We start from the raw sequence: 71,901 nt of genomic DNA, 5'->3' as shown, positions 1-71,901 counted from the left end.
ATAAGACAATAGGTGGAAGGGGAAACTGAGGCACAGATAGGCAAACCAACTTGCCCAAGGTGATACAGCAGAGCTGAGAATAGATCTCATGTTTCCTGACCACCAGGCCAGCAGGTTGTCTATTGACTCAGTACAGTGCCTCTTAATCTAGTGATACTGCCTGGCACTATAATGCCAAGGTAGGCTGGGTGATCTGCTGGGTTTAACTCTTCCAGCTGCACAAGGAATTAAATAGCATTCTCCGCTTCCTCCAAATCCGTAATACACCGAGTGCTGTCACACCAGCCAGCAAAAGCAAGGGAGAGACAGAGACACAGAGTGCACTTTGAAGACCCCCACTAAGGAAATGAAAAGGGGACAGATCCTGATCCTGGTTATACCTGGAGCAACTGTTCTTCAGAGCAGTCCCTCTTGATTTGTAGGGGTGTCACAGCGCCTGCCGCCCAGGTCTCTGGGGCTTCCCTGCCCATGTAAAAACATTAGAAGGGCCCTACTTGATCAGCTAGCCCAGTGTCCTGTCCTTCCGTAGCGGCTGGTGCCAGCAGCTTCAGAGGGAATGAACAGATCAGGTCAATTATCAGGTGATCCATCCCCCATCGTCCAGTCCCAGCTTCTGACAGTCAGAGGTTTAGAGACACCCAGAGCATGGGTTGCTTCCCTGACCATCTTGGCTCATGGGCCTCTCCTCCAGGAACTTGGCTAATTCTTTTTTGACCCCAGTTATAGTTTTAGCTTCCACAGCATCCCCTGGCAACAAGCTCCTCAGGCTGACTGTGTGGTATGTGAAGAAGTATTTCCTTCTGTTCCTTTTAAACCTGCTGCCTGTTGTGTATTGTGTGCGATTCAAATTCCACCAAGATCCGAGGTACCTTCATTTCACTTTCCAGCCCTCAGGTAGCAGGATGGCTGCTAGCAAGTGGCATGCAGCTTCCCCTAGCCTGAATCCACAGGCGACGTGTGAACCACCAGCTGGGGAAGGCTAGTCCCCAACCCCGCCCCTTCTGTCCGAGGCCCCGCCCCTTCTGCCTGAGGCAACCCCCTTCTGCAGCCCCCCCGCAGAGCCCAGAGCCCCCCCCTCACTGCGGCCACCGGCCCCTACTCCAGGCCCCTACTCCCCCAACCCCAGAGCTCCAGAAGGACGGGCAGCCCAGCCCCAGCCGGGGCCAGCACGGGGGGACTGGAGCCACACACAGAGCGGGAAGCAGGAGCAGGAGGCTGGAGGTGGAGTGTGGGTGGGGCCACACCTGGCCTTTTAGGGAGGCACAGCTTCCCCCAGCCTATGGTACCCAGCGCCCGTGCCTGGATCACTCCATTCAGGTCCGTTCAGAGCCGGGGTCTGGAATGAACCTCACCCAGCGTCTCTGGGAGAAAGGGGGGATTGTCCGTCACACCAGAGAGCCGAGGGGTTACATTTTCCATGCCAGCCCTTTAAGGGTTCGGTAAGAGGCACAGTCCTATATGGGGAAGGCATTCTCTGGTGCAGGCAGTCAGGCTGATACCAGTTTCTTTCTCCAGGCCACATAGCAGCACTGTGGCTTGATGCGCTGGGGCTATGGCAGCTGTCTAGGCATTGCAGCCAGCCATAGGCACTCACTATGCCCTCTGGACTGGTCAGGAGCGTGAGTCTATGGCACACTATGCCAGCAGCGTGAGTCTCCCGTGTCCCAAAGCTCCGTTGTCATTTACAGCCGGGTACAGTGGGTGTAAAAACACAACCAAAGCCACAGATCTCTATTCGCTGTCGCTAGCATTTGACACAATGCCCACACATCAGACAGGGCCAGTCTATGCGGGATTCAGGGCTTTGTTACAGCTGAGTGGAGAGGAAGGATTACCCAATAGTTTGGACACTAACCCGGGATTTGGGAGACCTGGGTTCAAGCCCTTGCTCCACCACAGACTCTTTGTATGACCTTGGCAAGTCCCTTAGTCTCTCTGTGCCTTGGTTCCCCATCTGCACAATGTGGACAGCAGCACCTAGAGGCTGCTGGTGCCAGGTGCTGCACACACATATAATGAGACATCCCTGACAGGGGTTTGTCCAACCTGTTCTTGACAACCTCCAATGAAGGGGAGCCCACAACCTCCCTCGGAAGCCTGTCCCAGAGCTGAACTCCCCAAACCTAGATCTCCCTTGCTACAGAGGAAGCCCATTACTTCTTGTCCTGCTTTCAATGGCCCTGGAGAACAATTGATCCCCATCCTCTTTGTAACAGCCCTTAAAATCTCTGAAGACTGTTCTCAGGTCCCCCCCAGTCATATTCTCTCAAGACTAACCATACCCAGCTATTTTATCTTTTCCTGATAGGTCAGGTTTTCTAAACCTTTTATCATCTTTGCTGCTCTCCTCTGGATTCTCTCCAATTTGTCTAGCTCTTTCCTAAAGTGCGTTGCCAAGCATAGGACACAGTATCTAGCTGAGATCTCACCAGGGCTGAGTAGAGCAGGACAGTTACCTCCCGTGTCTTACGTACAACGCTCCTGTTATTACACCCCAGAGTGATGTTAGCCTTGTTTGCAGCTGCATCCCGTTGTTGACTCATATTCAATTTGTGATCCACTCCAGCCCCTGGATGTTTTTCAGCCGTCCTGCCGCCTTGCCAGTTATTCCCCATTTTGCAGTTCTGCACTGGGTTTTTTTCCCTTCTTAGGGGCAGTGCTTTGCACTTGTCTTTGTTGAATTTCACCTGGTTGATTTCAGAGCAATTCTTTAATTTGTCACGGTCGTTTTGAATCCTAGTCCTGTCCTCCAAACTCCTTGCAACCCCCCCAGCTTGGTGTCCTCTGCAAATTTGATTAGCTCCACTGGATCTTGCAGACAATAACCTTCCTTCCTGTCCAGGTGGCTCTGCCCCATCCCTGACCATTATAGAATCATAGAATCATAGAATATCAGGGTTGGAAGGGACCCCTGAAGGTCATCTAGTCCAACCCCCTGCTCGAAGCAGGACCAATTCCCAGTTAAATCATCCCAGCCAGGGCTTTGTCAAGCCTGACCTTAAAAACTTCCAAGGAAGGAGATTCCACCACCTCCCTAGGCAACGCATTCCAGTGTTTCACCACCCTCTTAGTGAAAAAGTTTTTCCTAATATCCAATCTAAACCTCCCCCACTGCAACTTGAGACCATTACTCCTCGTTCTGTCATCTGCTACCATTGAGAACAGTCTAGAGCCATCCTCTTTGGAACCCCCTTTCAGGTAGTTGAAAGCAGCTATCAAATCCCCCCTCATTCTTCTCTTCTGCAGGCTAAACAATCCCAGCTCCCTCAGCCTCTCCTCATAAGTCATGTGTTCTAGACCCCTAATCATTTTTGTTGCCCTTCGCTGGACTCTCTCCAATTTATCCACATCCTTCTTGTAGTGTGGGGCCCAAAACTGGACACAGTACTCCAGATGAGGCCTCACCAATGTCGAATAGAGGGGGACGATCACGTCCCTCGATCTGCTCGCTATGCCCCTACTTATACATCCCAAAATGCCATTGGCCTTCTTGGCAACAAGGGCACACTGCTGACTCATATCCAGCTTCTCGTCCACTGTCACCCCTAGGTCCTTTTCCGCAGAACTGCTGCCTAGCCATTCGGTCCCTAGTCTGTAGCGGTGCATTGGATTCTTCCGTCCTAAGTGCAGGACCCTGCACTTATCCTTATTGAACCTCATCAGATTTCTTTTGGCCCAATCCTCCAATTTGTCTAGGTCCTTCTGTATCCTATCCCTCCCCTCCAGCGTATCTACCACACCTCCCAGTTTAGTATCGTCCGCAAATTTGCTGAGAGTGCAATCCACACCATCCTCCAGATCATTTATGAAGATATTGAACAAAACCGGCCCCAGGACCGACCCCTGGGGCACTCCACTTGACACCGGCTGCCAACTAGACATGGAGCCATTGATCACTACCCGTTGAGCCCGACAATCTAGCCAGCTTTCTACCCACCTTATAGTGCGTTCATCCAGCCCATACTTCCTTAACTTGCTGACAAGAATACTGTGGGAGACCGTGTCAAAAGCTTTGCTAAAGTCAAGAAACAATACATCCACTGCTTTCCCTTCATCCGCAGAACCAGTAATCTCATGATAAAAGGCGATTAGATTAGTCAGGCATGACCTTCCCTTGGTGAATCCATGCTGACTGTTCCTGATCACTTTCCTCTCATGCAAGTACTTCAGGATTGATTCTTTGAGGACCTGCTCCATGATTTTTCCAGGGACTGAGGTGAGGCTGACTGGCCTGTAGTTCCCAGGATCCTCCTTCTTCCCTTTTTTAAAGATTGGCACTACATTAGCCTTTTTCCAGTCATCTGGGACTTCCCCGGTTCGCCACGAGTTTTCAAAGATAATGGCCAATGGCTCTGCAATCACAGCCGCCAATTCCTTCAGTACTCTTGGATGCAACTTGTCCGGCCCCATGGACTTGTGCACGTCCAGCTTTTCTAAATAGTCCCTAACCACCTCTATCTCCACAGAGGGCTGGCCATCTCTTCCCCATTTTGTGATGCCCAGCGCAGCAGTCTGGGAGCTGACCTTGTTAGTGAAGACAGAGGCAAAAAAAGCATTGAGTACATTATACCTATTACAGTAATGATGTTTTTACTGGAGAGGAACCAACACCAGAGCATGATCCCCTCACAGGCCTGTTGAGAGAAATGTGGAGTCCCAGTATATCACCTTCACAGAGGCCTCACTCGCCCCCTCCCATTTCACCCAAGTTACAAACATTTGGGGGGCCCTGAGCCAAACCGCAGGAGACTTACTGAGCTCAGTCACTTCAGAGGCCTCCATGCCACTGCTCACTACCCAGTTTACTGGGCTGGTTTTACAACTGGACTGGGCCACCCCTTGTGACCCCTGCTCAGAGGGGGCGGTGCAGCCGCTCTGCCACTCCTTAGCAGGATGCAGGGGGCACCACCCGCCGACGCCAGCTAGCTCCTTGCTCACGCCCCCTCTTCTGCCCCTGTCTACAGGCCAGGCCCAGAGTCCATCGCTCCCACCTGCCTCCCATTAGTAATAATTTGCACTTCCACAGACCTCACTAGGGCAGGACCTCATGGCATTTTGTAGAGGTTAATAACAGGGGATGTAGATATGTACCACAAGGCATAACAGCACTGAGTTCACGTGGGTAACCAAGGCGCAGAGAGGGGAAGTCACTTCCCAAAGGCAAAATAGTGAGTCAGGACCAGAACGCAGGAGGCCTTGCACCTGGCCACTAGCCCACACGTCTTCCCAAAGCCGGCACTAGAGTCTGGATTCTGACTGGCATCCCTTCTGCTCTAACCACTAGGACTTCCCAGAGGTGTGACTAGAGCCCTGGAGTCCTGACTCCTGGGTGCCTTACACTACAGCATACTCCCTTCCCAGAACCAGGAATATAACCTGGAGTCCTGATTCCCAGCCCCCCGCTCTACCCCACTAAACCCCACTTCCCTGCCTGATCCTTTCCAAGCTAGGTTTAGAGACAGCTCCCTTTGAACAAGGCACCGCTGATCTCATTTCTGAGCCCAATTTTCCTCTGCCCCACACCAGCCTGTGTCTCTCCTTGCTTGTCCCTCCCTGTAAATTATTGACACGACTAATGCAAATTCCTGGAGTTGAGGTTAGAGCAAATATTCCAAGCACAGCTGTTGTGTGCAGGATCCCCTGCAGTCTGTCTGGGGACTGAATAGTACTGGGGTTGGCCGCTGCTCAGACACAAAGTGAGAGACAGTCTCTGCCCCAGCTCATATCTGGCTTCGGTTGTGCTGGACGCTGCACAGACACAGACAGTCCCTGCCCAACAAGCTCACAAGCTAAACAGACAAAAGGCCCTGAGCCCTTGCAAATCATGAGTCGTGCCCAAAAAATCATGAGATTTTTTTAAATTATAAACGCGGTTTCTTTGCCTCCTGGTTTCTGACTTGTCAGGGGGCACCTGGGTGCCATTCTCAAGCTTTTTCCTGCAAGCAAGATAGCTAGAACCGGCCTTCTGTTTTTAAATGGAAGCTGAGACTCTCACATCTTCCCATGACTCCAGGAGCTGAGGATTTAAGAAATAAAATGATCCCTGGAGCTGGCAGCTCCAGGCATAGAACCCGGTGCTCTCTAGAGCCCTCCCCACTGGGCCCCCCCAAGGGCAGATGTTTGTCTCTTATCTTGTTGAGCATCCAGGAGTGCTGGAAGCTTTGGGAATGTGTGCTTGCTGCCGTCACCCTCACTGACCTGGCTTGGCAGCCTGAACTAAGAAGGCCAAGGACTGACCCAACTCCCTCCTCACCCCCTGCCCATTGACCCTGGGGAGCGCATGAGAAAAGGGGAGCGCTCGCTACCAGTGACTGGGCTGGCTGTGGGACTGAGGCCTTCCCCTTGCAAGGCTGGAGGGGGCTGTGGCTCAGACACTAGATTACAGTGAAGTGCATTAAACCAAACGTCAGTTGGCAGCAGAGTCTGTATGTACGCCTCGCGCCCCCACCCCCAATGGCCATCCCTGCCTTGAGGCTCTACCGGCCATTGGGTATTACCCAGACAGACCGGGTTTTGGCTTCTGTGTCCAGGTGCCATTTAGGGTTGCCAGGTGCCCGGTTTACAGCCAGAAAATCCGGTGAAAAACGGGGACAGCCCAGCAAGTGACAGGGGGTGGGGAGGAGAGGAGCAAGCAACAGGGGCGGGACCTTGGGGAAGGGGCAGAGCCTCAGGGGAAGAGGCAGAGCAGGGTGTGGCCCTGAGGGAAAGAGGTGTGTCAGGGGGCGGGGCCTCGGGGGTCCGGTTACCAGCAATTAGAAAGGTGGCAACCCCAACTGTCCATCCCCTTCTACCAATAGTCCTCTGCCCATAAAGCTCTCCATTGCTCAGCCCCTTAAGCATTCAGGAACAAGGCTGCCTTTGGTCCCTTCATGTCCCCCAGCCACCAGTCTAGCAGCTCTCCAAGTCCCTTCCCCATGCCCATTTCCCCACCCCCTCCCCAACTCTCCCCCCTTCGGGCTCTCTGGGAAAAGGGAAAATAACCTTTGGCCTCATTTCCAGTCTCACACAGTTTGGCCCTTTTTCCTTGGCACAAGCATTCCCATTGTGCTGGCCAGTCCCGCCCACCAGGCCGCATGTCAGTGCATCCCCTTCTTCCTCCCAGCTTGGTGTGCAGAGGGCATCCCAGAACACACTGCCCTGCGTCCTGCTGGTGCCGCTCTGTGCACATGTCCCTGGGTTCTTCATCCCCGAGGCGCTATGGGAGAGGGGCGTGAATTTTTCCCATGATGCACCGCTCAGGCAGCATGATCAGTGTCGGCGCGCAAAGGCAGGCAAGACGGGGTTGTGTCGTGCCAGAACTTGCCCTGTGCAGCCAACACAACAGCATCTGTTGTCATGAGGTTGGAGGAAGGTATCACCAAATGAAACATGAGGACGAAACAAGGGAGGCCTTTCCACTTATTGTACATGCATGTAAAATGTGTGTGTCACACCCCCATCTAGTGGCTTACACATGCAGAGGATAACAACCTACTACTTCAGCATCCAGCATCCTCTTTGGAGCAGGGACTGTCTTTTTGTTCTGTGTTCGTACAGGGTCCTGAGCCATAACGGAGGCTCTTTGGTCATACAGTCTTGCAAATAATAAATATTAATGACGTTGCAGCTACCAGTTAAGGAGGTCGCTCCTTTAGCTCTGTGTTTACCGCTGAAGGTCCCAGATTAAGCCCTGCCCCTAGCAGCAAGTCATAACCCTAGCAATAGTATTTCAAGTTCTGCTTTCAGGCAGGTACCGGTATACAGGTCAACCATGGCACGAACTGGGCACAGTGCCAGCCCTTTTACAAACCCCGCCAGCATCTGTAGGTCCCAAGCGTCCAACCCGCAGACACCCAGAGCACCCGGAGCAGAAGACACAGACCTGCTGCTTGGCTGCTCATTGCATAATAGCCCCCTGTGCTTATCTCCAGGCAGTTACAGGGGCCTGGTGTTGTCTACTGCCCACGCTGGGGCACCTCGAAGGTGGGAGCAGCAATTAGCACCTTGTTAGGCGGGCTGCATGCCTGGCTCCCGAAGCCGCCGTCAGGGCTGTTTTCACCCAGGTAGAATTCCCAGCATAGCAACAGTGTATTTCAATAGCAGCCTTGCGTGCCAGTCTCTGGCTGGCTGCTCCAAAGCTCACCTTCCTGTCACAGCCTCCAGCATAGACACCGACCCACGGTCCCCTGCCCCATTGCCCCAGTGGTAGGGTGACCAGATGTCCCGGTTTTATAGGGACAGTCCTGATAGTCGGAGCTTTTTCTTATATAGGCACCTATTACCCCCCTCCCCTGTCCTGATTTTTCACACTTGCTATCTGGTCACCCTACCCAGTGGCAGCAGGAGGGGAGGGGACCCAGATCTGTCTATGGGTCTTACACAGCCACAAGCATAACCTGTGAGTGCCTCACAATCTTCAGCCCTGCCTCCCACCCGCATGACAGAGGGCAGCGCTATTATCATAGCTCAGTGCTTTGAGCTTTGGCCTCCTAAACCCAGGGTTGTGAGTTCAATCCTTGAGCAGGCCATTTGGGATCTGGGGCAAAAATTGGGGATTGGTCCTGCTTTGAGCAGGGGGTTGGACTAGATGACCTCCTGAGGTCTCTTCCAACCCTGATATTCTATGATTTGACAGAGTCTATCTGCACTGGCAGCATAATTTCCAGCTAGGACGGGCATCCCTGCACTAGCTCTGGGCAAGCTGGTGTGCTAAATACAGAAGTGTAGCCACGGCAGGACGGGCGGGTGGGATAGGCTGAAAAAAACAAAACAAACATATTTTTAAAAAAGTTAACATGTCCCATCTTGATTTTTCACTTTGAAATGGTGTTTTGGTTTCCAGTCTGGCTATTGAAACACACCCTGAAAAACACCCTGAAAACAGCTGAATCAAAAAAAAAGAAAAACTTTTAAAAAGTTTTGTTTTGAGTCAACCCAAAATGTTTTGATCAATTCAAAAAGTTTTCCCATGTTTTTCGATTTGATGCAAATTGTTGGAAAAATTGGTTTAGCTTCAAATTGAACTGGATCTTTTTTTTCCCCAGATTTTTTGGTTTGGCCCCTGAACTAAAAAATCCATTATTCGCTCCGCTGCAGTCAAGTCTCATTAACTCCGTTCAAAAGAAGGAGAAACTGAGGCACAGACTGAGTGCCGCAAAGCAGCAAGGGAGGGGGTGGCAACATGAGGATCAGCACGCTAAGGGCTGGCTCTGAATGGGGGTCATTTAAATTCCCTTTGCAGGGGTGTAAGAGATTGCATGAGGGGCAGGACGCTGGCCCTCGAGGCCCTAGTCTGGTTGCTACACCATCAGCCCACCCCTCCACCTGCTAAAAATGGTAAGGGAGAGCTCTCGCCCGTCGGCTTACAGCATCATTAAAGTGCTACTGTGGCAGTGCGGCTGCGCCGATCCCGGGTTTTAAGTGTAGACATGCCCTTATCTGGCTCCTGTTAATATCTCAGGGCCGGTCTGCGCTACAGAGTTCAGCTGACGCAGGGAAGCTGACGCCGACCTAACTATGGAAGTGTCCACCTTAAAATTTCACTCCTGCCAATGTAGCTGCCCCAGCCTAGGCCGACTTCATAACTCCCCCGCCCTGAGCAGCGTAGAGTCCCGGGCGATGTAGTTAAGTCGGCGCAGCGTCTGTGTAGACGCTGCATTGCCTACATCGACTGTTACTGGCTTCCAGAAGCCAACCCACAATGCCCCACACTGGCAGTACAATTGATACGAGCACTCCTGGTGAGGACGCACACTGCTGACACAAGGAGCAAAGGGTAGACCCGCACCTGCGCTGGAATTGCTGCGGCGGCTGTATGCCAAAGTAAGGTAGGTCGACTTAATTTTGCAGCGTAGACATGACCTAAGTGACTTGCCCAGGTGTGCGGTAGAACAGGGACTTGACCTGGGTGCCAGGGGTCCTCTACTTCCAAAGGCTAGGCTAGTGGGCAGTCATCTCCAGAAGGAAGGGCTGGGAGCACCCTGGCCGGAGACATTTAAAACAGCACCTGGGTCCGTGCTCTGCACACAGACTTTTTGTCCCAGAATCACGACGCAGGGTTATTTTTTAACCCTACAATTATAGCAGTTCACCCCCTAGTGTATTATCCTGGTACATACCGGTGTGTTCTATTGGTACAGAAAGGGACCATGTACCAGTCTCATTTATTCCCCTTTTCACACTGAAGTTGCTATAGCAGGATAAACACTTTTCTACTGATATGACAGTGCCCCTCTTAAACTATGTCTGCACTTTAAAACGTTGCAGCTCTACAATGTAGACATGACCTATGCTGGTGGGAGGGGTTCTCCCCTGGGTGTTACCACGTCCCCGAGAGGAGGTGGCTAGGTCAACGGAAGAATTCTTCCAGCGATCTAGCACGGTCTATGCCAGGGACTTAGGTCAGCTTAACTATACTGCTCAGGGATGTGGCTTTTTCACACCCCCAAGTGACATAGCAGGGTCAGTCTAATTTTCTGGCATTAACCAGCACTTAGGAATGTTGCTTTGCTGTATCTAGACCAGCACAGTTAAATCAGTACAACTTGTGTGTGTAGACAAGGAACGATGCTGCCCTGCCCTTGGGGGTATGGGGCTGGAGGAGTCTAGCTGGAATCTACCAGGCCTTTTTCCAGCTCTCGTTTCCATGAGCCTGTTTTTTGTTTGGGTTTTGTGACACTTTTTATTAAACCAAAGTTACAATAAACCATTAACATCCTACATTTATGTTACTTATTCAGGATCAAGTTAATATTCAAAGAACCTGGCTAGATTCTGGTTTGCTGGCTGGGGAGCCCTTCTCCTCTGACAACGCTCGACGGGGCGACCAAACTTCTAAATACCTATCTTCTCTTTGGAGCTTCTCTTGTGCCCGTTCTTGGGGTGAAAGATCTTCCATTACAAGGCCAATCCATATTTTATTATGCCCCAGTTCCATAGGAGAGTCACATTTTTCCAACCCAGAGTCTAGCTGCTAACAATAAAAAAAAAAGAAATGAATGTGTTGTTCTGTTTACACTGCAGATCCTTCCCTGGATCATTAAGTAAGCAGATCAGGAGACGGTGAGGAAGCCGGTATTTTGTCATAAAAATCAATCTCTTTAATAATTTCCTCTCAAAACGGTCTAATTCCTCTGTTCCCCTTTCCCCACAACCGCTCCAACCAAGCACCTTCCTAGTAGCAAAAACAGCTGGAGTCAAATGCCATCTAGACAGTAATAAATACAAATGTTCTTCAGGAGCATGTATTTAAGAGGCAGCTCTGTGTGCAGCTCAGTAACAATCAAAGAAATCCCCCAAGCCTGCACCCACCCATTACTTTTGATCTCTTTAGGGTTTTATTCTCCAAGATTTAGTGGAACAATGGCCCATTAAGATAGTGCCAGGAGCACTGGGACGTTAAACTGCAGGCAAGCACGCTGAATGCCATCACAGGGGTGTGTGTGGCTCTGTGCCACTAGAGGGTGTGTGTGTGTGTGAGTGAGTGTGTGTGGGATTTAACCCTTCGAATGCTGACATTTTCCACACTCCTACACCAAATCAGCGCTTAGGAAAGAGAGACCAAACAAAGGTGGTCAGGGTGCTTACGGCCTGGTGTTTTTGGCAGTCAGGGTGTCACAAAAGCTTTGGGGGAAGCAGGAGCGGCTCTACCAATTTTGCCGCCCCAAGCAGTCGCCGCCAAATTGCTTCCGCCCCCAGAAGAGCAGCGGAGCTGCTGCCGAATGGCCGCCGCGGGACATGGCCCGCCGCCCCATTCTCATTGCCGCCCCAAGCACCTGCTTGGAAAGCTGGGGCCTGCAGCCGGCCCTGGCAGGAAGGGGGATTCATAGATTCCAAAGCCAGAAGGGAACATTGTGATCATCTGTCTGACCCCCTGTGGAGCAGACACCAGAAAACCTGCCCAAATGAATTCCCGAGGGCAGAGCTTTTAGAAAAACATCCCATCTTGATTTTAAAATGGTCAGTGGTGGAGAATCCACCACAATCCCTTAGCAGGTTTTCCAACGATTAATTACTCTCGCTGTTAAAAATGTACACCTTAGTTCAGGTCTGAATTTGTTTAGCTTCAACTTCCAGCCATTGGATCGTGTTCGACTTTTCTTGCCTAGACTGAAGAGCCCATTATTAAATATTCTTTCCCCACATAGGTACTTATACCCTGTGATCATGCCTTTATTATTCCATGTTTCCGAACCACAAGCAGGGGCCCCTTGGGCTAGGCCCCGACACTGCTACTCAAAGAGTTTATAATCTAAAGGGACAAGAGAAGGATTTTTAGCCCCACTTTTACAGCAGGCAGCTGAAGCACCAAGGGTCTGTCTACGCAACAACTAGACACCCGCAGCTGGCTCGTGCCAGCTGACTCGGGCTCACCGGGCTGTTCCATTGCTGTGTAGACTTCCAGGCTCAGGCTGGAGTCCGAGCTTTAGGGCAGGTGGGAGGATCCCAGAGCTTGGGGTCCGGCCTGAGCCCGGAAGTCTATACAGCAATGAAACAGTCCCACAGTCCAAGCCCCACGAGCAGGAGTCGGCTGGCACAGGCCAGCCGCAGGTGTCTAGTTGCTGTGGAAACATACCCATAGTGACTCGCCAAGGGGAGCGACGCTGGAGTTGGGAATTGAACCTAGCTCCTCTATCACTCCCTAACCCGAAGGTCTGGCACCCTTCCTTGCGCGCATCTCTACAATCCTGCCTCCAGCCTCAGTTCTGCACACACCATCTTTTCCTCCCCTATGCTTCGGAGGTCATCATGGCTGTTCCCTGGCCGTCCCAGCTCCCAGAACTATCGGAGAGGGGCCCCTGCTGCCCGGCGCGCACACTCACCTTTTGTGACTCCAAAAGCTCCGAGGCCCTTCCAGAAAATTGCTTGGAGAAGGTCCCGGGAGTGAGGTTACATGGAACCAGATCTGCTGGCTATTCACCGCGGCGGCAGATTGTCAGCTCAGATTTTGCACCGTCTGCTTTTGGATGAATGATGGCGGGCAGCGTGGGGCTGCTGCCTGGGGAGGGGAGCCCAGTTCCTGCCATTTCAGCTCCAATCAAGGGCACCTGCGGGGCTGTGTTACCTGAAGTGTGGAGGGGGGGGGCCCATCCTCTGATGGGCTCAGACAAGCCTCTCGATTGTTCTCCAGAGTCTCCACAGTCATTTAAAAAAAGAACAAGCCAAGTGTCTAACTGCTGTGGTAATGAAGGACCCCTGGAAAACGGGCTCCGAGTGGAACTGGTGCACGGGCGCCTGTCTGAGCTTGCAGAGAGCCTGAAACAATCCCTCCAAGGTGAGAGTTACCCCGTGAGTCTCCATGGGGGCAGACTCAGATGCCCTTGAGGGTGCTTTTAATGTCACCATTGTTAACTATTTCACTGCACACCATGAGAGAAACCAGAGGGGAGCCCGGCTCCTGGTGCACACCAGCCTTTCCCTTTCTGTGTTGGCAGGGGAATGTAGCGGCCTAGCCGTGCAAAGGGACTGAAGATGTATGTGTTAAGATGTACAGGACTTCAACAACACATGGCAGGGCACTGGGGGTAACCGCTGGTTTCATGTTCCTGACGTGGGGGCCAGCTTCCAAAGGTCAGAGTAATGCTGCTTTAGGTGAGCAGTTACTGTTGGGAGCTCCCAGCTACTCCAGTCCTGGTGTGACCCAGCAGGGGGCACTGTGGGAAGCAGGGCAGGAGCACTGCCCATGGGGGGAAGAAGGGGGCGGCATTCCTGGCTACTCCAGCCCCAGCCTCTCCCAGCAGGAGGTGCCGTAGGGAGCGGGGTAGGAGCACTCTGTGTGGGGGGAGTTCCCAGCTACTTCAGTCCCGGTCTCTCCCAGCAGGGGACGCTGTGGGGAGTGGGGCAGGAGCGCTGGCTGTGCAGGGAGCTCCCGGCTACTCTGGTCCCAGCCTTTCCCAGCAGAGGCCGCTGCGGGAAGCAGGGCAGGAGCGCTCGCTGTGGGAGCGTGCCGGGCTAATCCAGTCCTGGCCTTTCCCAGGAGCACGTATGTTGGGCAATAGTATGTTAGGCCACTCCTATCATGTGATTTGCCACCACTATTTTAACAAGGGGTTCTACACAAATAGCCACCCTTATGCCACAACAAGCCCTGTGTCTCAGAGGTGTGTGCACAGCAGAGGGTGTTGATTCCTCTCTGGATGCCCCTCGCCCCCAGCTCACAACCTCCTAAGTAGAGGGATGTGGCCAGAGGAAAGGAGATGCTCCCCAACCCTGGGGCTCTGTGCTGGACCTAACAGTCAGGGCCATAGGGGCGGGTGAGAGCATAGCACAGGGAGATGGGTGTAACAGGAGGAAGGATAACCTCGGGTGGCATAGTGGTTAGGGACATGGGGCTGCAATGGGGGCGACCTGGGTTCAAGTCCCCCGTGTGTTGGTGATTGTGGGTGACTTTGGACAAGTTGCTTATTTCCTCTGTGCCACATCTTCCAAGTCTATAAAATCGTGATAATACTTTGCTAGCTCATTAGGTGCTGGGCAGATGACTGTGTGGAGTCACATAACTACTGTAAATCATGTACTGCCCTCTCCAAGTATTCAAAAACTATAAGCAAGCCCTGTCAGAAATTCTGAGGTTGTGTTAAAAATCAGGGGGTGATAATAGTGCGATCTCCAGGGCTCACATTTTCCAGCTTCTCTCTTCAACCTGGAGGCACATAATTCCATGGCTCCAGGAGCTGGTGCTTGAAAGAAAAATAGCAAATATTGCGGGTCTCACAATAAGACCACAATAACTGGCAATGCTGGAAGAGGGGGCTTGGGAGGAGGCCCTGGGGGGAAGATTTTTTCCAAAAAACCTGTCACTGTGAGTGCAATCTGATCTACTCAGAAGGCCAAAAATAAAGGTCGTCTGCTTGTCAGCATCCTTCTTGGTGAGGGGGTGGGAGAGATGTCAGGCAGGATGAAAGGCACCGGTGACAGGGAATGCAGCCTAACCCTTTGTACACTGCAGCCAGGTAGCAGACTATTAACACAGGGCTTCCCCGGGGCATGGCCAGCTGATCAATGCTCCAGCCTCTCTCTTTCTTGGATGGCCACATGCATTGGTGATTTGAGGGGACCCTCAAAGGAAAGAGACGCCGTCCTTTGAGGAGAGTGTAACAAAGGGGAAGCACGGACATTTTGATGACTCAGCCAAAGACGGGGGCCAACTCTGACAAAAGGGACCCAAAATGCCACCTAGGGTCCCCCACCCTCAGATCCATCTTAGATCTGCACCCCATCTGAATTATAACGAAGGGAGATTTATCCTGGCACCGCTCCTCCCACCCAGGCCTGAGGAGAGAAGCCCGGTGGTGCCAACAGCTGGCATATTAAGGGCAAGGAACGTTCTGCCTTCTTTCTAGCAGCCGGAGAGATGGACAGGCGCACAAAGCCTGTCTGGTGCGAGATGGGCGATCAAGCGAATGGGGTGGATACATAGAATGACACTTCCCGGCCCTTTTGCCCCACAACACCTCACTGTCCCCCCCCCCTTTCCCCAGCCACCGGAAACGCCAATGAAACAAGAAAAGGCGGTGCAGGGGCCATGTGACTCCAGTGGGGGGAGGATGAGGATGAGCCAAGCTCTTCGCTTCCAGGACAAGTTTCCAAACATTGACGCGAAGATGAAAAGGGCCTTTCTTGTTCCCTCCCGGCTTGTTTTCTGTTTGCAGGGAAGGAGACCGGGGCTGGGGGAAGCAAAGGGTTGGGGTGGGGGGAGCCTGGCCGTGACTCAGTCAGAAACACACATCGCTTTCTTCCCCGGCGGGTTTTGTCTCTGTCTGGTTCCATTTATCTCCCAGGCTGGGGATTAGCAAGGGGAGAGAAAGCCCTGCTTTTGGGGCCTTATGTAAGATGGCAGGGCCCCCTCTCCTGCCGCCTTCCAGCCCCACTTTCTCCCTTCACGCATTTGCATCCCATCCTGCCCCAGTCTCTGGAGTGGAAAGACTTGCTCCTTCAGTGCAGCCCTCCAGCCACACCGAGGCAAGCGGGGGGCAGATGGGGGCCTCCCCAGAGCATGAGGTTGTAGTCACACTCAAGCAAGTACCCCCATTTCTATGGGGACAACAGGGGGGAGGGAAGTGGCTTCTAGTCACGTAACGGGTAGGTCTGTTATATTTGGACCAAGTAGAGTAGCAGTTAGACCCAGACCCAGAGGGAGCTGATAGAGACTCAGCTATCTGCATTATTCAGGCAGCAAAACAACAGGAAAATGGGGCTTTTCACTGGGTTGGGGGAATATGCTGACATTTAAAGGGACAGGACTTCACATTCCTCCATCCTACTTTAAAAGACTTACCAAGCATACATTATGCTTTACATGGCTATCGTAAAACACTAACAAGAAGTTGTGGGTGGACCGAGGGGTTATTCTGCCCTGGAATAGCAAAATATTAATTATACAATTTATAAGTGCAGGCATACCCCTGGTTTTCATGCTGTGTCCTGAACAACAGGTGCAGTCAGTGGTAAGCAATCAGCTGGCTCTGGTATGGGATCAACTGGATCTGGTACCAAAGTTTCTGCCAACAAGTCACCAAAATTAGGAGTTGTAATGGAAGGTTTGACTGGAAGAGCAGAAAGTCCTGCTGAAACATCCCCAGACTCTGGTACTTATTGAGGCCACAATTGGTCCATATGTTGTTTCTGTAAAATACTGTTGGCTAGTTTCACCACAAATAAAACTGGACTCATGCATCTCACAAGTTCTCCAGGAATCCATTTCACTCCACTGCCATAGATGCGAGTCCAGACTAAGTCTCCTACTTGAAAAGAATGATTATGCGTCTCATGTCATCAATCAATTTGCAGAGCTTGGGATTTGGCTACGCATGAGAGGCAACAACAGGATGAAGCCGGTCCCAATAGCTATGCAAAGATGGCTTCAAGAAAAGAGTTGCAGGTGACTTCAGGGTAGTAGTGTGTGGTGTGTTCCTCCAGACAAACAAGAAATTGTCCAATTTCTGCTGAGGACTCAAAATAGACTTGTTAGCTTTTAAGACGTGCTTGAGCATCTGTACAAAGCGTTCCACTAGTCCGTCTGTAGCAGGATGGATGGAGCAGAGCGTACCTCTGAAATTCTTCAGAGCAGAACTGAAGTCCATTGTCCAACTGTAACAATAAACAAAATTGGCTAAACAAGGTATGAAGAGTCCCAGTTGTCTTGGTAGAATCATAGAATCATAGAATATTAGGGTTGGAAGAGACCTCAGGAGGTCATCTTGTCCAATCCCCTGCTCAAAGCAGGACCAACACTGTAGTAGAAGTCATTCTGAGAACTTCTGACCATTTCCAATGGGCATTGACTACAACCAAGAACATATTACATTCTAATGGTCCAGCAAAGTCCATGTGAATATGTGTCCATGGAGCCTGAGGCCACAACCATGGGTGTATCTGAGCTGGGCCAGGATCATGCTGAATTTGCTGGCACATAATACAGCACTTTGCCTTCCTCTCAATATCATCGTCATTCACTGGCCACCAGACACGACTCCGAGCTATGGCCTTCCTCCATACAATGCTCAAATGACCTTTGTGAAGAGCTTCCATAATCTGAGATTGAAGTGATTTCAAAATGATCACTCACTTTCCCTATAAGATGCCACCATGATTCACAGATAATTCATGTTGATGTGACATGTGGTGTGTAAACTGAGGATTCTTTTGATCCTTATGATACCATTCCCTTCACAAGAGAAATAACAGCATCCTCAGTGGATTCTTTGTTGATGTCTGTGCTTATGAAGGGCAACCTATCCATCAAACTGAGACAGAACACTTTGTCCAAGTTTCTTTGCATTGACGGGAGCTTGAGCATGGTAAGCATGACAGCCAGATTGAATAGTATGGAAATGAGCTGAAAGTTGTAATGTCCCTCACTGCATACGAGCAGCAACTAATGATGGAATTCCATATTTCAATCCAAAATTGAAGGTAATGGGTGATGCTACAAAAAAGAGGCTTACAAGAAGTGGAAGATTGGACAAATGACCAGGGATGAGTATAAAAATATTGCTCGGGCATGTAGGAATGAAATCAGGAAGGCTAAATCACACCTGGAGTTGCAGCTAGCGAGAGATGTTAAGAGTAACAAGAAGGCTTTCTTCAGATATGTTAGAAACAAGAAGAAAGCCAAGGAAAGTGTGGGCCCCCTACTGAATGAGGGAGGCAACCTAGTGACAGAGGATGTGGAAAAAGCTAATGTACTCAATGCTTTTTTTGCCTCTGTCTTCACGAACAAGGTCAGCTCCCAGACTATTGCACTGGGCAGCACAGCATGGGGAGGAGGTGGCCAGCCCTCTGTGAAGAAAGAAGTGGTTTGGGACTATTTAGAAAAGCTGGATGTGCACAAGTCCATGGGGCCGGATGCATTGCATCCGAAAGTGCTAAAGGAATTGGCAGATGTGATTGCAGAGCCATTGGCCATTATCTTTGAAAACTCATGGTGATCGGGGGAAGTCCCGGAAGACTGGAAAAAGGCTAATGTAGTGCCCATCTTTCAAAAAGGGAAGAAGGAGGATCCTGGGAACTACAAGCCAGTCAGCCTCACCTCAGTCCCTGAAAAAATCATGGAGCATGTCCTCAAGGAATCAATTCTGAAGCACTTAGAGGAGAGGAAAGTGATCAGGAACAGTCAGCATGGATTCACCAAGGGAAAGTCATGCCTGACTAATCTAATTGCCTTCTATGATGAGATAACTGGTTCTGTGGATGAAGGGAAAGCAGTGGACGTGTTATTCCTCGACTTTAGCAAAGCTTTTGACACGGTCTCCCACAGTATTCTTGTCAGCAAGTTAAAGAAGTATGGGCTGGATGGATGCACTACAAAATGGGTAGAAAGTTGGCTAGATTGTTGGGCTCAATGGGTAGCGATCAATGGCTCCATGTCTAGTTGGCAGCCGGTATCTAGCGGAGTGCCCCAAGGGTCAGTCCTGGGGCTGATTTTGTTCAATATCTTCATTAATGATCTGGAGGATGGTGTGGATTGCACCCTCAGCAAGTTTGCCGATAACACTAAACTGGGAGGAGTGGTAGATACGCTGGAGGGTAGGGATAGGATACAGAGGGACCTAGACAAATTGGAGGATTGGGCCAAAAGAAATCTGATGAGGTTCAACAAGGACAAGAGCAGAGTCCTGCACTTAGGACAGAAGTATCCAATGCACCTAGACCGAATGGCTCGGCAGCAGTTCTTCAGAGAAGGACCTACGGGTGACAGTGGACGAGAAGCTGGATATGAGTCAACAGTGTGCCCTTGTTGCCAAGAAGGCCAATGGCATTTTGGGGTGTATAAGTAGGGGCATTGCTATCAGATCGAGGGATGTGATTGTTCCCCTCTATTTGACATTGGTGAGGCCTCATCTAGAGTACTGTGTCCAGTTTTGTTTAGTCTACAGAAGAGAAGAATGAGGGGGGATTTGATAGCTGCTTTTAACTACCTGAAAGGTGGATCCAAAGAGGATGGATCTAGACTATTCTCAGTGATAGCAGATGACAGGACAAGGAGTAATGGTCTCAAGTTGCAGTGGGGGAGATTTAGGTTGGATATTAGGAAAAACTTTTTCACTAGGAGGGTGGTGAAACACTTGAATGCATTACCTAGGGAGGTGGTGGAATCTCCTTCCTTAGAAGTTTTTAAGGTCAGGCTTGACAAAGCCCTGGCTGGGATGATTTAGTTGGGATTGGTCCTGCTCTGGGCAGGGGGTTGGACTAGATGACCTCCAGAGGTCCCTTCCAACTCTGATATTCTATGATTCTATGATCCGTCAGCAAGGTAAAATGTCCACAATGGAGATAGACATGGAATTTCCAAATTCTGAAGATAATGTTGAGAGCTTCTTTCTCTATTTTCACATAGTTCTTCTCAGGCATGGCAAGTGTTTGTGATGCAAAGGCAATTGGTTTCTCCATGCCATTAGGAAAAATGTGCATGGAAAGAACTGCAATCGCTCCATTTTGGTGAAGCTTCACAATCCAGCTGCAATGGTCGCAAAGCACGAAAGTGCGTAAGAACTTTGGCTGATGTCAACAGGTTCTTTGCTTCCTAAATACACACTTACATTCTTTAGTCCATTTCCATTTTTTCTTTGCTTGTAATGTTTCATGTAAAGGTGCCAATACCGTCACCAGATTGAGCAGAAATTTACTGTATTAGTTAAGCAGTCTGAGGAATGAACATGACCGTGACATGTTCTCTAGCGGTGGCACTTCAAAAACTGTCTTCTCTTTCCCTGGCAATTTCTTTAAGCCTGTAATGTCAATTACATGTCCAAGGGATTCAGCTGAAGGTTTGAAAAACTCATATTTGTTTTCACGTACTCTCAGTCCATCGTCTTCCAAACATTGCAAAACAGCATCCAAATTTTGAAGATGAGCCTCTTACTCCTTTCCTGTAATAAGGATGTCATCCAAATAGCACTGAACTCTATTCAGTCCCTTCAGAATCTCATCCATGGCTTTCTGGAACAGGGCAGGTACCAGTGTGATACCAAAAGGCATCATGTTGTAACAAAATGCACCTTTTTGTGTGTTGATTGTGAGATATTTGCGAGATGCCGTCTCAATCTCCATTTTTGGCATGCGCAGAGCAAATTCAATTTACTGAAAAAAGAAAAGGAGTCCTTGTGGCACCTTAGAGACTAACCAATTTATTTGAGCATGAGCTTTCGTGAGCTACAGCTCACTTCATCAGATGCATACCGTGGAAACTTCCACGGTATGCATCTGATGAAGTGAGCTGTAGCTCACGAAAGCTCATGCTCAAATAAATTGGTTAGTCTCTAAGGTGCCACAAGGACTCCTTTTCTTTTTGCGAATACAGACTAACACGGCTGTTACTCTGAAACCTGTCAATTTACTGAAACCCTGTCCACCACGAATAGTAGCAAACAAATCTTCAATACGAGGTTGTGGACATAGTCTGCATGTAAAACTGGATTCAGCGTCACTTTGAATCTCTGCAAATTCGGACTGAGCTATTCTTGATCACTGGTCTGATGGGTGTGGTCCACTCACTGTGTGAAACTGGTGACAGGACTCCAATGTTCACTAAACAATCCAAATCAGCTTCTACCAGAGGCTTCAGAACATAAGACACAACTCTGGGCTTGCAATATTTTGGCTGGTTGTCATACTTAAGAGTGACCTTCATTAACATGTTTCTTACCTGTCCAAGCTCTTTTTAAAACATTGTGGAGTGTCTGTCCAGTATTTCTTGACGATTTCAAGGTGCTTTCATGATCACCTTGATCTCCATCCAATCCATCTTGAGCTTCTCAAGCCAAGATCTGCCAAATAATGATGGATACTTTCCTTCAATCACATACAAGGGTAAAACAACTGGTTGTCCCTCTAGTTGAACTTCCACCTGGAGTATCCCTTTTGGGAACAACTTTTCTCCAATTTAAGTCTTCAAAACTGTGGAGGTTTCTTCCAGAGGAACTTGTGACAAAGTCTGGTGATAGGTAGATGCAAGAATCAGTGAAACAGCAGCTCCAATATCAAGCTCCATTCTTATAGAAACTCCTTCAATCAAGGGCATGATCCAGAGTCTGGTGATAGGTAGATGCAAGAATCAGTGAAACAGCAGCTCCAATATCAAGCACCATTCTTATAGAAACTCCTTCAATCAAGGGCATGATCCAGATGCCATCTCTCACTCCAGCTTCTGATAACATGTGCAGTGCTAGATTTTGGTCAATGTCACTAGAGCTCTTGTTTTTTCCCACATTATGAAGTCCTGACTTTCCTCCTTTCTTAGGTTCAATCTTCAGAGGTGTCGTCTTCGCTGGATGGTTACTCTCTGTTGCTCATCAATGAACTGTGTGACAGGTCACGGTGATGTGTCCTTTCTTCTGGCACATTCTGCAAATAATTTGGCGTGTCCAGCAATCCTCTCAGCATGCGTAGTTTGTGCACAACGGCCTCACAGAAGTTCTTTACGTTCCCATGATCCTCTTTCTCACCAATGCAGGAAGTGAACTTCTTGGTGCACACTAAAGTCCAGAGAACCCTTCTCTACAATCTTCAGGGCAACTGCTACTTCAATAGCCTTCTTGAAAGTAAGTGCTGATACAGTTGATAACTTCTTCTGGGTCGGGTCACTGTGTAGTCCAGAGACAAATTGCTCATGCAGGACATCACTTAATGGCTGTCTGAACTGACAGTGCTCTGACAGCTTCCTTAGAGCTTCAGCGAACGGTGCTACTGACTCTCCACTTCCCTGGTGTCACTCATGGAACCAATATCATTCTGCTACCATTGCTGCAGTAATCGCAGTGTATGTGGCCGTTCTGGGCACAGCTGGAGACACTAGATCACGCAGCAGTCCATGTGCCTTCGGACCCATCGCTGTCAGCAAGGCTGAAACTCGTTGTCCGTCTGGAATGGGGTCGCAAGTTACAAATTACTCAAAACGTTCAAGGTACGCTACTCAAGAGCTGCAATTGTCATCAGCTTCACCGACACGCTCCAGAAAAGTTGCCATTTTCTCTCCTCTGCTGTTGGACTTCACAGCTCCTGGACGTCCCTCGCCCCAAAGAAACTGTCTTTTTTGGCCCGGCACAATCTGCACTTGACCTGCCTCTTCTGGCTGTGTGCCATCGCAGCTGTCCGCAGTATTCTTCCTTCAGCTGTGCTTGGGCTCCCTCTGCTAGCTATAGACCCTCCGTGCAGGCTGAGCTGTTTCTCTTTCTCTGCCTGCTTGCATGAGGGCAACCAAAGGGCTGCTTACTTCCCCCTCACTGTTATGTTTGCAGGAGCTCCAGGCAGCAGCTTGTTCCTGTGGTCTGTTGTTAATTGCCAATTCCCCGTCGCTAGCTGGCTGGTTCTCACTGTCCCAGCAGCAAAAGCAGCAGTTGGCCACCTTGTACCTCTAGGTGAACTTTTCCCCTCTTTTCATAGTATTATTAGCGTACATTTTCCTCTTCTTCTTCAGGCAGAGGCAGCGCTGGGCACTCATGGGCTAGAAATCTTTTTCACCAAATGTTATATCTGGACCCAGCAGAGAAGGGCTTAGACACAGACCCAGAGGGAGCTGGTAAAGAGACCCAGCTCTCTGCTCTGGTGGTAGCTTTATTGTTCGGGCAGCAAAACTGAAAACAACACGAAACTGAGGCTTTTCACTGGGGTGGGAGGAAGTATTCAAACGTTTACAGGGACAGGACATCTCAGGGTAGATGGCAGTAAAAGGTCCGGTGGCACCAGGGTCCCATGGGATTGTGGGATGCCAACAAAGACACAGCCACCCTCAGTTGCTATGTAGCGGTGCTGGCTTTCAGCTGCACGGCAGAGAGGTCGGGTTAGCAGCTCTGGAGGGAAGCACTCTCAAGGTCTGTGCTTCAGGGGTGTCCCCAGAAATTTGTCACGTGATACGCAAAACTGACCCTCTCTTGTATCCACCTCCTCCCCGCTGGCTGCCCCAGGTGGGCAATCACCCTAGCTCCCCGGACTTGTAGCTGGTCTTGAGGCTGGCACTGAGAGCATCCTGCAGGCCAAGCAGAGGGGACACGGACTGCTGGAAGTGAGGCAAGGCCAGGCAGGAGCCCTAGGGCAGGAACCAGCCCTATGGCAGAGGTGAGAAGGAAAGGCACTGGGCACCCCACGGCCCCCTATCGTTTGGGCCCCATGGTTCCTCTGTCTAGAGATAGAGTGGGAAGGGGCGGGGGCTGGGAATCAGGCCTTCTGGGTTCTGTTCCCAGTTCTAGGGATGTATCTACTAGAGGGAAGCTGGCCTTGGTGAGTCTCATGATTTATAGTGGTGGGTTTTGAAGCCCCAAATGCTAGACTCAAGAAGGTGCAGGAGAATCTCAGTCTGCACTAAAGGAAGGGTACGTGTCTAGCCCTCGTGGCTGTGGAGAAAAGTTTGAAAATGTGATGGGAGGCTCAGAAACCAGAAAGTAAATAGATAGTCCTCAGCATTTATTAGTTTTAAAAAAAATCATGATTTTTAAGCCAATCTCGTGATTTTGGAGGGGAGGGGGAACTGGCTCACATGCTTTGAAAAACTCAGGGTTGGAATAGAACCCAGGAGTCCTGGCTCATAGCCCCCTACTTTAACCACTGCCCTCCCCAACCTGGGACAAGAACCCTAGAGTTCTGACTCATAGCCCCCGTCTCACTTTAACCACTAATCCCCACTGCCCTCCCCAAGCAGGGAATAGAACCCAAGAGTCCGGACTCCTAGCCCCCTACTTTAACCACTAGACACGAGCTGTGGGGTACAGGAGGCAACAGGGGGGCAGAGTGCCTGGGTTCTGTTCCCAGCTCTGGGATTTTACCTGTTGAGTTAAAGCAGGAGAGTTGGAGCCAGGATGCCTGGGTTCTGTTCTAATCTGGGATGAGAGTGGGTTTTTTGCATGGACTTAAGTGAGTCATTCTCTTCTCCATCCCTCAGTTTCCCCTTCTGTAAAACTGTGGGTGCTGATGCTGCCCTTATTTGGCAAAGTGTTTTGAGGTCAATAGCTGAAACATGTGAACATGTGCCCCATGTGCCCGGCAGCCTGGTAAGTAGCTGGTGATGGCACCAGGCGAGGGGCATGGGCCTGTTGTTTTGCACGTCACAGCCAGATATTTCCTCTTGCTAATTACATGTGCCCTGTGCCATCAATCATTACCCCCAACCCTTTTCACCGGAGGATCCCAAAGCACTTTATAGACACCTGTCAGCCTCACAGCAGCCCTGGGAAACTGGTCTCCCGTGGTGCTGATGGGGAAGGCGAGGCCCAGAGTGGTTACAGTAGCGGAGCCAGGAACAGAACCCAAGCATCCAACCCCCCAGTCCTGTGCTTTAGCTGCAAGATCAGCTGTAAACTCCTCTACAGTAAATTCTGGAGCTGCCTTTGTGCCCGGCCTACTCTTCCGTTCCAGTGACTGGAGCTGTCTTCCCCGGTTACTCCTCAGCCGTGCAGTGAGACAGGATTTTAGTATGCAAGGCGTTCTGGGTGACAGGCCGGTGCACCTGCGGGGGATTCGTGCTCCCGCATTCTCATGGCCCAGCTCCTCCTCTGGAGCACTGAGGATAAGTGACGGTAATGAAAGGAGAGAGAGAGAGGGAGAGGGAGGGAGGGAGAGGTCCTAGGCTGCCCGCCCTGGCGAGGGGAGGCCTGATCTAGTTAGGGCATCTTGCAGGCCGGTGCTTTATGGGTCCTGGTATCGGAGGGTCCCAGAGCATGTGACAAACCGAAAGGCACCCAAGGCTCTCTGGGGAGGAGGGTAATTAGCAAGTAACTGATGTGGCCCATCAGACACACCCACCCCCCTTCCAAAAGGGGCTCGGACATGGCAGGAGGGATGGAGAGGGAGAGAGAGAGAGGTGTGTATGGGGATAGTTAGAGGGACAGATAGATAGATGGGGGAAGTGTCTGGGGATAGATCGATAGGTTTTTGCAGGCTGCACAACGCTGCATGCAAATCCTAGTCCTTCTCCCAGAGGCGAAAGGAATGACCAGGCCTGGGCAGTGGGCACGTGAAGGAGAGGGAGGCTGTTGTGGCCAGTTGCAGGTGGCAGGAGTTGCAGAGGAGAAGACATGTGTGCCCCCAGCAGAGAGGTTGTGGGGAAGCACAGGGAGGAGGCTGGTGCAGCCAGGAAGAGCAGGAGAGAGATAAGGTCGAGAGGGCCACAAGCACATCCGTGGCAGGGGTGGTTTAAGATCAGGAGAGGCCTTTATAGCTGTTGGGTGGTCCCCGGGGGTGAAACAAGTTTGTCGGGTCTCAGGCTGGTTCCTAGTGGGTGAATGGCTCCACCACAAAAATCATCTTCCCAGGCAGAAACCAGGTTTGCTCCCTCAGCAGGGACGGCAACAGCCAACCAGGTCAGAGGGACTGAGCTCCCCCTTCAACCCTGGGGCTGGTCTCTCCAGCTCATGGTCAAGGTTCACTGGCGGAGGGGGGTGAGTGGCAGCTGCTGCGGTTGGGGAAGATATCGTCACCTCTCTGCTGGCAGGTCCATGTTCCATAGGAGGAGAGATCAGGGCTCCCGAGACTGAGGACTTTTTAGAGTAACTCATTTATTTACACTACATGCACCAGTCCTGGAACAGCGGTGTCCCAGACAGCAGGCCGGCAACCCCCCTCTCAGGCATCTCAGACCACGCCCGGTCCCCAGGGCGCAGCTCTGCCCCAAGAGCCGAATGTAGTTAGAGAGATTCCACCAAACTGCCTGTTGCTTGCCACAGCTCCCCCAGAATACAACATCACCCCAAATTAACACCACCCCTATGACTGTGCAAGAGCACCACCTGGTGACCCCTGCCAAAACAACATCAATCTCGTTAAAACCAGGCCCTAGACCAGAGCAGTGGAGTGGAGCAAACACTGTACTTGAGCCTGATTCCCCATCACCCTGCACCTGTGTACCTCAGGTCCGTGTTTACACCAGTGCAATATGGGGGGTAAATCAGAAGAGCAGTGATTTGCACTCATGTAAATGATGACAGTGATGGAGAGTAAGGCCCACTATCTTTCAGGATGCCCCTAAGAGTGATGCTGGGAACTGCAGGCTTCAGTACGGATACACTGGTCGGAACAATAATTAAAGAGACATAACAAAGAATCCAAAATAGTTCACAGGCTGAAAAGCCAATGGGAAATTTTGTGATCACTGCCCCTGACTGGCTAAGAACTGCATGCAGCTAATGGTTATCTTTGGTTCTCCATGCGCCTTCCTGCCCCCTGCATCCTCTCTCCAGCCGCTTCCTGGTTGTGCCCACCTGTTTTGCCTTGTCTTAGACTGTAAACTTCTTGGGGTGTTACTATGTGTTTGTACCAAAATATTGCGGTTTTCATAGAAAAAAAATTTAAAAACCGGTTTTCCATGGCTGAAAACTGAAAAAAATTGCAGGGTGGTTTTATTTGGTTTTGTTTTTTGCTTTTCAGTGAAAACCTGGAATTTTTATAGGGGGGGAAAAATCATCTGCCAGCCAAGCTATCGTTTCCAAACTGATTTAGTTTGAGTCCCTTGTGTGGACGCTGTTAAATCAGTTTGAGTGGCTTATTGCTATCCAGAAACTTGGGTTTGAACTGGCAATTTAGGGATGAAAGGTTCAATGGGCCAGATTAAAGCCCTGGTGTAACCCCTTGAGTTCTACAGCATGATAGTAGGGATGGGATTGCCTCTGTATCACCTCACATCCATCCTGTTTTATTGGTCGCCTCCACTGATCACCCAGGTCATGCTGTTCACATGGATCCCAGTGATCATGTCAATTACAAGCGGTCACGTGGATTTCTGTGAAGCTCTGCCTAGTACACGAAACCGGACACAGGCGGGGTAGAGTTTTGCCAAGCAATTCTCCCCACCAGCAGGAAATGAGCATTGATGTGGATTAGTGAGGGTGGGGGCGAGAGGAAAAAGCAAAACATTTTCTTTTCACTGCAAATTTCCGTGCCGGCAAAATGGCATCGAGCCCCGGCTGGGAATCTGTCAGCTCTTCCCAGCCAAGCAGCTGCTTTTCCTGCAAAGAAACCTCCCTGACAAACTTCCACTGGGGTGGGGGGAATTTGGAGCGGGCCGAATTCAGCGTGGAAAAAGGCAGGGCCTGGGTTCTGCACTGGACTCACCAATTTTGGGGGGATGGTTATAAAGCTGCAGACTTTGGCTTGAGAATGCTCACGGTGGCAGGGTGGAAATTCACCCTGTGCAACGTAGCTTAGTTCCCACTTAAACTGCTAGTGCGTAAGTGGCGAATAGGCCCTGTGAGTCCAGGTAACTCCGGGAGCACACTTGCTCTCTGGTCACACTAATCCTAACTGAAACGGCTGCCAAATGACCCTCTCCTGATATTTATGGGGAGTGTTTAATCACCTTGAAAGTCCTTCTGGCTCAGGGCCCAATCCACAGCAAGCTGAAGTCAGTGGAATTGACTTCAAAGAGATTAGGATCAGCTCCATAGCGTGTTCAGTCACATCACCCATTAGGGTGCCTCCCTAAGGGTAGGCAGCCTTGTTTAACAAACTGGGAATTGCACTGGGGCTCAAGAAACCTGGGTTAAATTCCTGCCTGAGCCATAGGCAGCCACGGAGTTTAGGCCAGTCACTTCACCTGCCGTGTCCGTCTGTAACATGGGGGTGACACTTCCCTACCGCCCAGAGTGCTGAGAATATAAACCCCATTAGTTGTGGTAAGGTGCCAAGCCCCTTGAGTGATGACAACAGCCTGGAGTCACCTCTAGCAGGCAGCCACCCATGGCCAGGTGAAAAGGTGTCCTCCATCAGGGTTGGGGCCAGTGCTTACGCAGCTCCAGGAGTCAGGGTTCCCGTCCACCTGCCGACTGCGGTGTGTGAATGTACGTGTTAGAACCTGGCCGCCCCAGTGGGACTCAAACCCCAAGAGGCGTCCGCTGGCTGGGAGGGGCTCATTCAACCACGTAACGCACAGGGGGAGCTACTGCATCGGTTCCCTGCTGACAGCTGTGCGGTGTGTGATGCGTAACCAGGGTGGGAGAGACAGCTGAGAAGCGGGACTGCCCTGTGCATTTCTGGTGATGGCAGCCCCACCGTCAGAGGAAGGAAGAGTTAGAGAGCCAGCTGGTGGCCTGGGCTCAGTTCCCTGCTCCGCCGCAGAACTCCCAGATGACCTGGGGCAAGTCACTCCAGGCTTGACCCACAAGGATATTTAGGCGCCTAACTCCCTCTGGTGGCTCTGGGGACAATGGGGATTACAGCACTGCCATGCTGGTAATGAGCACCATCAATGTACTAGATGGAGGTAGGGTCAGAGACGTCCACCCCTGCTGGCCTGGCCTGCAGCCAGCATTATCCCTCTACAGGTGTCCACGAAAGTGAGCAGGGGTCAGAGGGGTCACATGATCCTTTTATCTTCCCTTCCCCCGCCCCCCACCCCATAAAAGCGTAAAAGCGGCACCATCACCCTCCTTCTCATCCTAACTCCCTGAGCTTCCCCTCCTGTTCATCACTGTGTACTGCATGTACTGCTCTATGTTATCCCTGGGAATTAGCTGAAAATTTTTTGCCCATAGTTAAGGGAGAACTCATTTGCTGGTGAACATAATCTCGTGGTGACTTGAACTTCGGAGAGATACAGGACCAGGGCAAAGCCTTCCCTAAGCCAGTCTAAGTTAAAGAGGGGCTCTGGGTAAAGTCTTAGGGCAGCTACTAATGAGGTCTGCTGAATAGCGGGCTAGACTGGGAATCAGGGGACCTAGGACCTTGGACAGGTCCTATCCCACACCTTGTCTTAATTGCTTTGAGGCAGGGACTGCCTCTGTGTCTGTACAACACCCAGAGCCATAGAGTCCTGGGCTCTGGCTACAATAATAAAAATGCAAACATACCTGCTCAAGTGCCCAGCTGATATGGGGGTAGGAAATCCATGACTGGTGAGAGCTTTCACAGCTATGCTGGGCCACTGACATGTGGGTCAATCACTATCACGCCACTGATCTACTTATCCACGGTGGTTATTGAGCTTTCTACACTGCCTAGTTAACCAATAATAGCAAATCCATGTACGGGATCATGCCCCCTGTGCTCCGGGCAGCGGTGGGGTTAGAGTGACACTTTCTGGGGAAAATGGGGAAAAGAGGTTTGGCTTATCTATTACTATTGAAGGGACCAGGACATGAGAACGACCTGATTTGTTCCCTAGCCCTTCGTGAATTCACAGTGTTTACGGTACCATTAGATTGTCTCCTGTGATTGCCTGTATACCACAGTCCTTACCTTTCACCCATTGCCCCTGAGCTGAGCCCAGTAACTTGTGTTTGGCTAAGGCGTATCTTCCAGAACGGCAGCCAGGCTTGAGCTGAAGACCAAGAGATGGAGAACCCATCACTGCTCTTGTTCCAGAACTTCATTACCTGAACTGTTAAAAACCACGTGCCTTATTTCTAATTTGAATTTGTCTGGCAGCAGCTTATTGGGTCATGTCATGCTTTGCTAGCTGAAAGAGCCTTTTAGTACCCGAGATTTTCTCCGCATGAAGATACACGCTGTAATCAAGTCACCTCTCAGTCTTCTTTTTGACAAGCTAAACAAGTCCTTGCTCAGGAAGAGGCTGAAGTAACTCACCATCGAAGCGTCCGGTGACCTCATGCCTCCCTTGTTGCAAGCACGGTGGAGCAGAACTGATAGTAGCAACAAATAAAACGTGTAAGGGGGGAGACTAGGAATGAAACGGTAGAGGAAGGCTGGTCCTGGGGTCTGTCATGGGGCCCACTCACCACAGCAGCGCCTCCTGCTCGCTGTCACGGGGATTAGCTCTGCCAGCCCACGTGCCCTCTCCTGGTGGTGCCTCTCCCATCGTCATCTCCGCCTGCAGACCCGCCTCAAGCCAAGTACTACAGTGTCCTTTTCAGGACTCAGCCCTCCAGTCATGCCACCATCAGTATTTCCCCGTTTCCAGGATGTGTGTGTGTGTGTGTGTTTGTGTGTGTACGGGGAATTACTACCCTTGTCCAAATCCTGCCACTTTCCCAGTGGTGGAGGAGGAGTACCCAGGCCCACCCATTACTCTGGGTCCCTGCCCAGGGACCCTGTGCATAGCAGCCTGCTTCTGAGCTTCTTTAACTTCTGTCTCTGCTGCTTCAATACCCTGCACCACTTCCCCGAGGCCCCAGCACCATCTTCACTCTCTTCTCCAGGCATTCAGCCCACTAGTCTCAGCAGCCAGCCAGGAGCTCCCTCACACTCCCCTCGGTCTCTGCTAGCTGCTGCTCTGTCCAAGGTACTGCTAATCCTCTCAGCTCCTCAGGGATACCTTGCTCATTCACTGAACCACTGACTGTCTCTGGCCCTGCAGCTCCTTTTATGTGAGCCCCCCGGGCCCTGATTGGCTATTCCGTGCAGCCTCCCTCCAATTGGCTGCTTCCTGTGCAGCCTCCCTAAGCTTCTTGGAGGACTCACCTCCACTGCTCCTTTCTGGGACAGGGTGTGGCAGGCCCATGAAGCCTCCATTAACCCCTTCCTCTCCGGTACAGGTGAATACCCCATCACAGGGTCAAAGCCCTGACCTAAACTAGCCCTTGGATGACAGCGGTTCTATTTCCTTCTCTACTATACACTCTCCATGTGGCCTTGGGCAACTTATTTGGGCCCAGAGTCTCAGAGATGCTTACAGCACCTACCTCAATGTGAGTTAGATGCCTGCATTTCTTTGGGGATCTGGCCCTTAATCTCTCTGCCTCAGTTCCTCCTCTGTAAAACAGGGAGTGGGGGAAAGTAACGTTTGCTTTCCCCCTACCCATCATCTGTTTAGACTCTGAGCTCTGTGCGGGGCCAGGCCTCTCACACACTACATGTTTGTGCAGCACCTGGCCCCATGGGACCCTGATCTCAGCTGGAGCCTCTCGGAGCCACTGTCGTACAAAGAAGTAAGAATAGGCCTAGCGTCAAAAGGGCCAATTTCTAAGGTTTGAAAGGATCTGATGCATTGGCTTTGGGGTCCTTTTCCAGGTCTCTAGAGAGTCTTCAGGCTGAAAAAAATACAATCTGAGGACTTTTGAGGACCAGTTTAGCAGCCTTGGGAAGTTCCTTGGGGTGAGATTAGAGTCATAACTATAACATCCTCTCCTAGTAATGACACCTGCCCCGATCCCAGGACACGCCCCCAGCCTGTAAGCGCTCAGGCTGCTTCAAGGATCTGGGGAGTCGGGTCACATCTGGGTCATTTCCAAATAAGATCAGGCTCCTTGCTCAGTTCCAACTCAGGCTAGAGCCCAGTGGTCTCAGGGATTCACATGCTACTGTACAGAACTGCCCAGATGTGTGTCATAGGCCCTCTACTGCTAATGGCTAATGGATATGCCCATTAGTTCAGGTTGCACGGGCATGTACTGGTAGAGAAGGAAGTTCACATCTGGCTTCCTTCCCATCTTGAAAGGGATGATCAGCCACTTCCATCCCTCCCCAGCTGCAACCCTTTGCTGGACCAGAAAGCTATGTGTCAGGCAGGAGTAGGCTGTGTGTGGTGGTGGGGGGGGAGGAGGATTTGTAAAGTCCACTGCACATATTGCCCACCCCCCTCCTGCACCAGACTGTGGAAAAATTAATTTCACCCAAGAATACTTTGCTGCTCCACACCCTTAACCTGTGGAACCCCCTCGACACACATACCTTGAGAGTGATCCTATTGGCAAAACAGGGGAAGGCTCCAATGATAGATAGATAGATAGATAGATAGATAGATAGATAGATAGATAGAAATGACAATCGTTTGCTAGCTAGATAGATTCATATGGCAAGAGACAGGCAGTGTCTGCTGGTTCGTATACACTGCAATAAAAGACCCATGGCATCACGTCTCAGAGCAGGGTCAAATGACTTGGGTTTGTGGGGCTATAAATAGCAGCGGAGACGTTGGGACTGGAGCCTGGGTTCTGGGACCCTCCCCCAGCCAGGTTTTAGAGCCCAGGCTCCAGCCCCAGCCCCAACATCTGCGCTGCTGTTTTTAGCCCCATGGCCTGAGCCCCATGAGCCTGAGTCAATTGACCTGGGCTCCAAGACTCAGTGTGGCAGGTTTTTCTTTGCAGTGTAGATGTACCCTTAGGGTGAAATGTTGGCCCTAGTGAAGTCAGCAGGAGTTTTACCATTGACTTCAATGGGTCAGGATTTCCCCTCTCTGTCAGGTAGGTAGCTGGATTGTTTGGTCTGTCTGTCTCTGTCTGTCTGACCGGCAGATTAGATCCAGTGCTACTGAGAGAGTGGTTGACTTTCTACTTCACCCACAGGCCTTGTAGAATTACAGTCATGGCCCATCTGCTTCCAATTACAGCACTTAATAGCTGACAATGAAATGAAGGAGATCACATCCATGCCTGGGTATTTAATCCCTGTGTCGATCCCCATTTGAAAAGCTGGCACATTTGGTTTCATGACAGTACACAGTGGGAACGAAAGAGGTCTGCGCATTGAGTTTATCAGTGTAAGTCATTTCAGTTCTTGCAAATCTACAAGGAACTGGTAGGGTTGTCGAAGAAGAAGAAAAAAAGAAGAAGGATTGGATTCTTGTTGCGCTAGGTGCTGTACAAACATAAAAGACTGTCCCTGCCCAGAAGCAGCATAGAATCTAAAAGATATTGTATTACTAAGTCATTTATTATTAAAACTAATAGAATCCTGCCCCCTCGTGGTTAATTAGCAATTTTCTCTTCCAGGCTTCTCCAGTATTTGAAGTGCGCGGGGGAGAAAGACTGATAAGTGAGCCCAGGAATCAGAAGGGCTAATAAACACACTATGGTGTCCCTGGTGGAGATAGAGGGCAGGATCTCAATCACAAAAATCCTATGGTGATCATTGAATGAAACATTTAACATTCCTAGACCTAACAGCAAATGGAAACTGCCCCTTGTCTCCCTTCCGTACAGTCGGCTAAAGTGGCAAACATTCATTAACTTTAATAATAAATTACTGAGTAATACATTATCCAACCCAGCAATCCTCATACAGGCTGTCTGTCTGCCTGTCTCATCCAGCTGCTGTCCATGCTCAGCCCCTCGTTGTGTCTGAGCTCAGCCCACCCTGAGGTGGCTCCTAACCATGTCCATCCCTTTTGCCCTTTCCTCCAGATGACTTCCGCCCCCAAGGTGTACTACAGCCAGACCACCCAGACCGACAGCCGCCCCCTCATCGGCTCTGGCCTGCGCAAGCGGCGCGTGATGACCAAGGATGGCCGGAGCAACGTGCGGATGGAGCACATCGCTGACAAGCGGTTCCTCTATCTCAAGGACCTGTGGACCACCTTCATCGACATGCAATGGCGCTACAAGCTGTTGCTCTTCTCCGCCACATTTGCCGGCACCTGGTTCATCTTCGGGGTGATCTGGTACCTGGTGGCCTTGCTGCACGGGGACCTACTGGAGTTCGACCCCCCGGCCAACCACACCCCGTGCGTCATGCAGGTGCACACACTGACTGGAGCATTCCTCTTCTCCCTGGAGTCCCAGACCACCATTGGCTACGGCTTCCGCTACATCAGCGAGGAATGCCCCTTGGCCATTGTACTGCTCATCAGCCAGCTGGTTCTCACCACCATCATGGAGATCTTCATCACTGGCACTTTCCTGGCCAAGATCGCCCGTCCCAAGAAGAGAGCTGAGACGATTAAGTTCAGCCAGAACGCGGTGGTAGCCCAACACAATGGCAAGACCTGCCTGATGATCCGGGTGGCCAACATGCGCAAGAGCCTGCTGATTGGCTGCCAGGTGACTGGCAAGCTGCTCAACACCTACCTCACCAAGGAAGGGGAGTGTGTCCGACTTAACCAGGTCAATGTGGACTTCCACGTGGACACGGCTTCTGACAGCCCCTTCCTCATCCTACCCCTCACCTTCTACCATGTGGTGGATGACTCCAGCCCCTTGCGGGACACGGCCCTGCGCACGGGCGAAGGAGACTTCGAGCTGGTGGTGATCCTCAGCGGCACGGTGGAGTCGACCAGCGCCACCTGCCAGGTGCGCACCTCCTACCTGCCTGAGGAGATCCTGTGGGGCTACGAGTTCAGCCCAGTCATCTCCCTCTCAGCCAGCGGCAAGTACGTGGCTGACTTCAGCCTGTTTGACCAGGTGGTCAAGGTGTCGCCTTTGTGCTGCGTCCACGAGACAGTGCGGTTCGGGGACCCCGAGAAGCTGAAGCTGGAGGAGTCCTTCCGGGAGAAATCAGAGCGGGAGGGCAGCCCCCTGAGCGTCCGCATCAGCAACGTCTGATCCTGCCCACCGCACACTGAGCTTCAAGGAGATTCGCTTCACCCTTTTCTTTTTAGCTGTTTTTTTCCCCTGGTCTCTTTCTTTCTTTCTTTCTTTCTTTCTTTCTTTCTTTCTTTCTTTCTTTCTTTCTTTCATGTCTCACGGGGCAACTCCAGTGCTCCACTCTTTTTGGGAACGCACCGGAGGATGGCAGCTTTAGTTCCCCCAAAAGTGCCACTCCTGTCCTCGCTGGGCCCGGGAGGCCCTGGGCCCAAGGGAGCAGCTGGGATGCAACTCTTCCATCCTCCATGCCAAAGCATTTTCCAATCCCTCCTTTTCAGTGGCGTGGTGGCGGCAGCATGACTGTCTGGGAACACCGGGGCCCCCTGGGGGACAGCTGGTCACCAGCCAGGAGGACTGCATCCTCCCGCCACAGAACACAGATTCTGTAGGGTGTGGGGGGGTAACTACTCTGCCTTTGATCTGACCCCGTCCTCACCATGCAGACTCAAGCCTAATGCCCAGCTAACCTGCCAGCGAGAGACAGTGCCAGGTGGCCCCAAGAGAAGCTGGCACCTCCCTCCCCTGCCCAGGACCTAGGAACATAGCAATGGCTACACTGGATCCAACCAAGGACCCATCTAGCCCAGTAGCCCATCTCCAACAGTGGCCAGCACCAGCATCCTCAGAGGCTGAAACTCTGTAGCAATGGAATAAGCTGCCCATGGGGAAGTTTTCCTCCTGACCCCCACTGGCCCTGAAGCAGTCCGGTGGATAGCCCCTTCCAAAGCTCTTGGTTGTTTTCTTAGATCCTTACTCTTCTAACTCTGGATCGTCTTGTTACACAGAAAAAGGCCCAGTCCTTTTGCAAATCCTGCTAAGCTTCTGGCCTCTATGACCCTTGTGGCAGTGAGTTCCACCGGCTCACTGTGGGAAAAAACATTTGTTTAAATTTGCTGTGGGGGGAGGATTTTGCCAACAGAAACAATGGATCTCTGAGAGCCCCCAAACTGTCTCCATGGGAATGAAGAGAGGGCAGCATGAAGCTTTGAAAAGAGAAATGGTCCCAGTTCAAAACACCTTCTGCCATCCACAGGCCTTCATGTGGTCCATGGTGCTGGTCTATTTTCCTGGGATGTTGTGCATACAGTCTAGGGGCTTGACGGGAGATTAATCCCCTTTGCTTGCTTCTCAGCACCAGGGACAGCTGGACCCAGGGCTGGCAGAGCCACACACAGACCTCAGAGCCAGCAGTTAGAGAGACTGCACACTGGGTTTGTGTCCCTGCTGTCAAGCAGCACCAGCATCCAGTGCTCATCACCCTGGGTTCCTCTCTCAGACCTCTCTGGGGATTTTCATCACACCTGAAGGAAGCTGCACTTCAACCGGAACCAGGTGCAGCTTTTGCATCATCAGCTTGGGTTGGCTCTTGTCCACACAATGGCTATAACACTGTGACAAATCGGACTTGGATTTCACTGCTGTTATCACCATGCTGCAGGCTTGGGAGCGCACGGCGGTAGTCGCTCCCAGCCACTGCAGCCTGCGCTCAAGGAGAACCCTCATCAACTCTTAGCAATACAGGGCCTGTGATGGGTGGTCAAGCAGTTCTGTTTCCATCCAGAAGAGAGCAGTGGTGACAGACCCACCAGCCAGTATGAATCCCCTGCATTCAAGCCAGAAACCAGCAATACCCCAGAGAAGTTAAAACGAAGGTGGACACTTACCTCTCCTTTGTACCCGAGCCCCAGGTACAGGCATGCAGCTTAGACCCAGCCTTACCTCCACTGTCCCAAACAGACCTGCTGTGATCTCGTTCTTTATTACTGTAAATTACTGACATCAGAAATGCTGAATCCAGAAGCTGAGGCTATGGGAAACCTGATCGGTGTTAAAGAAATGTTTGATCCCACTTCATCCCAGGCTCTCTGATCTGCCGGCTATCGCATCAGATCTCTGTCACACATTTCAAGGATCAGTGTCTTGGAAGTCTGGGAACTGAGCGGGGACATTATACACTGATCTGCAGTACTGTGTCTGTGTTTAAGGTGCCATTTGAAATTGATTTTCTGCCTGCCACATGGTCCCTGTAACAGTTTACTCATGGCTCAGTTTCTTTCATTTAAGGGTTTTGGAGGGTTTTTTATTATAGTTTTAAAAAGAAAAAAACTTCATAAAATATACATTGACAAACATTCACAATGGAGAAGCTCTAGATTGAACAGTATTTATAGATCTTCTAACTTTTTAAAAGGCAGAGGACTATTCAGGGAACTACATGTTGGCTGAATTGTTCTCTGCTGTGTGAAAACTAAGTGAAACCATGTTTAATTCTCTGTCTCCCTAGAAACATGGTATCGTGTAAAAATGCAGACAGACTAGTTTAGTTTATTAACTGGAGTAATGGTAATAGCTTCCACAGAGAGTTCTTTTTAACGAGTAAAGAGTTTAAAAAAAAAAGCCCAGAAAAACAAAAGCTTAATATTTACACAGCAGCCAGTAACAGGTCAGAGCTATTTTGACATTGCTTTTAAAATGGCACACATTGTGCGTTACAAAATCCCTAGTGGATAACTGCTGCAGAGGCATTTTCCAAAGCTGAATATCAGAGTTGTTCTGCTATTTCCCTTGCAAAATGCCAGCAAAGATTGGATCACATGATGGAAATGTCCCACAGAAAACACCACAGTCTGATAGATTATCTCTGGGTTGGTTCAAAAAACCCAAAGGTAGGCTCAGATTATCTATTAAATTCTAAAGAACCCTATAATTTCTATCTTCCCCTTTTCTGTTTCTAGAGCTCATTGTTGGTTTCATCCCTACAAAACCATACAGAATTTTTCCCATCAGGGATATTAAAGTAGAATTACTATGCCCTGAACTAGCTGCCGGTCAGTTTCAGCGCTGATATTCCCTGAATGCAGAAAAAAAATTGTTTGTTTATAACCATGTAACTTACAAATGTCAGTTTCACATCCATTCCTATCCCTTTAGACAGTGAGGATAATCACAACACGCCTGAGATATTGCCAGGCCAGGGGACTGAAGAGAGCATCTCCTGATGGAGAAGGGAGGGCCCTGGATTGAGATTAAGGCTACAACTTTGCCATGCCAAATTTTAGTTAATTCCATGGTGGAGGTGTGGGGAAAAAAACCCATAGTCATGGAAAGGTCATGGCTTAATTGTGGGGGCATTGAGAACGAGCCTGGCCCGCACTCACTCCGGAACAGCGGCTCCTGTCCCTTGGGGCAGGGGCTGCCTCCCCGTTCCAGGCCATCGCAGCACTACTCAGGTTTGGTGCATCCACCTCTCCACGGAGGCAGACACACCATATTTGAGTGGCGGAGCGACCGTGTGGTCCACGTCGCAATGCCCAGTGCGGGGGGGGGCAGGTCCACAGGAGCTGCCTTTACCAGGGTCATGGACCTTATTAAAATTCATGCCTACCATGAACACTGTGATGAGTATAAAGGGAGATTATTTTTGGAGGATGCAGGACATAGACACACCCTATGGTTCTCTTTGGCTCTTCAGCTGTCAGCCTATGTCAGGGTCTCTCTGAATTCTGGCCTGGATTATATGTAGGCGTGCATCCAGCATGCATCCTCCTGCTGCAATACGAGCTCACCCTGTAGAATCAGAGCAGAGCTGTGATTACAGATGCTGCTGAACGATATAGCTTAATGTCCAGCTTCAGTCCAGCACAAAGAGCTTTTATTATTAGTGCTATGTTAGCACCTATAGGCCCATCTGCTAGGTGCTGTACATACCCATAGTGAGAGACAGTCCCTACCCCAAGAGCCAGCAATCTACATAGACAAAGGGGAAACAGAGAGGAAAAATGACAGGGTCAAGGTCATACATCACGCCAGTAGCAGAGCCAGGGATAGACGCCAGGTCTCCTGCAGCCCAGGCTGGTGCCTTTCCCACTTTAAATATCCCCGTGGTGCTGCCTTCCAGCAGCCCTGAGCCTGCCCCTGCTTCAGGAGGTGGGAGCTTTGCCATATGCCGCAGCAGGCAGCCCAGAATTCAGGCACATTCCACACACAATTAACTGCTCTGAAGACAGTGCCATGGGCTCCTATGAGATGGAGGCAGCACCCCACTTGGGAGCAAAAGTTTCTATTAAAAAAAGGAGTACTTGTGGCACCTTAAAAAGAAAAGGAGTCCTTGTGGCACCTTAGAGACTAACCAATTTATTTGAGCATGAGCTTTCGTGAGCTACAGCTCACTTCATCAGATGCATACCACGGTATGCATCTGATGAAGTGAGCTGTAGCTCACGAAAGCTCATGCTCAAATAAATTGGTTAGTCTCTAAGGTGCCACAAGGACTCCTTTTCTTTTTGCGAATACAGACTAACACGGCTGTTACTCTGAAACCTGTGGCACCTTAGATACTAACCAATTTATTTGAGCATAAGCTTTCGTGAGCTACAGCTCACGTCATCGGTTTCTATTGCAATCAGCAATACGGCCTTCATTGTGATTGGCAATCAGCTTCCTCCTTCACCTGGGTTCTTTCCCAGCATTGTAGCCTTGATGTAAACCCAGCTGCTTCCCTTCATTTTCCATCAGGACTGATGACAAAGGTCATTAATGGCTTGTCTCTCCCCCGCAATAGGGAACAGGACACTGCCATCAGCCCAGCTGGCATCTGAGTGCTTGTTTTCATCCAACGTCCCCAAGAGCTCCGCCAGTTTTACAGAACGATTACAAACCGAGATTGTTTCACTCACCACTGAAATGCGGCCACCTCTGGGCCAGCACTCGGCAGCTGTTTAACAGCTGCATGTCCACGCTGCACAGAAGTTTAAGGCAGGAAGTGAAGAAGGATTTTTTATCCACTTGTGACGGGAGAATTTAGCTTGGCCAAATGTCTTTACCCAAGGTGGAATCTGGCAATTAGTGCAACACCTGCCATGGGATTTTAAATTCTTATTCTGTATTGTGGTAATTATGGACAGGACCCCATGGAGCTAAGCACTGTACAAACATGGAACAAAGAGATGGTCTCTGCCCCAAGGAGCTGACAGTCTAAGCAAATGACTACACGTGATTGGGACCTCACTGTTATCTCTCGTCTGCCAAATCAACCACTGGGTCAGGCTCCCAGGTGCTGTAAAGCAGATGTAGCGCCATCCAGGGGGAGCCAAGCCAGTCTGCACCAGCTGAGTGCCTGGCCCACTGTGTGTCAGGGGATGAAAATAGAATTGTTTGGAAAAGAAACAGAGAGCATCACAAATTCATCATTTTGCCTGGAGTTAGGCTGTGATTAAGATCCAACCTCCTCTCCCCACCTCCAAATTTTTCCTGAGTTAGAATCTGAAAGCTCTTTACTTTGTGGTGCTGAAACTTTGGTTACTGGCTGGGAGGAGAATCCCTGGATCATTTCATTTAGAATGTTAGAGTTCCTGGATTCTAGAATCTGGAGCCTTGTAGCACTTCCTGGGTTCTACCATTCCAAGTCTTGCAGAATTTTAAGGGCTACATTCCATTTAGGAGAAAGAAAAAGAGAATTTTTTTTAAAGCTCTTTGATGCTTAAAGAATTTCCATGGGATTTTTTAACAGGTTGACAGTTAAATTTAGCAACTATAAAAAATTCTTGTGGAGAAATAGCCCCCTGGGTAGGGAGGCAGATGTCACGGGGTGGGGTAGAGAACAGGCAGAGAAAGTGCAAAAGTAGAAGAGGGAAGAGGTATTTGAGAAAGAACATTATAAAACCTGGATGATCTTTAGAAAAGTTCTAGACTTTTCCCATTGCCCCAGACATGTCTCTCTCCTATCTCTGAGTCCTGGCTGCTGTGTATGTGTGCCCCTGCCTTCTACCTGAGACAGTCAGAATAAGCCTTTTCTACTTCACAAACCAGGTCACATCGTGCGGCATAAAATCGAGGCCTTGACTTCACGTGGTCATTAAAACAATGGCTTGCCCTTCTCTACCATCTTTCTTCCAAGGATCTCAAACATTCTATAATGAAGTCTGACAACTGTCTTGTGAGGCAGGCAAGGGAAAGCTTCACCAACCACTGAAATGCAGCCACCTCTGGAGTGGAACGCAGCAGCTAGTCAACAATGCATAACAACACTGTGTAACAGCTTCGCATATAAAGTGAAGAAGAATAGAGTAAATTATGGCCATGATACAGGGGTATGACCAGAGTTCAGGTTTGATCAGGATACCAGAGTTACTCTTAGGAAGAGCACCATGAGATTTTTCATGACAAGACGAGGTCAGGAGGACATCGATTTCACCTGTACAGGCTGGAGCACACAATAAATACTCCCACACCTCCAGCCACACAGTACCTCTAGCCCCCCACGCTGGGGCCTTCATTCCATTCCTATCCAAAGGGAAAAGCACGTGCCACATAACTGCAAACGCCACTCTAGTGAGCTATCTACAGATCTCCCCCCTAAGTAGGATGTAGGATCAACCTGGCATCTTCAGCACCAAAGGCACAGCCGCATCCTAGTCAGTTAAAGGAGTCACTGCCTTAACTGCTAGTATGAGCGGGCTCAGTATATATTTATATGGACCAGTCATGAGAGGGGAACATGACACACTTAGCCAGAGGGCTAGATCCAGGCCACACCAGCTGTAGTCCTGGGCCTGATTTTCAGTCATGTTAAGTCCTCTTTACACTGGCGGGGCAGGCGGAGGAGCGGGGGGGATCGGGTGGGGGGGCTGAAAGTCAGTGTAGCATAATTTGCAGCCCCTCTGTGCTGCCAGAGCTGTGCAAAGGTGCCAGACAGCATAATGGAGCGAATCCAGCCCAGATAAATTACACGAGGTTACAACAAACAGGCAGGACCTGATTCCCCATGGCGCAGCCTCTCACGCCATCACTTTCCCCTGGGCAAAGTGGGTGTTGCACTACAGAAATAAGAGTATTTTATGCCCACTTTGGCCCTGGTGTAAAGGATGTCACACTGGAAATCTGGCCCACAGGTGCCATATGAAGATACATTTACAACCCCCTCCCCCGGCCCATAACTCCCCAGAGTGACTTTCTGGTGTAAATGTTTGAAGAATCCGATTACAAAAACTCCAGACTAGTGTTGTCAGAAGAACCTGGGTCTCACATGGTCAGATCCTACTGAATGTCCTATCTCCCATTGCCCTCTTTGAGACACCCAATTGCCCTGCCCCTGGCATGGCCTTGGCATTCTAGGTCTTGTGCCAACAAGTGAAGCCGACAGGTTCTTTAAAGGTGGAGCCATTGGGTTTAGGCGTCACATCTGGATTTTTGCAGCACTGATATTTTAAAGGTGTACTAGAGACTGAGATTAAGGACCCACTGTGGAGAGGTCGATAAGACAGCAAGAGTTCCCAACTCTGCCACTGTTGCCAATGCATGTGATTTTATCGTGATTCTTGTGATAGCTGGTGCTTTTCTTAATGCCCCAGCTCCTGGAGTCCTGGGATAATATAGGCATCTCAGCTTTTGTTTTGTTTTAGAGGACATTTTCTAGCCCTTGTGGGTGGAGGGGCTAGAAGGTCAAAGTCGCCCCAATGCGTCCCTAGAAGCTCAGTGGCCAGAAGGCAAATAGAAAGGACCCAACTTTTATTTATTTTTTTAAAGTCAATGTCATGAGTTGTAAGCCAACTTCATGATTTTAGGGACCTGCCTCATGATTCCTGAATGCTCAGGGCTGGCAATGCTGTATCCCTCCTGGTTCTGAATGGTCAACACTGGCTTAGATGCATTTGGGGCCTGAGTCTCATTTACACTAAGGCCCCTTTGCACCACTCTGGCTGCCGAAAAGAGTCTTAACGTGGCTGTAGCTGCAAGTTGCACTTTACACTGCCAGGGCAGAGTGAGAGAGAATCCAGGCCCCGTGTCTGTGATGCTCATAGGCAGAGTCTTGCTGCCTCCTGAGCTGAGCTCCTGCCTGGCTTTGTCACAGACGTTGAGTTGCTCGAGGGCTTCTTTTCTTCTTTTCAAACGCTCGTCACATGAAACAAAAGGAAAGGAAACAATCAAACCCACATCATGCTCAAACCGAGGGCTTCTCACTGTCTGGAACCCCATGCTAAGAGAGGCAGCTTGCTAAGCCTTGAATGGGACTGACCTTCCTGTTTCTTAGGACTGTTTGCAAAAGTCCACCCCCATTCTGCATGCGTCGCTCCCCAAGACAAATGCTTCAGAGCTGTTTGCTTCTAAAAGAAAAGCAATGTTACCCACCCAGCAGTTAAGAGAAACCCTACAATAACAGCCCATTGCATGCACCCCGGCACTGACAAGCAAACCACAGCGAACAGCCCAGCATTCACAAGCAACCCTATGAAAATAAGCCACCGTGTGCAACCCAGCGCTCATGAGCATCCCTACAATAACAACAAACCACTGCCTGCAGCCCGGCACGGGCAAGAATCCAGAGGACGTTCAACTCCCCATGGGAGAACTGGCATGGGACTGTCCCTGGACTTTCAGAGGTGGATAGTGTCCTTTAACCTGCTTTGCTGTGCTTGTGTCTGCAGCTCCTATCCATCGATCAGGCACTCCCGTGGTTATGTCTTTTGGAAAGAGGGAAGCAGGAGTATCGAATATTCTCCTGATCCATGTGACTCCTGGGGACACTACTCTCATTTCCACAGACTATGGAAGTGTCTCAGAGCCGCCCCCCCCGCCCATGCCCTCAGGACCCCATGCTGACCTGGATCTGCAGAAGGAGGGGGATGGAGCAGAACGGTGTCTCCATCACTTGGAATCGGAGCAGACTGGGGCCACTGCTGTTCTGCCAGGCAGGGGTCCAGTCCACAGGACAGGGGGCTGGGAGAGCTTTCTGCTGTGTTTGCAATCATGGATGTCTTGCCACATGTACTGTGTGTCTGCCATCATCCTGCTAATCCTAACAGCCTCGTGACAGTGCAGGGAAAAAGTCCGTGTGTAGGGACGTAACATATGGGCATGCATGGAAACAAGCCTGGCACTCTGACCGATAGCACGCCATCTCTCAGTGTATTCACGCGGGTGGGCGCGTGCACACATGCATTCACGGGTGTTCAGATGCTTCCAAAGACAGGGGGTGTCTTATCGTCTTTTAAACTGCTATCAATAAACGAAAGGGAATTAAATAATCCCATCTGCTCCTATGCAAAATGGAGAGCATCGGCACATGCATACACACTCATACACGCATTGACACATATACACGCATGTACACACCCATATACACGCATGTACACACCCATATACACGCATGTACACATCCATATACATGCATGCACATATATACATATATATGCATGCATATCCATGCAAATGCATGCATATCCAGACACACAGAAACTCCACTGGTTTCTTACAAGAACAGGGATTGAGGAGGCCATGTAAGGAGTGAAAAAGAGAGAGGTAATAACATGCTTTATAATGACACAGAAACTCCACACACACACACACACGCACACACATTCTTTATAGTGTTTCTGTCTTACGGTAAAGCACCATCAAATACAGGAATGGTGCTGTATATATTATTATTAACAGCACGTATTAATCTAGCATACGTGCTGTTAATAATAATATATACAGCACCATTCCTGCATACTTCTATAGAGATATAGCACCTCTCTTTGTATATATACTAAGGTGTATCTAGGCAGATTTTATAATGTTAAATATCTCTGTATAAATATTGTGTTCTTTATTAATAGCTATATTATATATAAGAGGGAGAGAGATTGTATGTAGTTAGATCCATAGATAATGCTTCTGCCTCACTCGTACAGCTTTAGAGATGTGTAAAAGTATTGCAGTGAGGCTTTGAGTTTAGTTCAGATATCCCAGGACTCAGCCCTGGTTCACAAACCGGGGCCAAATTTCAAGCCAGCCTGGGGTTTGTGGTGGAAGCCACATTAGTGTTGAGTTTGGGGTTTTCCAATCACATGACTCCAGAAGGCCAGGTGAAGCATGTGGAGAAGATGTTTTTGAGAAGCCCCGGGAGACCCCACATTTTGGCGCTTCCCATAGCTCCGCTGCACATATTTCTTGAGCCACCGTAGACACACAGACTCATGCTGTCTGTATATTGGAGGTGACGAGGTGGCGGAGTTGAGTGACACAATCAGACGCTGTTGCCATGTTATCTATTTAGCCCAAGCCTAGCTAGGTAAACCTTCCACCTGGAATCAGAACCTTTCCGCCCCTACTGAGATTCTGAAGGGCTAAAGGCCAATGGTTTCTACCTTTGTGATGCCTTGGAAGCCAAGCCCACTTGGAGATAGATGGGCTCCAGCATGAGGGAGCCCATGTGCTAAGTGGCCAATGATGCTGGTGACTGCTAAGGCAGAACAGGGGTTGGGGAGTAGTTTTCGGCTCCCTCTCGGAGCCACATTGTTGTAGAACTGGGCTGGTTTCTTGCAGAAAAGGTGTCCAAAGTGATGTAATGTAAAGATAGAAAGATGGAGAATGTCTCTGCTCTCCATATAAAATATCTATTGAAATATATAAATCTCTATAAATGAAATATAAATCTTTATTTTATTAGGGAGATCTAACAGAACTACTGAGCACTTTGTTGTCGGAGGGTTGAGAAGTGGGCACAAGACTCCATCAAGGTCAAGGGACAAATTCAGGGGAGCCAGGGCGAAAATTTCAATGAGAAATGTTATCCAAATTTGAAACATGCACAAAAACCTGTTGAAATGTTGGCAAAAACATTCATTGAAATGCTGACAACATTTTATTGAAATATGAAATCTTGATTTTAAAAAATTGTTGCAATTTAGATGGAAATTTTCATTGATATCTGAAATTTTGACAAAAAGTTAATTAAAATGTCAAAATTTTGATTAAAATGCTGACATTTCAATGGATATTTTAATTGAAATCTGGAATTTTGATGAAAATAATTGTTGAAATTTTTATTAAAATGTGATTGAAATTTTGATGGAAAATTTCACTGAAATATGAAATGTTGACAAAAATTGTCATCGGAAGTTGAAATGTTGACCAAATAAAACAGGGAAAAATGCAACACTTTCACAACAGTTTTCACCTGTTCTCAGACCAGCTCGAGAGCTCGGAGGCAGCTCATAACAAAATGTGAGAGGGAAAAACTACTACTGTTACTAACAGAGAACAGTAACCCCAGATCTGAGCAAAATGATGGGGTGTAAGAAATCTGCACCTAGTTGAGAATTTTACAATGAGAATGTATAATGGACATGCAATCTGGGGCCTGATATACAGATATGAGCATGGATTTATCTCGATTTACCAACATTTCCCCCACTTCTGAGCTGGCTTGAATTCTGGGCGAAGTGTCCCTCGTCCCTTGATAAACCCATCTGCACAGCCACTGATGGAAGCTGCTTTATGAACGGCACAGAGCACGTTCCTTTGAGGAGGTAAAAGAAAGAGGGGACTTGCCCACTTAAGTTCGATATGATAATCAAACATAAAACCTTGAGACACTGCTAATTTTTTTCTATCACTATTCTCAGCTGTCGGTAGCCCCTCGGAGTCAGGGTGAGCTGTGATGTTTTAACAAGGAGTTTAATCCAAGATTACCAGCAGCAGCAACAAAGCTGATTTAGTGGCATGACAAACTGATATCTGTACTTTGTATATGGACCTGCCGACATACAGGCATGTACGTACACCGGCTTAGTGTTAAAGCAAACCTGCTACTGTTCATTTAGTTCATCTGGGTATTAACATATTTGGTTTAAAAAGAAAAAAATCTATGTTCATTTTTGCCTGTTAATTACGTACTGTACTGAAAAAAATATAATATATATATAATTAGGGAAGACGTGTTTTTATCCACTGGAAAGACTTCATATGAAAAGTCTGATTTTATTGTGGGGGGGAGAATATTCTTCTATTTTTTTCTCTGTTTGGGAAAGAAAGTTACTAAATAAAAATATTCAGATTTTAGCATCGCTTTTGAACATGTCTCTTTCATTTGCCCTGGTGAATGAAAGGCAAATATATTGAGCCAGATTCTTATTGACACTCAGGCCCCTGAACTTCTCTGGCAGTTCATTGTTTGTAGCACGGCTGCGCTAGTGCTCCTGATGGAGAACATAGACACACAGTCAGCTAGAAACAGTCCCAGCCTCAAAGAACTCATGATCTAAATAGACAAGACAGAGGAAGGGTGGAAGGACAGAAAGGATAACATTTCCACAAGCGCCTGAGTGATGTAACCACCTCATGCAGCTATATGGGTTTTGCTACGCTGGCAGAATGGCCTAGTGCAGACACAGCATGTGCGGACAGGAGTGTTGCCACTCTAGTAACACCTCCCCACCCCAAATGGCTGTCATAGAATCATAGAATCATAGAATATCAGGGTTGGAAGGGACCTCAGGAGGTCATCTAGTCCAACCCCCTGCTCAAAAGCAGGACCAATCCCCAATTAAATCATCCCAGCCAGGGCTTTGTCAAGCCCTGACCTTAAAAACTTCTCAGGAAGGAGATTCTACCACCTCCCTAGGTAACGCATTCCAGTGTTTCATCACCCTCCTAGTGAAAAAGTTTTTCCTAATATCCAACCTAAATCTCCCCCACTGCAACTTGAGACCATTACTCCTTGTCCTGTCCTCTTCTACCACTGAGAATAGTCTAGAACCATCCTCTTTGGAACCACCTCTCAGGTAGTTGAAAGCACCTATCAAATCCCCCCTCATTCTTCTCTTCTGCAGACTAAACAATCCCAGTTCCCTCAGTCTCTCCTCACAAGTCATGTGTTCCAGACCCCTAATCATTTTTGTTGCCCTTCGCTGGACTCTCTCCAATTTATCCACATCCTTCTTGTAGTGCGGGGCCCAAAACTGGACACAGTACTCCAGATGAGGCCTCACCAATGTCGAATAGAGGGGAACGATCACGTCCCTCGATCTGCTCGCTATGCCCCTACTTATACATCCCAAAATGCCATTGGCCTTCTTGGCAACAAGGGCACACTGTTGACTCATATCCAGCTTCTCATCCACTGTCACCCCTAGGTCCTTTTCCACAGAACTGCTGCCTAGCCATTCGGTCCCTAGTCTGTAGCGGTGCATTGGGTTCTTCCATCCTAAGTGCAGGACCCTGCACTTATCCTTGTTGAACCTCATCAGATTTCTTTTGGCCCAATCCTCCAATTTGTCTAGGTCCCTCTGTATGCTATCCCTGCCCTCCAGCGTATCTACCACTCCTCCTAGTTTAGTATCATCCGCAAATTTGCTGAGAGTGCAATCCACACCATCCTCCAGATCATTTATGAAGATATTGAACAAAACCGGCCCCAGGACCGACCCTTGGGGCACTCCACTTGATACCGGCTGCCAACTAGACATGGAGCCATTGATCACTACCCGTTGAGCCCGACAATCTAGCCAGCTTTCTACCCACCTTATAGTGCGTTCATCCAGCCCATACTTCTTTAACTTGCTGACAAGAATACTGTGGGAGACCGTGTCAAAAGCTTTGCTAAAGTCAAGAAACAATACATCCACTGCTTTCCCTTCATCCACAGAACCAGTAATCTCATCATAGAAGGCAATTCGATTAGTCAGGCATGACCTTCCCTTGGTGAATCCACGCTGACTGTTCCTGATCACTTTCCTCTCCTCTAAGTGCTTCAGAATTGATTCCTTGAGGACCTGCTCCATGATTTTTCCAGGGACTGAGGTGAGGCTGACTGGCCTGTAGTTCCCAGGATCCTCCTTCTTCCCTTTTTTAAAGATTGGCAGTACATTAGCCTTTTTCCAGTCATCCAGGACTTCCCCTGTTCACCACGAGTTTTCAAAGATAATGGCCAATGGCTCTGCAATCACAGCTGCCAATTCCTTTAGCATCGAATCATAGACTAGCATCGAATCATAGACTATCAGGGTGGGAAGGGACCTCAGGAGGTCACCTAGCCCAACCCCCTGCTCAAAGCAGGACCAACACCTGACAGACCAACACCTATCTTGACAGACATCCTTTTCTACATCTACACTGGGGGTTTTGCAAGCAAAGTGCAGCTGTTAGGGGCTCTGGGTTTTTCCCACCCCTGACAGACATAGCTATTCCAACAACACGTTGCAGAGCAGACCTGGCTCCTAGGTCGCTTTGGAAGATGGGACTGAGGTTCCTAAATGACCTGGGCATTTTTGGAAATTCCACCCATGAGAGCAGCAGAGCCAAGAATAGTCTCCAGGTCTCTTGATGGCCAACCCAGGGCTCTATCCACTAGACCACACTGCTTCTCCAAGTCAGGCCCCCTTTAAAGTCTCTTTTCACTGCTAAAGGGATCTGATTATGAATGAGACTCTGACCAGAATCAGTAACTTAGGGTATGTCTACATTGCAAAGAAAAATCTATGGTGCCAAATCTCAGAATCTAGGTCCAATGACTCAGGTTCGCAACCCGCAAAAAATTTCAGGAGGAGGGGGCTAGCCTTTATACCCAATAGTCCCATGGTTAGGGCTCTCCCCTAAAAGGTGTGGAACCTAGGTTCAAATCCCCACAAAGGATTTTTTTTAGCCAAAAATTTTGCCCAGCTCTACTCATTGGACAACTGTAACCAATGAAGTTAGTGGACCCCCGCCTTCTGACCCATATAACCCTAAAGTAGATCAGGTGCCTGGGGATGGACAATAAAATTTACACACTTTTCAGCACTCTTGTGTGTCACATCCCGGGCCGGGGCCAGGAGTGGAGCTGGGTGGTGCTGCCTTCCTACCATGGGGGCTGGCCCGGGCCCCAGCTGCTCCCCCCTGAATTTTCCTCCGTGTTCCGCTAGGGGGCCACACCACACAGTTTGGGGATCTCTGGGTTACAAGGATGTATTTAGGGCCACTGGGCAGAGTCACCACCAGCCATGTGCTCCCTCCTAGGCAGGGAACGGCGCCCAAGGGAACTATTCTGGTCCTGGGATGATTCAAGATGGCATCTGCTCATGCCACAGATCCTCCTGGATGTCAGCTAACATCTCTCTTGGGTCATCCAGGGAGGTGATGAGGGAGGAAACAATGCTACTTATCCAACCCAACTTGGAAAATGTTGTTGGTAGCTAAGGGAAGCAGCTGCCTCTCCCACACGCCCCTGCTAGAAATCACCACCCAGCAACAAAGATATGGGCTGTGAACCCAGTTAGAGGTGTAGCTCAGGATATGAAAAAGCCACTGGTGCAATGGGTGGGATGCAGAGGAGAATTGCCTCAGCACAGCGAGGCAAGAGAAAGGCTGTAGAGATTACCTGAGCAGTATTGTCTCGGGATGAGAGAACTGGGAGCCAGGACTCCTGGATTCTAATCCCAACTCTGATGTGGTGTAATCTTTGGCCTAATACCTGGATAATCTTTCCTGTATAGCTGAACCTGGCTGTTTATTCGGATCAGCCTTCAGTGCCCTTATGCTATTGTTTTCTGTCATTTAAACCACATTCTTTATTATTTAATTCAATTTTAATGACGCACAAAAGCTTGCAACCATCATCAGCTGCTGTCATCAGCTTCTGCGTAATTATCTCACCCTAATCTGAAGCAGTTTGGGGCCCAGTTTGCATGAGGGAAAGATGCTCTGTGTAATAAAGGGCTGGTTTTGCAGGCCTCGCTCAGGCAACCCTGCTTCGGACTTGTCTCAGGGCTGAGGGTAGATTCAGTGGGTGAAATCCTGGCCCCACTGAAGTCAATGGCAAAACTCTCACTGACTTCAATGGGGCCAGAATTTCATCCAGATTGTCATCCTTATTTAACACATGGGGAAACTAAGGCAGGCTGAGATAGTGGGAAGGACTTGCCTAGAGTCACAGAGGGAATCAAAGACAGAACTAATTCAGTAATTTACTAACAGAGAAGTTATCAGACTAAATAAGAGCTGAGGCTTTTCCAATCCAGCCCCATCTCTAACAGTGGCCAGCACCAGATGCTGCAAAGGAAGGTGTCAGAAACAGGCCAGAGGCAGCTGGGAGATAATCTGCCCCCTACATTAAGTCTCATGAACCAAGAAGGTTCTATTCCTTCCAGAATATTTGTTTGCATGAACTAGGATCACTCTGGATATTCTAGCTGTCCGTAGATATAGTCAATCCCTCTTTTAATCCATGCTGAATTCTTGGCCTCAACAACTTCCTGTGTCAGTGAGTTCCACAGGCTTATCACTCACATTTCCTTTTGTCAATTTTGAATTAACACAAGCTAACCCAATTCAAGTAAAGGTTAAGCCAGTTCAAGTGCATCTACATAGGATGTTTGTACCACTTTAACTAGCCCAGGTAATCACATATTGGCCAGGCCCGACACATGAGCACAATCCACAGTGTCACAGCTGTCCTTTTGAAGTGTTTTGTCCAAGGAGAGACTGCAGGATCTGACCCCAAAGCTGCACTGTACGCAGTATAATATTAAAATACACTGTGTTTATGATGTTTGTATATATATATATCAAACCCAAAGTGGGACTTAAAACCCAGTTGGAATTTTATTTATGTGTATTTTTTTTAGTTGATATTGTTGGGGACACTGGGGCATGGCCACTAGGTAACTCGAGAGGATGGAAGACCACGAGTGTCGATGAAGCCCCCTCGCACTAGGCCCAGGTGTCCTTGGCCCCCCCCTCACCGCCTGGAGGCACTCGCAGCAGTTATGCTGAGGATCTGCAACAATATGTTGCAGAGTCAGACTGCCTGAAACTAAACAAGGCCAAACAGGGCAGATATGGAAGAATAATGCTGAATAAAGCAGCTTTATGTATAGTTTAACAAATGATACAAAAAAAACAAGGGAACTAGCTGGTAACTGGATTGGCTGGCTATATGGATACTTAGGGAGGTTGCTATTGGGTAAGTATGCTGAAGAAAGGATGTATAAAATCCTGTGTAATTTCCTGCTCTGGGTGCAGGATTTGAGATTCTATTCTCCCTGTACCTTTTTGCAGCTGCAAATAAACTTTTCTGCTTCTCCACCCCGTTGTGATTATTGGGTGACGCGCACCAGGTAACAAACCCCCCGCTGTTGTTTTGCCTCTCGGCACTGGGTGCCGGCAACAATATGATCATTTTAAAAGACGAGTTTCACAGTGAAACACTCTTTATACAGTCCCTATAGCTTTAACACTCCTTGCTCCCTCCGTCTGGCTGTGCTGGGATCACACAGAGGACATTGCTAATGTCTCCTTTTTTTCTACTACTTTACATGGAGATTTTGCAAATTGTCTGCTAACTAACACAGTCAATAGAGCAATTGGTGGCTCAAATACCATGGTGATGGGCACCGATGCAGAGATCAGACGGGGATTCCGTATCCCACTGATTCAGAGTTGCCATAGCGCAGAATTTCTTTTCAGCTGATTGCAAGGGCCCCCGCTGAGTAACTGGGGCCATGGAATGGGGACCTGCAGAGGTAAGAGGGGATGGGAACCTGCCACCAGCCTGAAGGGCAGCCACACAGGAGGGATCCCTGAACTCACAGATCCACCTGTCACTGCCCCACCTCCATGCCCTCCCTCCCCACTCCCGGACACCCAGCCCCCCCGCACCAGCCCCCGCAGCCCCTGCCACCCTTGCTCAGCAGAACCCCCCACAAGTCCCACTGGCAGGGGAGGCCTCTGAAGCAGGATTCGCCCCCAACTCTTTGGTTTCACATTCCAGCCTTAAAGCGATAGAAGCAGAAAAGGAAAATTGGGGGCAGTGTCAATTTATTTCTGTGAGGCCTGGGGAGAGTTAGGCACCTAAGGACAAGAGCCGCCAGGGGGACCAGCCAGACCCTGATGAGACAGGAGGAGCCCCTCCCTGGCTGGGGCCCAAGTGTAAGGGCCTCTGGACCCCTCACTAAAACTCAGTGGGGTTTTTTGTTTAGCCCTCTACCAGTCCCAAAAGATAGGGGAATGAGGAAATCAAGACCCTGCGACTGACAGTCCCCAGGGCCAACGGGGAGAGGACAATGCTCTAGGGGAGCCTGATTGACAGGGCAGGCAGGCCAATGAAGGAGTCAGGAGCCTGAAGTCCCGTCCTCCGTGTGAGCTGGAGCTGTCCGAGGCAAAGCGGGCCGAGCTCAGGGGAGAGCAGCGGCCTGAGGTGGGCTGGGAGAACAGAGCCAGAGGGGCAGGGGACCAGCCCAGGGCGCCAGGGCCGTCCAGAGCCGGGTGCGGTGAGCAGCTGGGGCGAGCGAGGGGGACCCTGGGCAGCGGGCTCAGCGTGGGGAGACGGCCCCAGCCAAGGGGCCCTGCAGGCCGGACTGGGAGGGGATCATAACCCCGAGGGGTGGGGGCGACGCTGCGGGGAAGGGTCCTGCCACCCGCGGGCGTGTGGCCACCGCCAGAGCAGGTGCCCGGCCCGCAGCACAGCCAGGGCCTGGGCCGTGGGAGGCAGTGACTGTGCACTTCCCTCCCCTTCCCCCGGGGCAGGGTTGCCGGTTTGCCTTTCACCTTTCCGATCCTTCTTTTTGTGTTGGTAGCTGTTTAATGAATTGTGTTTGCTTTGAACTATAAGCAGCAGGGAAGCGGCCGGTGCGGAGAGAGCACCCTACGGTGGGGACACCCTCACCCCTGCCCTAAGTGACCACGACAAGGCTGGGGGTCGAACCCCCCAGGAATCCTGGGTCCAGCCTTGGTGGGGTTACGAGGACTCTGCCACACAGGCGGGAGGCAAGGGGAGTCCTCCAGGTCAGGCAGGCCTCTGGATAAAGGACTCAAATACTTTCGCTAGCCCATTTCACCGGTGTAGCGTATAGGCCAGGGAAGTTCGCCACAATAGTGGGACCATTCCCCCGCTTACATTAATAATAGGTGGTCCTAGCAACCACGGCTAGAGAAGGGGGAGGTGGTGGGGCCTGGTGGATGGAGCTCTGGACTTGACTCAGGAGACCAGCATGCTATTTCCCACTCTGCTGCTGGCCTGCTGAGTCACCTTGGGAAAATCACTTCACCACTCTGTGCCTCAGTTTCCCCATCTAAAATGGGAATAATGCTACTGACCTGCTTTGTAAAGCACTTTGAGAGTGACAGATGAAGATTACTACATAATAACACCCAGTGCTCTGATTATTGCTAACAGTAAATAATTACAAATAACGACAGAAGTGCCTCATTCTGACTGGTGCTGAGAGCCCTGCAACCCTCTCTGGGTCGCAAGGGGAGCAAATCACACCGACACCCCAGCCCACTTCAGATTCTTTATTTGCATGGCAGATGTCCGCGTTCAAAGCCAGGGAATAGCTCTAGCTGGAGCAAAGCAGCGTCGTTCACTGGGGCACGTCAGCCTTTCCGGACTCAGCGGTAGAACAGCAGCACTGCGGATTCAATCATCTCCTTGGATATGCTCCAGTGCTGATGGGTTCCGTAGCTATTCCAATCAAAGGAAGCAAAATCGCCGCACTGAACTGGGTTCCCTTCTGGGAAGAACCCTCCTCCACCCACACAGTGCTGGGGAGAGAACAGAGGAATTGCCAGACTGGAGCAGAGCTGGGGCCCATCTAGCCACTCTTCTGTCTCCAGGCCAGTGCCAGCTGCTTCAGAGGAAACCGCAAGAAATCCTGCAATGGCCAGTTGGCGAATAGTCTGTCCACAGAGAAAGTTACCTCCTGACCCCCACCAGTCAGAGATAAGCTAATGCCCTGAAGCATGAGGGTTTAAATCCCTTCCTAACTCTTGGGACCAGATTCTCCATTGCCCTGGCTCTTGTGCAGTCGCTTACCTTGGTGCAAAGGGCCCCCAGATGACAGCATTTGACACTCCTTTAGTGCTGGTGTAAACATCTGCACAAGGGGCAGGGGCAGGAGGCTTTGGGCCATTGGGTTTTTATTTTTAGTATTTATTGTTCGCATTGAGTCTCAGAGCCCCCAGCCATGGCCCAGAACCCTGATGCTAGGTGCTGTACGTTAGTTATTAGGTGTATTACGGTAGCACCTAGAAGCCACAGCCATGGCCCAGGACCCCATGACACTAGGTGCTGTACAGACAGAAGAGAGATATAGTCCCTGCCCCAAAGACCTCACAATGTTACCCTGACTATCTTGTGTTCTCCTAGCCCATCCTTGCTTGAATCCTGCTCAGAGGATAAACACAGACTGATGGAGAGGGCTGGATGAGCAGTTAGGGAAAGGCCAGGCATTATCCCCCTCCTTGAACTGCAGTATCTGCACATATGGACTCAACTCACGACTCCAAGCTCCTGCTACTGGATCGCCCATTAGAAAGGCCCTTTCCCCCTAGAACTGAAATAAAGTCTCAGGTTTCACATGCAAACACCCTGCAGGTTTGATTCCCCTCTGGCAGGATGCGCCATCTCTTCAACAAGAAGAAAGGGTCAGTTGAGACCAAATGTGGGCTCGCAACCAGCGCTGGCTGGTCCAGCCTGGAGAGTTGCTAGGGCTGATCACTGAGGGCCCAATGCACCAGAAAACACACGGATTCAGCACATCCACCCCCACCCCCCAGCAACTTCTGACAAAGGGCTCCTGTGAGCTGGTCCTCCCTTGATGGAACCCCAAAGGACAGAAATAACATCAGCACCCCCTAGTCTACCTGGGGGATGATTGCCTGCATGGGCACAGCTGACCCTGCTGGCACAGGGGCTATAAATTGAACCCATCCTGTGCCAGTGCAGAGGTAAAAAGAGGCTTTGCACAGGCAGTGAGCTCCAACAGTGACACTAGGCAGCTTCACAGCAGAGGTGGACAAAGAGCTTCTGCTGGAAAATGTAGTTTTCATAGAATCATAGGTCCCTTCCAACCCTGATATTCTAAGGAGGTCATCTAGTCCAACCCCCTGCTCAAAGCAGGACCAATCCCCAATTTTTGCCCCAGATCCCTAAAAGGCCCCCTCAAGGATTGAACTCACATCACTGGGTTTAGCAGGCCAGTGCTCAAACCACTGAGTGATCCCTCCCCCCAAAAACTATTTCTGAAGTAAGGTTCAATTTAGCAAATACTTCCAACGTGAGTGAGTGTGAGTGTGTGTGTGAGAGAGAGAGGATATTTGGTTTGAATATTTAGCTATTTTATTCATTTTAAAAATGGGGGGAAATACACACGAAAAGAAACAACAAAAATAAAAAATAACAGGTTGTTTTGAATCAAACAAAACATTTTGTTTGACCCACCACAACTATTTTGGGTTTTTATCCATTTTGGGTTGACACAAAAAAATGGTGGTTGTTTTTTTCAGATTACAGTGGAGTCGCATCATACGCGCATTTAATTTACACGAATTCAACTATACACGAAAGAAAAATAACAATAACTTGCAGCGGTGGAGTACTGTACCGGAGTCGACGGGAGAGCGCTCGGGGGTCGATTTATCGCATCTAGACTAGATGCGATAAATCGACCCCCACTGGATTGATTGCTGCCCACCAATCCAGTGAGCATCTCGCTGCGCTGAGTGTGATTCTAGTGTTTAAAGATATGTATTTTTCGTACAACATGGCCCCTAAACGCAAGCTAACTACTTCATCTGGTGCTCAGCCGAAGAAACAGCGATCTATTCCAACGCTGGAGGAAAAACTGGCTGTGTTAGAGTTATTGAGAGACAGTATGTTGGTCTCCAACATGGCGTGTAAATATGAACTCAATGAATCTAGCATCCATGCCATCAAGATTCGAGAGAGAAATTTGTCAAGCCGTGGCATCAAGTGCTCCAATAACTGCTAAGGTGACGAGCCAGGTGCGTGATAAGACGTTAGTGAAGACTGAAAAGGCATTAAACTTATGGCTGGAAGACATGAACCGTAAATGTGTGCTTATCAATGGCAACATGTTGCGAGAAAAGGCTCTTAGCCTCTACGCGCTGTTCAAACCCCGCGTTGAAGAGGGACAGCCTTCTGATGAGAAGGAATTCAAAGCCAGCCAAGGTTGACTTAACAATTTTAGGAACCGCTTCAACCTCAAAAACGTGCAGACTACTGGTGAAGCTAGCTGCATCTGCCAATGAAGAGGAAGCAAAAGCCTACCCCAAACAATTAAAGAAAATCATAGAAGAAAAGGGCTATCTTCCGGAACAAGTTTTTAATGTTGACGAGACTGGGCTCTTCTGGAAAAAAATGCCCAACCACACTTACACTTCGAAATCAGAAAGACAAGCCCCTGGCTTCAAAGCAGCTAAAGACCATGTGACTGTGTTGTTTTGTGGCAATGCGGCTGGGCATTTAATAAAGCAGGGCTTGCTCTACAGGGCTGCAAATCCCCTTGCCCTAAAAGGCAAGAACAAAAATCTCCTGCCTGTGTTCTGGCAATCAAATAAAAAGGCTTGTGTGACGGCAGCATTATTTCTGGATTGGTTCCACAAGCGTTTCATTCCGGAGGTCAAGCGGGACCTCGAAGAGAAAGGACTTAACTTTAAATTGTTGCTGATCGTAGACAATGCTCCTGGCCATCCTGAGGCACTCCGGTTTGCGCATAATGACGCTGAAGTCGTCTTTCTCCTTTTTTATTCTTTCATTCTTCTGTCTCTCGTGACTATACATGATTTTCGCCTTACACACTGACTTTAGAATCTAACTCCCGCGTAAGATGTAACTCCGCTGTATTTGCTCCACTCCAGCTTGTCTCTGCTCCAACCCTAACCCCACTCTGGTCAGATACTCACATGCTCAGTGTTACAGCCGGTGACTTTCACCCCAGCACACAGAGCCATGGCCGCCTTCTCAGAATTAAATACGCAGAACTGGATGTAGCCGGGAACGAATTCAGCTGGTGACAGAAAAGGGGAGGTCAGAACCATTGTTTGACATGGACAGGTGGAGAGAAATGACTTAGCTCTAATCCTAGCCAAGCCCCTTCGTTAAGTCCCTGTGTATAAACTGGGAATGATTAAGAATCTGGAACTCCTGACTAGGCCACTGCAGAGAAACTAAATGATTTCTTTGCATCGGTCTTCACGGCTGAGGATATGAGGGAGATTCTCAAATCTGAACCATTCTTTTTAGGTGACAAATCTGAGGAACTGTCCCAGATTTAGGTGTCATTAGGGAGGTTTTGGAACAAATTGATAAATTAAACAGTAAGAAGTCACTAGGACCAGATGGTATCACCCAAGAGTTCTGAAGGAACTCACATGTGAAATTGCAGAACTACTAACTGTGGTATGTAACCTATCATTTAAATCAGCCTCTGTACGAGATGACTGGAGGATAGCTGATATGACGCCAATTTTTTTTTAAAAAGACTCTATAGGTGATCCTGGCAGTTACAGGCTGGTAAGCCTAATTTCAGTACCAGGCAAATTGGTTACAACTATAGTAAAGAATGGAATTATCATAGATGAACACAATTTGTTGGGAAGAATCAACATGGTTTTTGTAAAAGGAAATCATGCCTCTCTGATCTACTAGAATTCTTTGAAGGGGTTAACAAGCATGTGGACAAGGGGAATCCAGTGGATATAGTGTACTTAGATTTCCAGAAAGCCTTTGACAAGTTCTCTCACCAAAGGCTCTTAAGCAAAGTCGTGGGATAAGAGGGAAGGTCCTCTCATGGCTCAGTAATTGGTTAAAAGATAGGAAACAAAGGGTAGGAATAAATGGTCAGTTTTCAGACTGGTAAATTGTAAACAGAGGTAACTAGTGGCATCCCCCAGGGGTCTGTACTAGGACCAGTGTTGTTCAACATATTCATAAATGATCTCGACAAAGGGGTAAAACAGTGAGGTGGCAAAATTTACAGATGATACAAAACTACTCAAGATACTTAAGTCCAAAGCAGACTGTGAAGAGTTACAAAGGGACCTCACAAAACTGGGTGACTGGGCAACAAAATGGCAGATGAAATTCAGTGTTCATAAATGCAAAGTAATGTACATTGGAAAACAATCTCAATTATACATATAAAACGATGGAGTCTAAATTAGCTGTTACGACTCAAGAAAGAGATCTTGGAGTCATTGTGGATAGTTCTCTGAAAACATCCACACAATGTGCAGCGGCAATCAAAAAAGTGAACAGAATGTTGGGAATCATTGGGAAGGGGATAAATAATAAGACAGAAAATATATTCCCTCTATATAAATCCATGGTATGCCCACATCTTGAATACTGTGTGCAGATGTGATTGCCCCATCTCAAAAAATATATTCTGGAATTGGAAAAGGTTCAGAAAAGGGCAACAAAAATGATTAGGGGTATGAAACAACTTCCGTATGAGAGATTAATAAGACTGGGACTTTTCAGCTTGGAAAAGAGACGACTCAGGGGGGATATGATAGAGGTCTATAAAATCATGACTGGTGTGGAGAAAGGAAATAAGGAAGTATTATTTACTCTTCATAACACAAGAGCTAGAGGTCACCAAATGAAATTAATAGGCAACAGGTTTAAAAACAAACAAAAGGAAGTATTTCTTCACACAATGCAGAGTCAACCTTTGGAACCCTTTGCCAGAGGATGTGAAGGCCAAGATTATAACAGGATTAAAAAAAGAGCTAGATAAGTTCATGGAAGATAGGTCCATCAATGGCTATTCGCCAGGATGGACATGGAAATATCATGGAGAAGGTCCTCAAGGAATCCATTTTGTAGCACTTGGAGGAGAGGAAGGTGATCAGCAACAGTCAACATGGATTCACCAAGGGCAAATCATGCCTGACCAACCTGATTGCCTTCTGTGATGAGATAACTGGCTCTGTGCATACGAGGAAAGCAGTGGACGTGATATATCTTGACTTTAGCAAAGCTTCTGTTATGGTCTCCCACAATATTCTTGCCAGCAAGTTAAAAAAGTATGGATTGGATGAATGGACTGTAAGGTGGATAGAAAGCTGGCTAGATCATCGGGATCAACGGGTAGTGATCAATGGCTCAATGTCTAGTTGGCAGCTAGTATCAAGCGGAGTGCCCTAGCGGTCGGTCGTGGGGCTGGTTTTGTTCAACATCTCCATTAATGATCTGGATGATGAGATGGATTGCACCCTCAGCAAGTTTGCAGATGACGCTAAGATGAGGGGAGAGGTAGATATGCTGGAGAGTAGAGATAGGGTCCAGAGTGACCTAGACAAATCGGAGGATTGAGCCAAAAGAAATCTGAGGCGGTTCAACAAGGACAAGGACAAGGAAGAATTCCGTGCACGACTACAGGTTGGGGACCGACTGCCTAAGCAACAGTTCTGCAGAAAAGGACCCGGGGATTAGAGTGGACGAGAAGCTGGATACAAGTCAACAGTGTGCCCTTGTTGCCAAGAAGGCTAACGGCATATTGGGCTCCCTTAGTAGGAGCATTGCCAGCAGATAAAGGGAAGTGATTATTCCCCTCTATTCGGCACTGGTGAAGCCACATCTGGAGAATTGCGTCTAGTTTTGGGGCCCCCACTACAGAAAGGATGTGGACAAATAGAGAGTCCTGCGGAGGGCAACGAAAACAATTTGGGGGCTGGGGAACATGACTTATGAGGAGAGGCTGAGGGAACTGGGCTTATTTAGTCTGCAGAAGAGAAGAGTGAGGGGGGATTTGATAACAGCCTTCAACTACCTAAAGTGGGTTCCAAAGAGGATGGAGCTTGGCTGTTCTCAGTGGTGGCAGATGATAGAACAAGAAGTAATGGTCTCAAGTTGCAGTGGGGAAGGTCTAGATTGGATATTAGGAAAAACTATTTCACTAGGAGGGTGATGAGGCACTGGAATGGGTTGCCTAGGGAGGTGGTAGAATCTCCATCCTTAGAGGTTTTCAAGGCCTCCCTTGACAAAGCCCTGGCTGGGATGATTTAGTTGGTGTTGGTCCTGTTTTGAGCAGGGGGTCGGACTAGATGACCTCCTGAGGTCTCTTCCAACCCTAATCGTCTATGACTCTATGGGATGGTATCCCTAGCCTCTGTTGGCCAGAAGCTGGGAATGGGTGACAGGGAATGGATCACTGGTGATAACCTGTTCTGTTCATTCCTTCTGGGGCACATGGCATTGGCCTCTGTCTGAAGACAGGATTCTGGGCTAGATGGAACATTGGTCTGACCCAGTATGGCCATTGTTATGTTCTAATTCCAGTCCCACACAGGAGCTGGGCAGTTGTCCCGTCACAGCTGGGCTGACCATAGCTCTGTCACTGTTCTGGTGTGTCTTTAGTGCACTGCACCTTTCAATTCCCAGGAGCTCTGGGTAATGCTACGATCTCAAAACACCCCTCCTGGCATGAGCTGCCAGTGCAGCCACTGCCTCATTCCCCAGCTGGAGATTTCTGCAGTCTGGACTGTGGAGCGGCTCCTTCTGTCACCCTGCTGACTCTCAGGGCTTGCCCTGGTCTGGCTCTCCCCATGCTGCGTCTTTATCCCTGGTCTGTCTGTCATGGGGGAAGGGAAGGTCCTTCTCGCAGGCATCTCCTCAGCTCTTGCTGCCGCCTCCTTTCAGGGCCAGCTTTAGGGCATAAGGCCCCTCCTGCCTTTTCTCCTTGGCTCCTTTCCCAGAGATTGGAAACTCCAGATCACCTCTCTCCTCAGTCTCCTCTTCTGGCCACACCCTCACCAGGTATCACAGACCACCCCATGCCAGAGCCCTTTTGTATTCAGTTGCCATGTAGCATGTTAAATGGAGAAAACACACTGCGCGCTCTCCTGGAGATTTTCCATATCCTCTCTCATTTAATCGTTTGCCCTTTCTCTAAAACAAAGGTAATTCAGACTGGAAGGACAGGGCTGGTCTGTGCAGGTGGAGAGGCAGAACCCGCACACTCTCTACCAGACTTACTTCGGCCATTTGGAGAGTAATAGCTGGCAGTTTGCTGGGCATCGCCATAGTCGTAGATGACGGGCACGGCGTGGCCATTGTTGGTCTTTCAGACACCAGCGCCATATTTCACTGGGTATTTGTGGGAGACACAAACGCAGCGAGCATCCAGTGTTAGTTTCTGTCCCTGTGGCAGGGCAGCTCCAGCACAGACAAGGAAGCATTGATTAAAACTTACTGAGTGATTTGTTCAGTCACTGCCTGTGCTCACACAGGCCAGCCCTAGGGCACAGCAGTGACTCCACCAGTGGGCCAAGAATATGACATGTCAAGGTGCCCCTTGGGGTGGATTTATCACAGACTATTTGGGGCAGGGACTGTTGTTCTGCTCTGGGTCCGTGCAGCACCTAGCACTGTGGGGCCCTGGTCTGCGGGGGGGTCCGCTAGGAGCTGCCACAATGCGGGCAGTAAATGATAATAGGTGAGAATCAGCATGTGTCCAGCATTGTTGCCCCTGCACCCCCAGCCCTGCGGAGATGCCCCTGCTAAGATGCCTGAACCCCAAAGCCGGGGCTCAAGGGTGAGTCAAGGGCGTGGCCTAGCACCAAAGCACCTGTGTCCACTGGCCCCCCATCTCCAGGGTGTGAGGTGGGGTTGGTCTTCATGGGCCATTCAACCTCTCTGCTGAGTCTGTCAGCACATCGGTGCCAAGGCGGTGGTTGGTTTGGGATGTAAACACCAGCAATGTTGAGAGCTCCTTGTCCCATTATCAGCCCCTGACCCCCCAGCATGGAGCGCTTTTAGCATGTTGAGAATTTGCCCAACCAAGCTCCTCCATCTACACTGGGGCCAGCAGAGCCATCTAGCCCCTCCTGCACATGCCCCTCCAAAGCCCCCAGCTCAGCGCCATCACCTGGTAGAGTCTGAGGAGGTTCCCCCCCCCTGAGGACAGAAAGCCAGTCCCGGTGTGGTTCCTCAGGATGGACCTGTTCTTCCATTCTTTCAGGGGCGTCTTGTTGGTTACATGCCACACGGACAGGTCCTGGGATTGCAGATCGTAATAACCAGGGTTCTGAAAAGCAAGGACCCAGCTGAAACCTCTCAGCCACATCCCTGGTACTTACCCACTCCCTCTGCCCCCCATCACTGGGGCATCTGGGCACCTCACCACCTGTGGTATATGTATCCTGACACTCACCCCGCAGGGCAGAGAAGCACGATCACCATTGTACGGGGGAGAACTGAGGCACAGAGACTAGGTGACTTGCCCTAGGTCACACAGGGGGCCTGTGGCAGGGCAGGGAATGGAGCCCAGGGCTGCCAAGCCCTTCGCTAGCACCTTGACCACTGGACCATCCCTCCCATCTAACCCCCATGCCGGTGTCCCCCACCTCCCCATGTGCATTCAACCAGATTCTAACACACTCTCTCTCCCCAGCAGGGAGCTATTGGCCATGGAGAAGGGGACCCCACCTTGTAGTCGTCACTGGTGGAGCCCGCCGCGGAGCCAAAGGTGTAGTAATTGGCCCAGTTGCCCTCTCCCTCTGGGTAGTTAATGTTGCTCCGCTGCCGGCTGGACCAGCAATCTCCTGCGGTGCACTTGCCATAGACATTGTTCTCATGCACGCTGGCCACCAGGGTCCAGCCACCCCCCCTTGGTGGTCATGTCACAGAAGGTCTGGTAGGTCTCGCCATTCTCGGTGCGCAGGGCGTAAATCCCGTCTGCAGAGGTGGGAAGCGGGGAGCACCTGGTCAGCCAGAGCCAGGGAAAGGCCCTCTCGGAGCCAGACATTAAATGGGAAACACCCCCAGGTGAAGAGCTTCTAGTGCACTGCAACAGGACGCAAACCCATAGTCACTGGAGCAGGACGCGCCCCTGCATCTGGGAGCAGAGGGGCCCGATTCCCAGGGGCACTATAGTCCCCTTGGCAGCGGAGAGTGAGTGCAAATTACAGGGACTCCCAGAGCGTGACAAGGCCTGAGCCTTTCCACGCACAAGCTGTAGCACTTTCATGATACCGGTGTAGTTACAGCGCTACAACTCCTTAGTGTGGACACCATTTATACTGATTTAAAGGGGCTTTATACTGGGATAGCCATTCCCATATGGAAAGTGGAATACCCTATCCCTGTCTAAGGAATTACGCTTTCCCCCAGTATAATTATGTTCACACTGAGGCTGGACTAGTATCAATATGTCAGGAAAAACCCATCCCCCGACCCAACACAGTGACACCAGGACAGACGCCATGCGCAGACCAGGCCTAAGTGTAACTGAGAAACAGGCCGGGGACAATTTGTGCTAAGGAAAAGCCCCAGACCTTGTTTTGAGCCCCCTGCTGTGTGTCTCCCCACGCTGTGTCCCTCTTTTGGGCCTAAGCCTGCGGTGACTCGATCTGGGGGCTGCACGATGAGTGGAACTGAGCCAGGCAAAGAATCTACTGCGCACTGGCTACCCTCAGACTGTCAAAGGGGCTGAGCACCCGCCCTGGACTGGACGTCACCTGGTGCTGGAGGGGCTCAGCCTTGGGTTGCCAACCCTGCGGGATTGACCTGGAGTCTCCAGGAATTAAAGACTAAGTCACATGATAAAACTTCCAGGAATACATCCAACCAAAATTGGCAACCCTAGCTCAGCCCCAAGAGCAGGGCTTGCACCCTCTGACCTCCCTGTCGGAGTCCTGCACGCCGTTCCTTCAGCTGAGACTTACGCCAGGGTCCGTGGAGGAGGGTGGAGATTTTCAGAGGCATATGCTGGGCAATGGGAGTTGGGCGCCTCTGTGCCACTTGTGTCTCTGAAATTCTCTGCTGGGGGAGACCAGCCAGACACGAGGCAGCAGGATCCCCGACAAGGTTTTCTCCGCCGGCAGCTCCTGTGCATGGCGGAGGCCTAGCAGCAGGGCACTGGCAGAGAGCTGAGGTCTCATGTCGCTCCAGCAGCAGGGAATGTAAGGATAAAGCCTTTTCCAGTAATCACATTGTAAGGCCTTTGTTTGCAGACATATTAAGAGAGCAGCAGCCATGAGCTAAGAAGCAGGAAGTCACATCCTCACATTCCATCTAAATTATATTAAAACAACTTAATATCGGGCTGTTAATGGCACCCATTATCACCAGGTAAAGAAATAGATCTTATGATGGTTAAAGAAAACTTAGTTTGATAGCATCCTGTCTGGCAAGAAATCACTTATCAAGCGTTGTGGTTGTGAAATCCTCATTTCTTTATTGTTTTATCTTTATACACTTCTCTGTTGTTTTTCTGTATGATCTCTGTCAGGTTCTTTGATTGTTTCTGTCTGTTACATAATTAATTTTGCTAGGTGTAAATTAATTAAGGTGGTGGGATGATTAGGTTAGAGAATTGTTACAATATGTTAGGATTGATTAATCAAATTTTAGTAAAATGATTGGTTAAGGTACAGCTAAGTCAGATTCAGGTTTCACTATATAAACTGGGGTCCAAAAGGAAGTTCTTTGGGAACCAACTCCAGGACACAGCCCCAAGATCAGAGCGGCCAGACCTCAACACTCTGCCAATGACACCCTGAAGAAACTGTAGGCCCCCAGATGACCTGATCCTGACTGGCCAGCAGGGAAAAGTTCATCTGTCTCATTGGGAGTGGTGAGTACAGTATGTGTACCATGTGCAGTCTGTTTTGGTGATTGTTAGTGAATAGAGGTTAAGTAGGACATTACTGTGTAAGGCTCTTTCACTGGTAAAGGACCCAGTAAACCCACAAAAGATTAATTCCTGAGTCCACGGGGTATGGGTGTTTGCTTGGAGTTCACAAGGAAAGTGTGTTTACCCGGAGGAGTAGATCCCGGAGCCCACAGAGGGGTAAAGTTAGGTGCTCTTTGCCTGGAGCCCTAAGAACTGGAAAAGGGTAGGGGGTGCCTAAATTAACTGGGTTACGCCTTGAGCCCTAGGAACTAGGTAGAGGTGGGATGCCCTAGAGTGGTGAAGTGACAGAGAATTTTGTTTCAGAATAACAGCCGTGTTAGTCTGTATTCTCAAAAAGAAAAGGAGTACTTGTGGCACCTTAGAGACTAACCAATTTATGTGAGCATAAGCTTTCGTGAGCTACAGCTCACTTCATCGGATGCTGTAGCTCACGAAAGCTTATGCTTAGCACACAGCGCTCCCCCTAGTTTGCACCAGTCAAAGGGCCCCTGCTCATCATCAGTCCCAGCCCTGCTGGAATCAGCCCCTGGATGTATTCAGAATGAGCCAACCCACAGTGGCCACGGATGGGCAGGTGTCCCCGCTGCCAGCCCAGAGATGCCCGGGTGCATCTGAACCGACTTTACCCAGCTCTAGTCTTTACATTGGTCTGGAGCAGGCACCCAGCGGAAGCAAAGCAGCTTCTGAAGATCCAGGGACGCCCCCTCTGCACTCACCTCTAGCCCCAATCTGGGTGGCTTTAATTTGCTTGCAGCTGCGGGGCAGGCTCTGGTAGGTCTGGTTACTCTGGGGGCTCTGGCTGACATGCGTGTCCTCCCACGTTTCCAGCAGGTCATGGATGGCGAGCTTTAGCGCAGCAGCGCCCCCGCTCCCATCTGCATAGCAGGGTGAGGAGTTTCCATCTGTTACCATTTATGTGGCCAGGATGGCAGAGCCCTCAGTCCCCTCAGTGCGGAGATCCCCAGTCATGGGAAAGCCACTGGGGGAGTGACATTACATACAGGCACCACCACACATACACACAAGCACACAGACACACAATCAGTCACACACAACTGAACACATACAGCCCCCCCATCATACACAACACAGAAACACACACTGCCACACATACAACCATAGACAACCAGCCACAGAATCACATGCAGCCAGAGAGAAACACAAACTCAGTCATACACAAACATGCAAAACCTCCCCCTACACACAATCACACACACACACACACACACACACCTGTCTATATATAAAGTAGAACTGATGCTTTTAGTAAGAGGTACATCTAAGAACTATTTTACATCCCTGAATCAGTAGCAGAAGATCTTTATAAGTTTGAAAATTACGAATAGGGGCTAGGTTGTAGAACTGGCTTGAGTGGGAGCACCTAGGCACTACCGTAATACACCTAATAGATAATATACAGCGCCTAACACCATGGGGTCCTGGTCCAGAACTGGGGCACCTAGGCGCTATCACAGTAATAATACCCTTGGCACCCATCTTTGAAAACCTTGGCCCTGGAACATGGACAGAAGAAAATGGTTGCAGCTAATTCAGGGTGAGTTCTGGTTGGCAGGAGGCTGCCTTAGGGTTTGGGAGAATTATTTCCAGGAAGGGAAAGGAAAAAAAGCCACTTACCGCAAGGGCGGCCCCTGGTCACTTGGATGAGGAGCAGCAGGAGAGCGAGTTGTTTCATTGGTGATTTTGCAGCAGGGAAAACAGTAGATCAGCTGGTTAATAGCCAGGCTGGAGGGTGGGAGGGCTCTACCCCATATCTTCCTGATCCCAGGGCTGCGCTGACTCTCTGCATAACCTGCCTATGACACTAACACCCCAAAGGAAAGTTTGAGACCCTGCAGCCCTTGAGTTCAATGGGAGTTTGCTGGAGTGGGGATGCCTTGCTGTGACATCCTTAGAGCAGTTTCCTTCTTCAGAGATGGCTCAGTGACAGGCTTATGGGGTGGGAAGCTGAGGTGATCCAGGCTGGGAAGGGAGCACCGGGGACCATGGTGCTGTACGGGGCACTGGGAGGAATCCAAGTAGCATCATGTGCACAGAGCAAGCCCTCCCCCGGCACTCCCTCTGCTAACTAGGGTGACCAGATGCCCCAAAAATCAGGACTGTCCCTATAAAATTGGGACTTTTTCTTATATAGGCACCTATTACCCCCACCCCCTGTCCTGATTTTTCACACTTGCTATCTTGTCACCCTAACTGAGCCTCGCATCACCCCTGTAGGGTGGACAGGTCTCATTATACCCATTTTGCAGGTGGGGAAACTGAGGCAGAGAGGGCCTGACTTGAAGTCAATGGAATGCCTCACGATGGAATGGCTTCAGTCAGCGCTGGGATCAGGTCCAGAGAAGGGAAGCGAGAGGATCAGAACCCAAGTCCCAGCTCAGACTTTTTTCTAGGAGTCTCTCTCCTTGCTTTGCAGAAGAACTGACTCATGCCATGGGATCTGCCTGCACACTGCATGGCCACACCATCACGAGCCCAGCCAAAGGGCCCTGCCGCACAGCTACCCAGTACTAAAGGCAGGCGGAGTGGGGCTTGTGTTTAAGGCTCTGATTCAGGAGAGCTGGGTTCAATTCCCCCTCAGTCACTGACTCCTCGGGCAGGTGATGTGCTCTCTCTGGGCTCAACTCCCCACCTGTAAAATAGGGGTGATAACTGTTCCTACTTTACCAGGTGCTCTGAGGATAAGTCCATTGAGGCTCATGTGTACTATGGTGCTGGGCAGCCAGATGGGCTGATGCTGTGTAATAATAATGCCTAGTTCTGTTCATGAGTACATCTCAAAGCACTTTACAAAGCAGCTCAGTAGCATTAGCCTCATTTTACAGATATAGAGAAACCAACAAGGTCTTGGGCTTTCTAAAGCTACTATTTGCCAGGTTAACATATATATACACAATTTCCACATTAACTCACAATGTAACACACTGAAGAGAGGGTCAGGACTCACCTGGTCCGTGGTTCCAATGTCTGAGGTTTTCAGATGCAGATTTCAGTATCAGAAACTTCTTCACACAGAGAGACAGAGCTATTCCTCTGAGGCACCAACCCCTCTGCCTTAAATAAAGCACCAATAGCGAAAGTGACCTTTTAAAAGCAAACACAACTAACAAACACCAGCATTATCTGTACACGTGGGGGTTGGGGAGAAGGTTTCAAGGGAACAGCTAGACCAAGTCAAATCTAGTTCGTCTTTCATCTTCACGCCCCAGTCCAGCCAGGGAACTGCATGTTTACACACGAGCACGTGGCAGGCCTGGCCTTATCAACTGACTATTTGCATGCTGCTGCTGAATATTGGTTCAGGCGGTGGAGATGAATTGTCCCAATGAAGCCACAAAGGATGTCGGAGCTCTCTAGATCTTTCACCGCTATAGAATCATAGAATATCAGGGTTGGAAGGGACCTCAGGAGGTCATCTAGTCCAACCCCTGCTCAAAGCAGGACCAATCCCCAATTTTTGCCCCAGATCCCAAACGGCCCCCTCAAGGATTGAACTCACAACCTTGGGTTTAGCAGGCCAATGCTCAAACCACTGAGCTATCCCTCCCCCCATATAATAAAGAAGCAGATTAAATCAGGAACTTTGTTATTTCATTGAAACAGCACCTCAGCCCATGGAATTCAGAAATAACTCCAGCCACTAAAAACAATCAAGGGGTCAGAACAATTCATTTAATTTTTTTCCTGTCTCTCAAGAATGGTTCGCTCTTGCAGAGCATTTTTTATCCACAGATCTCCTTGTGCTTTCCAAAAGGGATCAACATTGTTATCTCAATTTACCAGAAAAAAAAAGATGCACCAAGAAGGGAAGAAACTTTCCTGAGTCTCCAGCAGAGCTGGGAATAACCCAGCTCTCCTGTTTCCCACTCCCCACTGGATCGCACAGCCTCCTCTTTGCAGCACAATACCCTTTCTGCTTTAGTCCTCCAGCTACTCACCAACATCCCTTAGTTCAGTGTTTCTCAATGCGTGGGGTGCATCAGTGCCCCACTGTGACAGAATATACCCTTGTGTTCACACTCTACATGGTACTGTAACAATTTTGTACATGGCATGTCTTGAACAATTTGAAAACTCATAATTTGCTAGTCAGCATCGTCCTGATAAAATATGCGTGGCAACACTGTATATGAAGTTATAAGATTCCCCTGTTGTGACGCTCTGTACCTTGGGGGAACACCCAGCGCCCCCATGTTCATCCTCGTAAAATGATTGTGTGGTATCCAATGCAAAGTTTGTCATGTCGGGTGTCTTCGGAGGGCTCATGATGCACTGAGCATTGTTGTTACAGTAATGTTATAGTAAGGTTATAGGTTATAATTTCATGTATATAGTTATGAGGCTGAAAATTTATCCTCATGGCTTAAAATAAGCCCAGGCAAAAACTCTCCAAGAGCTGAGAGGCAGTATGGGATAAACTCAGCCCATCCTCACAGGAACAAAGGACACTGGCCTAGGCAGCAACAAAAGAATCTGTTAGACTCTCGAGGAAGTCACCCCCTTCCTTTGGGCAGTTTGGAACTGCGATGAGGTAATGCTCACCTGACTCTGAAGTGGGGGGGGGGGCAAAGCCAAAAGGAAAGAAAGAACATGATAAAAAGGAGAGACATTTGCCATGCTCTCTCTCTTTCTTCCACTTACATCTACAGACAACACACCAAGCGACTGAAGTGCTGATCAAAGGGGAGAGCCTGGATGAAGAGCATGGCTGAGAAGCATGTAAGTTTGTAAGATCAGCTTAGAATGCGTTTTGCTTTTATTTCATCTGACCAAATCTGACTTGTTGTGCTTTGACTTATAATCACTTAAAATCTCTCTTTCTAGTTAATAAATCTGTTTGTTTATTCTACCTAAAGCAGTGAGTTTGGTTTGAGGTGTGTCAGAGACTCCCCTTGGGATAACAAGCTGGTACATATCAATTTCTTTGTTAAATTGACGAACTCATGTAAGCTTGCAGCATCCAGTGGGCATAACTGGACACTGCAGGATGAAGGTTCTAAGGGTTGTGTCTGGACCGGAGATATTGGCTAGTGTCATTTAGTTGCACAATCCAAGGAGCAGCTTACATGCCAGAGGCTGTGCGTGAACAGCCCAGGAGTGGGGGTTCTCACAGTAGAACAGGGTAAGGCTGGCTCCAGAGTGAAGGATTGGAGTGACCTAGCAGATCACTAGTCCAGATAACACCAGAGGGGAACGTCACACCTGTATGATATTATTAACCTGTTTTCAAAACCCCACACCCCTGCTCAAGCAGAAGTAGGCAAAACAAAGGACTGTGTGTTCTGCTTAATTGCATTTAAGCAGTAAACAGAGTAATCAAACAGGAAGGGAAAACAAAGTAAGATCAAACAAGTGAAAAAGGCAGCCAGGACCATCCTTGTGCTTAGACTGTCTCCTAGTGCGCAGCTGGAACAGGAGGGGGACTGAAACTATAACAAGGATGGACAAACACCGCCAAGGAACCCTGCCTCCCCCTTTCTCTGGCTAATACATTCACTGTACCTGAAGAGAAAAAGGAAACAAGTGTTGGACTCTGGTGGAGGATTCCTGACCTGAGAGTTTGGTAACACTGCTGAAAACATGTGGTGAGACGCTTTGCTCACTCTGAAATAGTTTGTTAAGTTAGGCATTAGTCAGCAATTTCTTTATTTTTCGTGTAACCATTTCTGACTTTTATACCTCATTACTAGTCACCTCACCTTTGTCCGGCTTGTCCTCTTCCATCCCTCCACGAACGAAAGTCAACATTACACCATTCCGCTTTGTTGCGAGCACGTTCTTTACATTTCTGGCCAAAGAGTTTTGTCATGGGATCGGCCCCACACATTTTCAGTCTTCCCAGCGGTCGCATGTGGTCTCTGGGAATCCAGTCACTGATGCGGGTTGTCCACCTATTGCCTTGCCTGCGGACTACATGACCCACCCATCTCCACTTTGCATTGTACGTCGCCTGCACTACATCGGTCACCTCTGTATGTCTTCTGATCTCCTCGTTCGGTATGTGATCACTGAGCATTACACATTCGCTGTCATGGGTTTGGGCTTTTTGGGGTGTCACCTGATGTGCTGGGGTGCCACTGAGTCAGCCTATTCAGCCAGCGTGGATCCCCTTTACTTGGCCTTGCTGGGTTAGGCTCAGAAACCTCTTCCAGCCAAGCACACAGGCAGGGCCACACCCAGCTGCACAGAGAGACAGAGATCCGCTCTGGAAGGATTCAGCCTTAGGGGCTTGCCCCAACACCCTGGTGCCCACTCCCTTTAAGGGATACAAAAACCCCAAAGGTTTTATGAAATTCGCCCCCTCCCTCAATGTGGAGGGAGATATGCACAACTTCTCCCCCCCCCCCCAGTTAGAAATTACATAAACTGGGTTATATGACAAACAAGCAATACATTTATGAACTACAAAAGGTGAATTTTAAGTGAATATAAGAGATAGTGCAAAGCAGATTACTGACCAAATAAAGCAAAATACACCAGCTAAACTCAATATACTTAAGAAACAGGTTACAAAATGTAAATTCTCACCCTAAATGTTATTTTAGGCAAGTTGCAAAGTTTCTGTGGTTCAGAGTTCCAGTTATATTCCTTTTCAGACTGGACCCCTGTCTCAGTCTGGACTCCCCCCTTGCCCTCCCTGCAGTCTTTGTTCTTGGGCAGACAGTCCATGGAGAGGAGAAGTCCCGTTTGCCTTACTCCCCACCCTTAAATAGGATTTACGTAAGGTGGGAATCCTTTGTTTCCCAAACTTGACTCCCACTTTCCCTTACGGTGGAAAGTTACAAGAAGTCCCAGGTAATGTTTAGTATCAGGTGGCAAGACCACCTGACTCTGTAGTATCACGGCATCCATGAGTCAGTGGCAGTATGGAGCATGCCCAGGAAGGCCAAGCTTTTTCACAGTCCATTGTCCTCGTTGATGGGCCATCCGGTCTGTCTGGCTTTTCCATTGTTGTACCTGAAGTGTTAGCAGTGGGTGTCACCCAAAGTAGCATAGCTGAAATACAGATACATAGTCAGTATTCCTAACTTCAGATACAG

General features: G+C 49.4%; 1 protein-coding gene and 1 pseudogene across 1 annotated transcript; one reads left to right on the top strand and one right to left on the bottom strand.

Moving 5' to 3' along the window:
* Positions 1 to 33,479: 33,479 nt before the first annotated feature.
* KCNJ10 (potassium inwardly rectifying channel subfamily J member 10) lies at positions 33,480 to 34,616 on the top strand. Its single transcript, XM_077841397.1, has one exon. It carries the CDS (start codon positions 33,480 to 33,482, stop codon positions 34,614 to 34,616), a length of 1,137 nt encoding a protein of 378 aa, XP_077697523.1.
* A 19,173-nt stretch (positions 34,617 to 53,789) lies between these two features.
* LOC144279529 (intelectin-1a-like) lies at positions 53,790 to 66,536 on the bottom strand (annotated as a pseudogene).
* Between the last annotated feature and the right edge of the window lie 5,365 nt (positions 66,537 to 71,901).

This window comes from Eretmochelys imbricata, chromosome 24, assembly GCF_965152235.1.
Source record: "Eretmochelys imbricata isolate rEreImb1 chromosome 24, rEreImb1.hap1, whole genome shotgun sequence".
NCBI lineage: Eukaryota > Metazoa > Chordata > Testudines > Cheloniidae > Eretmochelys > Eretmochelys imbricata.
This window is presented reverse-complemented; position numbering and strand designations above follow the sequence as displayed.

Coding starts and splice junctions, on each gene's coding strand:
- KCNJ10 (XM_077841397.1), top strand. CDS start 33,480: ATGACTTCCGCCCCCAAGGTGTACTACAGCCAGACCACCCAGACCGAC.